We start from the raw sequence: 72,089 nt of genomic DNA, 5'->3' as shown, positions 1-72,089 counted from the left end.
CTTTTTAATGTCTGAGGGGTGTAAGTAGCAGCAACCCTGGATATTGGCCTTTTAGTAGATTACATTACTGAAAAGCAATGTTTTGATAATACTAAATAGCTGTCAGCCTCTCATGTTGTTCAGCAACTTGAACTGTTGATCTTTTACATGGATTTTTTTTTCCTTAAAATATTTAGCTGATACCATTAAATAAATGAAAAAATACGCTTTCCTGCCATCCCTGGAGACATTCAAGGCTGGGAAGGATGTATTCAGGATGTCCCCGCTCACTGCAGGGGGATTGGATGAGATGACCTTTGAAAGTCCCTTCCAACACAAACTATTCTATGACTCTATCATATATTCTCTTCGATTTTTACTGATTTGCAAGCACCTCTGTCTCTACTCATAGTCATTGTGAGAAAATGTTGGTTTCAAGTTTTTTCTGGCTTTTACTTGTTTATGTTTTGTTCTGATATGGTCAGCTTCTCATATTACATGTAGTTTAAACTGAAAATACACGGTGGTAAAACAAAATCTCTACAATTATTTTGTGGTTTACCCTTAAATTCACTTGTAGAGGTTTAGAACCACAAAGCACTTAGTGGGAAAAGGAGAAAGAGCTGAGATTCCTGAAAGGGACATGCGGTCAACCCATTTTCCAGACCTACTCCCATGGTGTTCGAAACTTGTCAGTTCACCTGCGTGACCCGCCAGTGGCCATGACCATACAGAAAATGTCTGTTTCCTTAGACCCTTAGACCCTTAGTCTTGTGAGGACTCAGCACATGCTTCGCTTTCTGAATATAACTAACCTGATGAATTTTGTACAGTTTGAGGACTGCATACATGAACACAGTTAAGTACAGACAGGAATGTGGCCTTCAGCCTCAATTTTTCCAAAGGCACAAATGGAAATGGCATCGAGTTGTGCCAGGTAAGGTTTAGATTAGGAAAGGTTTAGATTTTAGGAAAAAATTCTTCACCAAACTGGTTGTCAAGCATTGGCACAGGCTTCCCAGGGCAGTGGTGGAATCACCATTCCTGGAGGTATTTAAGACATGTAGATGTGACACTTAGGGGAATGGTTTAGTGGTGGGCTTGGGGCAGTGGCAGGTTAAGGGTTGGACATGATGATCTTTAAGGTCTTTTTCAGCCTAAACGATTCTATGAGAAGCAGGTCCATTTTTTTCTTCTTTTGAATCCACAGGAATTATGTCAGCATGTTCCATCACCTCATGGTATGTGGGGATCAACACAATTTCAATTAGGCACATAAAATACATAAAGAACAAATGGAAGGTAGTATGACAGCTTTAGAATAGCCCCTTGGGGCTGGAAAGGTGTCCTGAGTCCTGTCCGTGTCAGTGCAGGAGCCACAGAAAGGTCACGGAAAGGTCACGGAAAGGGTCTTCTCACAAGGCAATCTGCATAGGTACAATACTGGCCTTTCCAAAGTCAGTTCAAGCTTCTGCTTTGGAATCAACACAGCCAAGGTTTAACCTTAAATATTTCTAGTACTTTGGATAGACATTGCTTATTCTTTTACAGAAAAATAAATCAGAAGGTACAGCTCTGCCCTCCTCTAGCTTGTCAGGTTTGTCTCTGCCACCCTTTTTTTTTAGACATCCAGCTGTCTTTTGCTGGTTTTCATTGCAAAGGTTGATTTACAGGTGACAAGAACTGAGGAACATTTCTTTAGGATTTGTTACAGCACCACAGTAACATGTAGTGGCTGCTCTCAAAGGATCTGGTGGCTAAGGCTGCCTGCTTTCAAATATCCCACCAACCAATTCTCTCCAAAGAGTCACCTTCAAGATCCAGAATCCTGGACATCAATGTTGGAGCCTCCTGTCAACACATGTTCCAGGAGGGGAAGGGAGGTATGACTGGAAGGGTATTGATAATGCTGATGGTAGTGCCCAGAAGTGTGAATTTCTGCAAACCACTGAGGACTGGTGCAATTTTGATGCTTTTGGAGGCATTACTTTGAGGTCTTAAAGTCCTGTCTGCTTATGTCAGAAATAGTATCCACATTCAACATATTATCATAGAATTACAGAATGACAGGGGTTGGAAAAGACTCTAAGATCATCTAGTTCCAACCTCCCTGCCACAGGCAGGGATACAGCACACTAGACTATGTCGCCCAAGGCTTTGTCCAGCCTGGCCATTGGTGTATGCTGTTTATTACCTGTTATGTATTAGCTTCAACAAGTGGGATATGGTTTTCTTCATACAGTCTTACATCACCTACAAACCCTTCTGTTTCTAATAGACATTGGGAATATGATGAAAAAGAATATTCCATGCCATTCCAGAGAAGATTAGACATATTTTTATTCGCTAATACATTCCACTTCCAATATATTTACTGCTGTAACAGCTGGACAGAAAAAGATGTTTGGTAACCGATGACGAAACTTAATAGTTATGATGTCTGTAGGGGATTGCTATTGTGTTACTGTGTTAGTCCCTCACAGTGTGACTATGTATCCAGTTAGTTAGAGTTCAAAATAGTTTACATATTTGATGAAAAGATTAAAATGGGATTTTAAGTAGGAAAACAACAGAACAGAAATTCTCTAAATTAGAAATGATTTTTTTTTTTTAATCATGTGTGGCAATGGATTGTTTTGTTTGCATTAGCCAGGGAAATGTTTTAATCACTCAGCTGTTCCTAATCAAATCCTACAGCTAATTGTCTGAAAAGGTGTGATAACCAAAACTGTTTGTAAATGCACCTCAGCAACAACTTTGTCCCCAGGCTAGCCATCACATATCAATAATGCTACCAAATAGCTGGTGATCAACGAGAACTCTTAGAATGTATTAATTTGATTAACAATAGCAAATTCTTTTTTGTACATCATCTGGAATTAACACAATGAACAATTTAGGAATTGCGACTCGTATCTGGAAATGCCTGGCATTTGTGGAAACTTACGTTTCCAGAAACAGCTAATGGTTCCTGTATTATTCATTGTGCTGGTTCCCAGACAACTTGCAGCGCCCCCCCCCCCCCCCCAAAAAAAAAATATAGAAGAGAAAATGCTACTGTCTGCAAGTAATTTGCAAGTAAGCCAAGTGTGAGCAAGCCAGTTACAATATAGAGCAAAGTATCTCCAAGATTCATCTTTGACTTTGGCCTGTCGAAGGCCCTGGTAAAGGTCCCAACACCTTCAACATGAGTTAGGGAAACCTTGTTTGGAAAATGCAGTCCTCATTGTCTGAGTATCTTAGTTACTAAGGTAGTTATTTTCTCCATTTACACTGAGCCGCTTTGGCCTCCTGATCTCTTTTGTCACTGCAGCAGAAGCAACAGCAACAAACATGCAGATACCATTCTCAGAGGTGTGCTCACATTCTAGACAGTGAATTAAGACTCTAGTGATCCTTTTTAGAAAAAAAAGAGGGGAAGGAATACTGATAAATGGAATAAGACAAGCAAAAGATTTTATAATGTGCAAATAATGTTATTTAAATAGCTGCCCCAGAACTAGTGGTCCTAGCTATGATATATAACTTGTAAGCCTTCTCAAAAACTGTAGTATAATGCTCATTGCTCACTTTAACCCTTCTGAAAAGCCTATGCATACATTTTCAGGAATGTGAGAAACCACCACAAAACAAGCTTGAGTTTGCAGCTCATTTATCCATGATCCCAGCTGGATTACTTTGAAAGAAAGGTAGGTGATTTTTAATAGATGTCTAAGTGTGTTTTGATTAGTGCATCCATCTCAGCAACCAGACTTCCTTGCTAGCTCAAATTCTTCAGTGTTACAAGTTAATCAAAAGATTGCACACTTCTGTCTATGGTCGGGGTTTGTTTTTGTTTGTCAGAAATTAATGTTATAAAGCTTGACCTGATGCTTTGTAGGGTGGATCAGTTTAAATGTGGCAGTAGTAGGAGAAGATGAACAAAATGTGGCTCTTTGAAGATAAATACATAAAAACATGTCAGTAATTGCAATGGCAATGCCTCTTACTTGCAGCATGGCTGACAAAGCCTGGATGGCAGCCCAACCCCATAGCCCTTCTGAAAGTGCAGTTTTCTCGGGCAGCAAAGGTCAAGTCCACCTCAAAATCACGCTCTCCACCTCTCTGGGAGGCAAGTGTGAAGGTTAGTAGAAAATGAAAGAACCTGTATGGTTCAATTATCAAAGAAATCTTTGCTGCTATTCCAAGCATTTTCACCTCTGGTAAACTACTCCTTCATCAAATTTGCATTCAAATGACTCCAGTGCAATAAGAGGTTAACAGAACACCTTACAGATGCCATCACCCTATGTGCAGATGTATAAAAAAATTTGTGATTTTGAAGTCCAGTACCATACCACTCCAGGAGCATAACCTGCAAAATACATGGTAAAATGACAGAATAAGCAGTGACTTAACAGGTTTGAAACCAAGGGTGAAATCCCACCTCCTACCAAATGTGTGGCACAGCGCCAGGGGCCAACTTTTACCCGGAGGTTATTGCTAGGATATCACACTGCGCAACAGGGGAGACAGAAAGGGGAATATTCACTGCCTTTTGTTTGTTTGTTTCACAGCAATATTTGTGGCTCTGAATGTGTCTGTCTTAAGCTATTTGGTAAATGGGGTGAAAGAGGCCACACACTCCCACTATTCCTTTCTTGTTCAGTCGTTGTTGCTGCCACCTACAGATTTAACACTGGAAACTTAATTGCATAGGGTCTTCCTTTGGAGAAGACTGGGAGAGGATGGAGAGGCAACCCTGTAGTTGTAGACAGGCTTCCTTTGCTCTGAAGGCTGCTGGCACTGAATAAGCAGTGCATGTTGCGGCCATTTAACCCACAGGGAGTTGTCCTGCCTGTGGGTTACTCATGTATACAGGATGGGTTGTCCTGCCCTGCCTTCCAGACTTGAATGTGCCCTCGTAATTTTCATTTCAAACAGTTAACACAGCTTTGCTTTGCTTTGCTTTGCTTTGCTTTGCTTTGCTTTGCTTTGCTTTGCTTTGCTTTGCTTTGATTGAACCCCCTTAGGGATCTGAATATTAAAGTGTTCTAAATGCCCCCAAAACTGCTTACTGTGAAATGGAACCGTTTATTCTGTTACAAGAAGGAAGATGCTGTTCTTTGTGCTTCCATGGGTTTGGGTACTGAGACCCTTCAGCAAGTTGATGCTCGTACATCCCTGTCTAACCCTGGAGGAAAACCTTCCAAGTCTGCCAAGTCACTGCAGTACTGTTGTCTCAGGCTTTCCAGGGCATCAGCAAGACAGTCTGTAGGGAAAATCAGGTTGATTAGGTCGCACAGGCTCTGGGAGCATAAAATCCAGTGGGATTAATGTATCAAAATGGACTGATTTGTGAGAACAAACATGGTGTTCAGAGGCCCTGAATGCCAGTAGCAAGGTTGGGGCTTTTTCATCCAAGGCAGCCAAGCTGGAGGAGCTGTAATATGTCCTAAGCCTAAATTAGCCTGCAAACTTTATTCAGTCCAGCTTCTTTCCATTAAAGCTGATCATATGTCTTTGCTTCTTGACTGTAAATGTGGAAACAGGCAGGTAGTATTCCTGCAGCTCTGCAGAGCACCCCATGCACTTTGGTTCTAAAGGCCTGCAGAGCCACAAGCGAGTCATCTCAAATGCTGGTTCCTAAACGGTGCCATTCTGAATAACAGTTGTAAATTGTAGCAGGAGGTATAAATTCCCAATCGATATTCTGCACCAACCTCAGGCATGGGAGAATAACACAGTGTTAGAACTGCTGAATGAGTGCTCTGTGTGCACCAAGTCATTAAAAACCTGTGGAACAGTCAACCATGACTGCACGAATATAAATACAGAGCTGAAGGTAAATAGTACCCCTTCACCTGCTTCTTCACATAGAATTTCATAAGAATGTTTGTTAGAGGGAATGATTTTTTTTTAGCAGAGAGATTTTGGTATATTTCAATTGAAACCATATGTTTGGACTTCTGCTGCTTAAATACAAAGTCAGCCTAGTTTTAAATTTAATACACTGTTAAAAGCACTTAAATAAAAATCTGAGTGAACATATTAGGATACAAAAAGGATGTTTCCAGCTCCTAAAAACCAGATCTGGGAATATGAGTGAATTTTACTACAGAAACATGTATTGGTTTATTCCTTATTTGCTACACTAGGAAAGGTATGGGTGAGAGGAGATTAAACCAGTTAACTCCTAGGATTATTTTTTTTTTGTCATTTTCCATCTTCTTTCTCACCTTTATATGCACAAAAGATACTTTATAAACACTTCAGGTTTATCTGAAGCAGAGAATAGAAGGGATAAACCATTGTGGAGACATGTTTAATAAAACTGTGTGCAGTTGCTTAGCCTGAACAGGTAGGCTCCCACTCTAAATTCATGAGTAGGTATTTTAAAGCATTGTTGAGACTAGGAAATTTGATGACTAACCACTATAAAAAGTGTCAGGATCTAGCTTTTATTCAGGAATCCATCCCCAATCCTAATACATAAAATTATGTGTGTAAATCAGAAAATGCCACCCTTACGAAGGTGGCAAAACTGGAAATTATACAGTGTAAATCTGCTTCACTTGTTGGGGAACTGACCTAGATAATAGGCCTGGGGAGATTCAGAAAATGTAGATGTTTTTAAGATCCTGTCTCAAATGAGTCCCTAAAATCACAGGGCTGCAAATCCTGAGCAACTGTATCAGTGCATTAATCCTGTTGGAAATGACATCAGCATTTCACCACCAGACTCTCTTAGACTTCTTCCAAGGCTTTTATGCAAATTCTTTTCCAGTCCCAGCTGAGCAGAGCATGTCAAGATGGCAAGCTGCTTCTATTTTGTGTGTGAGAGAGAGAAGGAAATTTGGGGGGGGGGGGGAGGGATTAAATCCTAAAATAAATCCTATTTTAATCCTAACAGGTTACAGGCAAGGAAAATGCATTATCACAACTAATTAGTGAACTTTGTATCTGTAACATCCGCAAAGTATATTTTCATGTACATCCTTTTCATATTCACATAGAGCATTAAAAATAATGTAGAAAGGACTGAAAATCAAATCAACATTTTAACAGCACAATCTGCTGTCTCTGTAACAAACCACATTTATGGTAATGGGAGAACTTCCCCATTTGCTGGCCAATAATGCTTTTTTAAGTGTTTTTATTTCCACCGAGGAAGTGTTATTATTTCCACATCAGGAAGCTTGCTGAAGAAATACTAGTGATATCCCTTTTGGGGTTCAAAGTTTTCAGCAACAGGCAGAAGCTGCGCTAGTAAAATGCCAGTAAATACTCATCTTGCTTCATCTGTCCTTTAGCCTCTTCCCTTCTTAGGAGGCATCCAGATGCATCACTTCTCTTTTCAAAAATAACCTGAGCACATCCTCAATTTTCTGCTTGAAGAATATATTTACATAAAGTAAACCAGCACCTACTACAGAGACAGGCTGTGGTAAAACTTTTGTTTTTTTTCTGCCAACTTTGAGCTCATTTTGGTGTTGGCTAAAGTTGGAGTAGATTCAATACTAATTGCTTATTCTTCTGAGACAACCAGCCTGACATACCCTTTCTATTAGTTGTATTCACGTTCAACCTCATACCCATTACTTCCTAAAACTACTTGTGGGTTTTGAATTCAGTTTTCTGTATTGCTTATCTAAGAATGGCCAGTGCTAAAGGGCTCAGAGGATTCTACCCCCGGAACCAGCTATGGTTTCGGGCTCAAATCTCTGAAGAAGAAAAGGGTTATCAGATTCTGTCAGCCTTAAACTTCAGGTAACAATGAAGGTGGTTTCTCTACAAATGTGTATTTGAGAAAATCTCTTGTTCAGCTGTTTGAATTCTGAATTAAACACATTTTCTGAAAAACTAAAAATTTCAGTGCAACAACAGATAAGCATGCTGGTCCTGAAACATTCGGTACAGTTCATGCTTCAGCATATTCATTCCTAAGTTCTGTTGTATTTGAAAATTATACTTAATGAATATGAAATGTATTATACAAGTTTCGTTCTACACATCCTTCTTTATTCTGCAGAATTTCTGGTAGATTCTTATGTCAATTTTCCTACCAGAAAACCCTAAACCCTGGCATTATTCTTTCATGGACTATTTTATGCCCACCTCACTTGCTGCCATTTGAGCTTTTAGTGCGACACCCTACAATTAGAAATTACACACACGTTTGTTAGTCTCATGTTTAAACAAGGTATCTTTATGTAAAGCCAGAGAACAGTTCACAGCTGGAAAACAGAAGCCAGTAGTCAGAAAACAACATTTATACCCTAAAGCCTGTGGGGCCTTTAGGACCATATAGCGATATATGTGTTCTCCAAATTAATGGCTTTATATATCTGAAACATTCTGATGCTGCAGAGTTTACTGTGATCTGCCACAGAAATAGCAAGCACATGTGAGCCAAGAATGAAAGATGAAGCGTCACCTGAAATCCAGTGCTGAGCTGCATATTTGCCATCTGTTTATAGGCAGTTTCTGGGCTGAAGGCTGACTTCGGTGCTGTTGCATAAGTGGTTATACAGAGTAAATTCTGCAGTCCTTTATAGTACTATAAACCTAATGCTGTTCAGTGGAAAAACAATGGCTTCACCACAGAACAGTGTATCATGCCAAGTAGTTGTAAAATGACGGTATCAGAATGCTGCTTTATTTTCATTTCCAGGACTTTTTCCATGTTTTATGCTTGGGCAGGCACGGAGGGTAAAAGACTGACATCCTGAAACCAGGAGGCATTTTGACAATAGCAGGATTTCAATGACGACCTTCATGGGAGCATGTCACAAGAAGTAGCTATTTCTTGGATGCATCCCAAAATCTCCCCATATATCTGATCTCATACGACTATACCCCTATGTGTTCCCAGCAGAATGTTCAACAGAAAACAGCTTGCTCTCCTCCCTGGTTGTCTCCACCCCACGTTTCTGGTGTTCCTGAGAAATTCCCTTCTGTCCTCTTTTCAGTATGATTCCCTTTGTGCCTTCCACATAATGCCAGAAATAACCCTTGAGAACTCTAGGCTGAAACTGATATTTATATTGTTATTTCAGCCATTGCTGTGATGTTCCTCCTCCCATGAACTGTGATGAAAACTTCTGACCCTTGAAGCCATGCGGTTTTATAGGCAGTTTAAGTGTATCCACGTGAGATTATCTCACTACAGTCTTAAGACTTTTGTCTTTTTTAGATGTGATTTTGGAAAGAATAATGACTACTCATGCATGGTATTGTTCTGTCAATGTGAGCTAACATCTTTTCCATTGTTTGATGCTTTTCAATTAAAACTTAGGAATTGGTTGCATCGTTATCCTGAACCATTAATAGGTATTGACTTGGATCAGGCTGTTGTGTATCTTTCAGTAAGTTCCAGCTTTTACCAAAGCTTTGCCCATTGAGACACTAAGGCTGCAGACCCCTTATTGCAGCCTTCCTTCAGAAGCAGACATTCCAAATGGGTTACTTGGGGAGAGACTATTTTGATGCAAAAGTTAAATAAAACTTGAATAATGCACATTGGATTAAAAACAGCAGTGGAGGGCAGCCTGCAGCTGCAGCAGGGAGCAACAGACACCTCTTAGTCTCTTAATGTATGAAGAGACAATGTACTTACTGAGGCTGAGTTTTTTACCCACTGTGGCTCTGGTGAAAGCATAACTATTCTGACAAAGCTATAGTTGAGTGATTTACAGTGTGGTACTTCCATGAAGAGACCTCAGAAGTGGAGTCCACCACAACCCAAGTATTAGCCAAACCATCAACTGGCAGTAATGCCAGCCTGGGTGAAAACTTCTGTAGATAAAGTACCATGGCTGGCAAAGAATTGGGAACCAACTAAAATATTAGGTGAAATAAGAGCATCCTGGGAATAAAACTGATTGAAAGAGCCCCTGTTGTCAAACACAGAGGACAAATGCCAAGCAGGCTCAGTTGAATAAGCTTTAAACCTTCTATAGAAAGCTGAAGCACAAAAGTTTAGCCTAATCCAACCTATTTATAAGAGTGTTTGCTGAACTTAATTACGAATTTAAAATGTTTCCAAATGTGTGGAGTGTTTCTGTTTGGATAGCTAGCCTGGCCTGGCTTCTCAGCAGTGTGCAAGAAGTTGTCTGAACTTGGCAAACATTGCTCATCCTGAGGTGTGCATATGCGTGATCTTAACTGATTCTGGGGAGACTACTTTAAAGTGATTCATTAAGTGAAGGGTTCAGTTACTACCCTTGCTGTCTCTAGGTTAGGTTTTTGTTTGGGTGGCTGACTAGTTGGTCTAATTTTTGCTCTTTTTTCTTGGTGTTTGTTAGTTTTCTGACCTGCAGTTCTTACGTAAATCTTTTCAGTAGGCTCTAAAGTCAATACTCAGGAACGCTGATATCACAGTTTGTTGTGAAGTGTTAAAGGCCACACTGAGGGTGAGAGCTTGCATTCAGTGCTGCTGTGTCATACCTTAAAGTGCCTGGCCATGCAGTTAGCCCATCACTGCGCACCCAGGAACCTCCTGACCTACCCACTGATAGTGGGACATCTGGCAACAGGGTCAGAAGCCAGCCGCCAGAGCTGGTTACATTGAGAGAGGGGCCTCACTCGAGCCTCTCGAGGAACTGCAAGCAAGGAAAGGAGGAGCTTGTGGAGCTCAGCACGGTTGAGAAGCTAGTCTCTACAGCTTCACACATGCACCCAGAGACAGGATGGGCTTGTGATTATAAAGAACAAAGATGCTGTGAGGGAACGGGCTTGAGACTGTTTGAAATGTAGATGTTCAGGGTCATGGCAGTGTAAGAAATGGTAGAGCCAAAAAGTCCCCTAGGCCCCATAAAACTCTTATCCGCAGTGCCCAGCAGGAAAAAAAGCAGATGTACAACAGAAGCGTCTGGCCTGTTTCCCAAGAAAGGTAACCATAAGCATCCAAATTATTTACAACATGCAGAAAGTATCAGGATAATAGTTACTTACATTAAGGAGGGAATATAAATATGCATGCCTGCAAAGTCCTCACCAACAGCAGTGGGAGTTTTAATTTTGGATGATTGCAGGATTTGGTATAATCTCTGCTAGCTGGTGATATTTTCCATGAAAGAGGAAAGATGACAATGTGAAAGGAGCTGGTAACTTTACAGACCTTCTTTTTGCTATCTCACCTTGATTTTACAGCTCAAAATATAGCAAAGACAGATTTATATGAGCTACATGCAAGGTTCAACCCTGACATAATCCAGCTACTAGACTGATGCAGAATGATGTTTCATGAAACGCTTAAAATTTTACATGGTCATCCCTGTCAGACAAACTCTGTTTAGACTTTCCTCAATCATATCTGACATTAGAAGATCAGATTTTGTATTTCATTTCTGTATCAAGGTGTGTTGCATTGCACTTTATGCTTGAACCTGGTCTAGTGGGAGGTGTCCCTGCCCATGGCAGGGGGATTGGAACTGAATGATCTTAAGGCTCTTTCCTACCCAAACCATTCTGTGATTCTGTGAACCCACATCTTTTTCCTTTTCACCTTTTTGATCAGTGAGGGACTAAGCGAGTTTGCACGTTTGCGGAGTCCCCCTGTGTTTGCTGGGAAGCTGAAGTGAAAATGAGGCTAGAAGCACACTAGTCGTTTCTAACAAGAAAGTGACGAAAGCTGAGCCGTTCCAGGTTTGGGGGTTTTGTTTATTAAGGGCATAAAGGTGTACGTGTCTTCCGGCAGCCCCTGGCGCTGGACAGGCCCTAGGGGGCGATGCCGGGGGCGGTGCTCACCGGAGCCGGCAGCCGGTGCCCGGGGCGGGCTGGGGGGGGGAAGTGGCCCTGCCCTGCCCGGCGCTGGGGCCGCTTCCTTTCCGCGCCTGCTGCCCGGCTTTTAAAGGCAGTGCGCCCGCTCCCGGCCCTAGAGCGCCGCCGGGCTCCAGAGCTGCCGCCCGCCCGCCAGACACTCCGACCCAACCCAGTTCGGCTGCCGCGGAGCCCCCGTACTCGCGGGGCGGCAGCGGCTGGGCCTTGGGACCCCCCGCATGGGTATCTGTCGGGGACAGCGCTGCGGGCCACTGCCCTAGGCTGCCCGGCGCCGGCCACAGCATGCCGGCCGCGCTGCGCCTGCTGTGCCTGTGGTGCCTGTGCAGTTTCTGCCGCGGGTACTTTGAGGGTCCGCTGTACCCCGAGATGTCCAATGGGACCCTGCACCACTACTTCGTCCCCGATGGGGACTACGAGGAGAACGACGACCCCGAGAGGTGCCAGTTGCTGTTCAGGGTGAGCGAGCAGCGCCGGTGCGGCGCAGCGGCGGCGGCGGGCGGCGGGCTCAGCCTGCGGGAGGAGCTGACGGTGCTGGGCCGGCAGGTGGAGGACGCGGGCCGGGTGCTGGAGGGCATCGGCAAGAGCATCTCCTACGACCTGGACGGTGAGGAGAGCTACAGCACCTACCTGCGCCGAGAATCCGCTCAGATCAGCGACGCCTACTCCAGCTCGGACCGGTCGCTGAGCGAGCTGGAGGGCAAGTTCCGTCAGGGCCAGGAGCAGGGGGCTCGGGAGGAGGCTCGCCTGGGCGACAGCTTCCTGGGGCTGCTGCTGCACGCCCGCGCTCTGCTCCGGGAGACCCGACACATCTCCAGCGGGCTGCGGGACAAGCACGACCTCCTCGCCCTCACCGTCCGCAGCCACGGCGCACGCCTCAGCCGCCTGAAGAACGACTATCTCCGCGCCTGAGCCGGAACCCGAGCCGGCCTTCAGCCTCTCGGACCGGGCTCTGCCTGGCAGGAGCACCGCCGCTCCCGGAAAAAAAAAAAACTTATTTATTCTGTTTGACTCCCTAAACAAATCGCGCGTTTCTATAAGCCAGGAGGGTAGAGGTACGCTAATATCCCGTATGTTAAAACATCTCCTTGTGTTATGTCGTTCATCTTTGGTTATAAAGTAAAGTGAGCTTTTTCATCTCCAATTCCCCACCGTTGGTTTATGTATCGCCTGTTCTACTGCAGCTCACCTGCTGCAAATGTGGATAAGGCGAGGTGCTCGCCTGCAGCTCCCAGACTGATGCTTAAATTGTCTTTGTACTCTCCTTCGGGGTGAAACCTCTGGCTGTCTATTAATTTTCTTAATCTGTTGTAATGGTATGTACCCTACGCACGTTAAACTTTGTTCTCTTACATAACTTAAAGCTGTGATTTCCGTTTGTGTTCTGAAAGATGGAAACTATTCTCACAGGATTTGTACTCTTCCAGGCTTGCTTATCTGTGACTTTTAAGCTATCACAACCCCAAGAGCCAGCCAAAAAGGCTGATGTCAGATCCCAAGAATGCTGATGCATGTCCTTGTAGTAAGAAGGAGCCCTAGCAGTGATTGTAGTTTCAGATCCTAAATATGAGAGCCAGGTTTCTTAGAGCATGTTTCTAAAGCAGACAAAAAGGTTTTGTCTGTACCAGCACAGTGACATTTCTTATTGGTGCCTTTGTACTTTTGCTAGCTAAGCTATTAATAAAATTATTTCTGTTCCTAGACAATAGCAAAAGTGCCTAGTGGGTAGGAGGGGGAAGGCTGTTTGTGTTTTTAGACTCATTGCTATTTAATTGTCAATTTGGCATAATATGGTTACTATGTTACAGATACTGCAGGCAGAATCACTGGGTGAAAAAAACTTCGTATGTTGTTTTAATAAATATTTGAAAACCGTGTTAAAGGCCACATATTTTTCTTTTATTTTTCTGCTTGGGATGCTCTTGATTTAAACCATGCTGTTGTAATATGTCTTTTCAGCAAAAAATTGTGAGTGTGTAGATCCTGCCAAATGAAATAACTTGCTTTTTAGTAAGAACAAATAAAAATGTGTAGACTCAAGAGGTAAGCAAGTTTCATTAAAAGCAGTGTTACAAAAGAACATGTAGGGCAGATTTATTTGAGTTTGTAAGCCTTTTTCAGAAACTTGGCAACCTCACGGCACTGGAAGAAAAGCTGCATGATGCATGATTTAGGTCTGATCTTGTTAACCCTCTTCATGTTCAGTGATACTTTGGTCTGCAGACCATCCAGTCAGTAAGTTACTCTGCAGTGTACTGGGTCAACATAAGTCATCTGGGACCAGAGTACTGAAGGCACTGGGAAGTGTCTGGTGAAGGCATGTGCTTACAGAACTGCTGGACCATCCAGGCAGCTTGCTTCCACCAGGAGCTGGGAGGTGTAGCTTCTATCTAGCAGGATACTTTAGGCGTCAATTTGCACCTTAAGACCCCAAGTGTCTGTAAAGATCTACCTGGAAAAAAAGAAAATGAAACATCTTATTGACTGTCTTTGGTGTAACTACTCAATGTTATGTTCAAGTCTCTTGCCAAGTTAGAAGATATAACAGGTTCTAGCTCTTAAAAAATAACATTACTTTGTGATTCTTTCTTTGTCACTAGCATTAGCTTTAACAACATGAGCAAAAGGGGCTAGCTGAGTCACCAAGTCATGTCTGCTTGCTATCACATCAGACCATACAGGATTTCTGGGATGGACCAAGCTCTAGAAGTGCCTGCGGGTTTCACTGGCATCCAGTCTCAACTTTCTCGCTGTCTTGCCTGCTTAGAAATAGGTGCCAAAGATGTCATGCCATTTGCGCCCAGATGCCTCTTAAAAGGAGTATTAGACTCTGCTCACTTTCAGAGACATTGGTTATAACATGAATTGTAAACATCAGTAAAGAAACTAAAACATCAGGAAGGAGGTGCTAGGGTTTTTAGCCATGAGAGCAATATTCAAATCCTAATGGAAAAATAGCAGGAATAGTGCGAAACACGGCTTTAAGCATCTTGGCTAGTCTATTTGCAGTAGCAAATTTTAGTCAAGCTCAAACTATCCCAACATACACGGCATACCAAAAGAGTAAATGTTTGCAGAGGGCTTACTTTCCAAAGCAGATTACATGACCCATGGAGATATATAGTGTAATTCATTCTGCTCAGTACCCCTGTATTTAAGTTGGTCATCTAATGAAACAAAACCATGGTTCTTTAAAATATACACTAATGTTTCATGCATAATTTTTCAAAATATTTGTATTTTGATAAATATCTCTGATTTAGGTTTCAGCAAAACATAAACATGTTTATCTTTGGAATTGAAACAATCATAATTCTGCTCTGTAATGGCTATAAGAGGCTTTAAATGTTCTCTCTTAAAAGAATATGCATACATCTAAATATGGTCTATGTGTAAGTTCACCTGGTCAGTAAGAAAGGACCATCTTGTGTGAATTTGGAAGCCAATACAAAACTCTTTTAGGACATTTAAATCTCCCAGAATTGGATTTGCACCATTTTGGCTGGCCAAAGCAAATGAATGCATTAAATGTATTGATGTTGAGACAGAGCTGATAAGTTAAATGGCCTTTATAAATCTGCGAGAACTGGCTGTCTGGTGATATCCAGCAGTTTAAAGTTTGAAATTCAAAATAGTTCTTTAGAAACTACATTACAATCCTCTCTGCAATCTTGTAATTTTCTGCTTTTGCTTTTTTAGCTAATAAAACTTAATTAGAAAGGAACCTCTAGTTTTATACAGCCTACTTCAAACAGTAAAGGCTTTCTTATTGTCGAAAACTCAATGAGGTTTTTTTAACCAGAGAGCTTTAAAAGGGTGAATGTAGCAGCTATTCTGACCCAATAGCTCCTCATGTTGTATTTAAATATTTCATCAAAGTTAAAACTAAGATTCAGCTGACATGGTCTTTTTTTCTTTTTTTGTGGTGGTCTGGAGATTTTCAAAACACATGTCCGAATTTATTAAAGAGTTGATGACACTGAAGAGGAGATGACAGTGTTTTCTGGAAAAAAAAAAAAAAAAAAAAGAAAAGAATAACTAATGCAGCTGGAAGAGTCAGAGAAAGCTTACTTAATACTTAAGTTTTCTTTGTGACTCAGCCTGCAATTTAATTCATCAAGGGTCAAAGCAAGGCATTAAGAGACACATCTCCACTCCTCTCCAGGTAGCTCACTTTTGAAGGCAGGGGTCTACTATGGATGTTCTCACATCTACAGATACACTCATGGAAAGAAAGAGGCTTCACGTATGAATGCAGAGCAAATAAAAGCTTGGGAAAGGAAAGGCAGTGCTGGCCTTGTGAAAAGTCAATGGCTAGGAATTCATGATGGTGGTGGTAAATTGCGACATTCTAAATTGCAGCTTCCAAAGTATCTCAGGTTGACCTAATCAGAACCACACCAAGAAATAGAGAAAATGTGAATTTTGTGGGGAAATTTTATGGAGTGCGTCTGTTGCTGCTGCAGCTGTTTATTTAGATGGGCTTCATGTTACTTTACCAGCTTCTTGCTCATGTATCGCTTTTGTAATTGGTAAAGAATTTTTCAGCTAACACTGAAGTGTTGTTGAGTCAAATGTATTTGATGGCCATTATTCCTGAGGTAAACCTGTACATTCAATAGCTGGCTTTTTTCTGTCTTTTAAAATGTATTTTTACTTACAGCCCACTGGGGAATTTATTTTCTGTTACTTCAAATTTTTTGGCAAGCCATTAGCAAAAATTAAACAACTTATGGGTACGTATTTCATTCCTGAAGTATGTGAAACTGTCAAAAATACCCTAAAAATACCCCAATAAAAAGCTTTTTTTATAAAGCTTTTATTAGAATATATACATATAAAAAGACTATAGCTGTGCTTATTTTCTTCATAAAGTTGTCATCCTGCCTACAGGATCAGTTTACAACTGGAAAAGGCAGAATTTAATGACTAATTCTGTAACAAGAAAAACATATGGTCTCCATAATCATTACCTTCTTAATGATGTGGCTTGGACAGAGTCACTCATGGCTTGTAGTTGTTCGTCCTTGAAACCTGCCTTACCTTGGGGAGGTATTTCTGATGGTCTCCAATATGCCATTAACATTCTTTCATAAGAAAACACAATGCCAGGTGTATCATATTTTCTCAGGTGACAACCTTCCTCAGGCTGTACGTGTAACTGTCTGAAGTACTTAGAAACTGCCTATGTAGTAGTAAGTGTTTGTGTCTGAACTTTCTTCACAAGGGGCAAAGAAAGCCCTTGGAGAAGGCTGGCTTAGGGAGAGATTCATTATCCAGTGCTAGGTATTGGAAAGTGCAGGATGACCAAAAAAGCAATGCACTTGCTCTGTATTTTCCATACTTTCTCCACACTGCAAACATTTCAACTGCAACAAGAGTTACCAACATAAATTAGGTTTAGTGCAAATAAAAGACTTTACTATAGACAGGCTGTCGAAACTGTAAGATGTTTTCTATTCTATTTATTACCTCTTCTCAAAAATAATGTGACCGAGATTTTCAGCTTAGTGCTAGGTCCAAGACAATTCAGTAGGCTTTAGGTTCTCTGCTCTTTCACTTAAATTTATGTAAGATCTTCTTATGCCATTACCTGAGTAATGTTAAAGAATTATTTCCCATACACTTTCTGTGTTGACAGCTCTTTGGTTAACCAAGAGCAGTCAACTTTTCTTAATAGCAGGCTTTGTTCTTTTTTGTGGATATTATTTTGTGTCTAATTCCATGTGATTTAACTGAGATTTGTATGAAAATTCAGAGTATGAGTGCCTATGTCAAATGTCTTGCAAATGATTTCTAAGTTTTGATGCTTTCTTACAAAGTAATATACTTATTAACTCTGGATTCTAACAGAAACACAATAAAACACAAGCTAGTTCATCAATGGGTCAGCACGAGTCAGGATGCTGTTAGGTTTCTCATTTTCACTAGTATCTTGCATATTCTCTAATTTCAGAAGAGTAACCCTAGAAAAAAACAGTGAATGAACAAGAGGTAAAGCACGCTCAGGTATTTTTCCTAATACTAGTGCAGAGGAATAAATCTGACCATGTACATCAAGAATGAACTGAAGTTCACCCTGTGCCCCTTTACCTTAGACACTAATTTGGAACATTTCTATTTCTGTAGCAATTAGGGTTTTCAGAAAGTCAGCCATCCCCTTGTGCTACATGTATACTGATTTATAACACCTATCCTAATCCTTTTCCATTGTTTCTGGTTCCACAACCATATGCAACCTGCATGGTGTTTATTTACTTACATAGTCTTACTGAATTTAATATTAATTCTTCTACATTTCTGAGCTACATTTCAGTCTGTCCTGCCACAGAGGCATCTTGAGCCTGCTCCAAGTAGCTGCTTATGCCTCCTCAGCAGGCATGCAGAGCTGACACTCAAAGGGCCAGGAAAACATCATTGTTGTTGGTATGTCTGACTGCACTGAGAATATTCTCTGCTTCATAGCCTTTTATTGTAATGTCAGGGTAACAAATCTATTGGACGAACATTAGAGTGTGCTTCCTAAGGATGTTCTGCTTCCTAAGGATGTTCTGCTTCTTACGCTCTTTGCATTTTAGCCTGCGACTTTAAATTTTACAATGCCTTTTACCTACTAATTGCTGCCAACGTTGACTTTTATTACTGTGTAGACCAGTATTCACATGGAAACCTACTGCATAACCCCCACAGCTTCATACTTCCCCGTATGAATGATAGCGTCAGAGTAAAGCCCAAAGGATATCAACAAATTAATCTTGCGCTACAGGACCCAGCAAAATGATGTTGTGGCAGCAAAAAGGCATGTAAATATACTGTAAAATCAATAAGGTCCAGATTTTCATTATATAGCACTCCTGGCATACCTCTCTTAAAATTCTTTCTGCAATTGTTGTGCTGCAAATACAAGCACAACACTAATGGTTCATGTTTAGCTGAGTTACGTCATCTTGAAGGCAGCTTGTTTTTATGTCCACTTGGAGAGGATACTTTTCCACTTGTGTGTTATGTAATACTCCTTATAAAAATAGAGACTCGGTCTTGCAAACACCTCTGAGTGCTGCTGTTACCAAATGAGATTTGTGACCATTTCAGTTTTCACACCTTCCTTATTCTTGTTATAATACTTCAAAATGTTCCCCTTTTGGCTTGGAAAAAATCTCCATTGTTGGTATATAGAGTCATGGAATGGTTTGGTTTGGAAAGGACCTTAAAGATCATTTCAATCCACTGCCACAGGCAGGGACACCTTCCACTAGACCAGGTTGTTCCATGCCCCATCCAACCTGGCCTTGAACACTGCCAGGGATGAGGCAGCCACAGCTTCTCTGGGCAACGTGTGCCAGTGCCTCATCATTCTCACAGGGAAGAACTTCTTCCTAATGCCTCATCTAAATCTACCCTCTTCTAGTTTAAGGTCATTATACCCCTTTTCCTATATATGTACAGCTTCCTTTCCCAAGGTTTAAACAAAACTGGTTTTTTTAGTTTGATAGGGAATTGTAAGCATGCTTATATACTTAATTCATGTTAATAACAAATTTCACTCATCAATAACCCCTAAATATATTATTTAGACATAATGTGATTTGTTTCTCTGCACTTGAAACAAATTGATTCTCTTGATTCTCCCTTTAATTAGTGAAAATAAGTGAATTATAAATGTATGTAATATAAATACTTTCTTTCAGCCAATATGCAATTAATAGCATAATTATGTGCACATATTAATGTTCACTGGTTCTAAAAGAAAGAAGCAAAAATACTTGAGAAACCTAGCTTTTATGTAATAGGTTGCAAAACCAACAGCATAAGAGTCAGGAAACTAAAACCCGCAGCTTCTCAAGCAACAATCTACATTCAGCACAGCCGTTTCCTATGAGCTACTACTTGCAGATTAGTGATTGACACAAGGACTAAGGTTTGTACTCCTTAAAAGTTCCTTCTTTCTTTTTCTTTAACAGAGAGTAACTAAAACTCTGGAATAAGTAAATAGAGCAATTTGTAAACAGTATATATTTCATAAACAATATATATGAAATTAATTTGTCTACCAGACATCCAATCTATCAAACCTTGAATATAATTTAGAATTTTCAAGTCCCTCATTTTGAACAATGTATTTATATGAAGGGGGTGATATATATTAGTTATTTAAAGAAACCAAACAAATTATTTCTTTAGGCCTTACTGGCCTTCTATGATGGTGCTACGGAACTTATGGATAGGGGCAGAGCAGTTGACATCATCTACCTGGACTTATACAAAGCGTTCAACACTGTCCCACACGACATCCTTGTCTCTAAATTGGAGAGACATCAATTTGATAGGTGGACCACTCAGTGGATAAAGAACTGGCTGGATGGCCGCATGCAAAGAGTTGTGGTCAATGGCTCAATGTCCGGCTGGAGACCAGTAATGAGTGGTGTCCCTCAGGGATTGGTGTTGGGACTGGTCTTGTTTAACATCTTTGTCGCTGACATAGACAGTGGGATTGAGTGCGCACTCAGCAAGTTTGCCGATGACACCAAGCTGTGTGGTTCTGTTGATACGCTGGAGGGAAGGGATGCCATCCAGAGGGACCTTGACATGCTTGTGAGGTGGGCTGATGACAACCTTATGAAGTTCAACCATGACAAGTGCAAGGTCCTACACCTGGGTCAGAGCAATCCCAGGCACAGCTACAGCTTGGGCAGAGAAGAGATTCAGAGCGGCCCTGCAGAGAAGGACTTGGGGGTGCTGGTCGATGAGAAAATGAACATGAGCCGGCTTCAGTGTGCGCTTGCAGCCCAGAAAGACAACCGTATCCTGGGCTGCATCAAAAGGAGCGTGACCAGCAGGTAGAAGGAGGTGATCCTGCCCCTCTACTCTGCTCTTGTGAGACCTCACCTGGAGTATTGTGTGCAGTTCTGGTGTCCTCAACATGAAAAGAGTATGGAACTGTTGGAACAAGTCCAGAGGAGGGCCATGAGGATGATCAGGGGACTGGAGCACCTCCTGTATGAAGATAGGCTGCAAAAGTTGGGGCTGTTCAGCCTGGAGAAGAGAAGGCTGCGTGGAGACCTCATAGCAGCCTTCCAGTATCTGAAGCAGGCTTATAAGGATGCTGGGGAGGGACTCTTCATTAGGGACTGTAGTGACAGGACAAGGGGTAATGGATTAAAATTTAGGGGAAGTTCAGATTGGATATAAGGAAGAAGTTCTTTACTGTGAGGGTGGTGAGGCACTGGAATGGGTTGCCCAGGGAGTCTGTGAATGCTCCACCCCTGGTGGTGTTCAAGGCTAGGTTGGACAGAGCCTTGGGTGGCATGGTCTAGTGGGAGGTGTCCCTGCCCATGGCAGGGGGATTGGAACTTGATGGTCTTAAGGTCCTTTCTAACCCTAACTATTCTATGATTCTATTAAATTAACAGGAAGACAGCAAAATAAATAAAATAAACAGAAAGACAGCCATGACAATTAAGAATGTGTCTGTTCTGTAAAGCGTATGGGAAAAAAACAAGGCAAGAATGTGAAAGGTAGAAAATTAATTTGGGATCTTATTTGAAACCAACTAATTCCTACCACTGTTTCCTTAAATGAAAGTAGAGCATCCAGCTCCATGCATTACAGCAGTGCTTTGGCACTTGGAGATTGCTTTTTATTGAAGATGCTGAATGATAACTACCAACAAAAATATTTCATTTCCTATAAGTCACAGACTCAGTCTTAGACCTTTTTCACTGCCAAAATGCTTAGACAGTCTCTGAACTGTCATTGAATGTTTTCACTTTTGCATGTATTTCTGCATGTATTTGTTTCCATTCGACTAGCCAACTTTTTATCTTTCTGAAGGCTTTAGTGCCTGTGAAAAGTGCTGCTTAGGCAACATTTATGCTGAAGGTTTCCCCTTTATTGGTTATACTGAGGCACCAGGATTCCTCTGGATGCTCTTGCAGACAGCAGAATGGTCACAAAGTGTCCAGTGGAGCAGACGCCTCTTGCATAGCTGGGAAAAAGCTTGCGGTCAGAAGAAAGACAAAGGTTTCCCTAGTTCTTTTTAATTCAGATCTTCTTTTTCATGTCATGCCACCAACTTATGTGTACTGAAGAAGATGGGGAGTCCAGTCCAGTAAAAGCTGAAAACTTGAACACCAACATGGCCTGCTCTGGCCAAAAACTGGAAAGTGCTACATTCCACCATTGCCTTCAACCACACAAACCACGTGTCTGTTAGAACCTCCTTCCCTTCAACCGTGAGAAATATGCAGCATTAACATATTTGCCAGCCAGCAGGTAATGGGTACTAAATAATAGGGGTATGTTAATGCTGGTTTTCAATTTATTCCCGGGAAGCTTCTCTGCCTGAAGCTGGTTGCTCATAAGATTTCTCTGACAGTAAATTCATCTCATTGAATCACAGAGATTAGGTTAGAGAAGACCTTTTACAGTCATCGAATCTAATTCTTAGCCTAACACTGCCAGGTCCACCACTAAACCACATCCCTAAGTGTCTCATCTACATGTGTCACGGATGGTGACTCCACCACTTCCCTGCACAGCCTATCCTAATGCTTTGGTGAAGCAAGTGTTCATAATATCCAACGTAAATTTCCCTTGGTGCAGCTTGAGATTATTTCCTCTTTTCCTATCCCTTGTTATTCAGAAGAAGAGACCAACCCCCACCTCACTCCATCCTCCTTTTTGGTAGCTGTAGAGAGTTATAAGGTCCCCCCTGAGCCTTCTCTTCTCCGGACTAAACCCCCTCAGTTCCCTCAGCTGTTCCTTACCAGACTTGCGCTCCAGGCCCTTCACCAGCTCCATTGCCCATCTCTGGACCCGCTCCAGCACCTCAATGTCCTGCAGTGAGGGGCCCAGAATTGAACACAGGGTTCAAGATGTGGCCTCTCCGTTATTGAGAACTGCCCTGTCCTCCTGGCCAAAGTAGTGTTGATCCAGATCTGCACCATTAACTCAGACGGCTGCTCCATCTGAAACAGGGATGTTCTGGGCCACAACATAGACTCCATTTGGCCATATTCCCACTAAATCTTGCCTGTAAAGGCTGTCTTTAGTATTCAGTGATGTTTAATGTAAGCTATATCTGGCATATAAAGACCCTGATTTGGCTTGGGTTTTTTTCTTATTTATGTTTTTTTCCCTTCTGTTGTGAGTGCATGGGGCTCATCACACCCAGAGACAGCAGCCAGGACACTCTGGGGGATATTTCTTCCTATGTCCTTGCTTTGGCTCTGTGGTCCGAAAAAGGTTTTTCTTAGCCTGATCCCTCTCCTCACCAGAAACGGGGAGGCTGGAGTGGCTGGAAAGTGTTTCACACGGGGGAGAAGTAGCCATGGGGAATGACAGCTGGGAAAAGCCATTCATCTCCAAATCAAATCCAAACGCCGTTTAAATCCATCTTTCCGATAAGCGCAAGGTCCGTGAGGTGGTAACAAGGAAGTAACCGAGCCCTGTTCTCCCCGATGTGTTTCCAAGGGAAAGACACCCCCCCCACCCACCCACCCCCCCCCCTTATCCCGAAGGAGATCCCGAACCGCCTTCCCTGGGAAAAAACACTGCGGCGCCGCTGCCCGGGAGGGCGCTGCGGCGGTGCCGAGCCGGGGCCGGGCCGGGCCGGGCCGGGCCAGGGCGAGGTAAGGGGGAACAGGGCTGGGGAGTGGGACCAGGGCGGACGCCGGCAGCGTCCCGGGCCGTAAAGTCGCTCCCGGCGCCAGGCGTGGCCGCAGGTATCGAGTCCCTCCCGCTGTCCCGGGGGAAGCGCGTCGCAGGGCGCTTGGACCGCATAACACCGCCTGCATGGACGAGCGTCCTCATTGCGCGCTCCCATCAGGCTCATTTCGCAGAGGGAGAGCGGGAGAGGGGCCGCAGCCCTGCTCCTAGCCAGGAATTCCCTGGCAGTGTTTCCTGGGCTGTCTCGAAGCGCTGTAAACGTGCTGGATTTTCGCTTTCTGGTGCATACTGGCTGCTGTGTTTCTGTTGTAATCCGAGATAACACCCGGCAATGTTTTCCTGCCGGGGCGCTTTGCTACGCCTCTACACAAGGGGGTACCGTTCAGCCTCGCAATCCAAGGCACTACGTGTGCTCTATTTAGACTATTCTTCTAAAGTTTGCATTGATTTTTTTGACTCAGGCAATACTTACAAAAATACAAAAGACACGAAATCTCAGTTCAAACAGAGGCTAGTACGGGTTCTTCCTGCAGTTATCCAGGTTTTTATACCTCCATGGTGCCAGGGCAGCATGTAATTCTGTTACTTGGAGCTGGTTACACTGACAAGCAAGTTACTTCTAAGGCTAAAACTTGGTTATGACACAAAATTACACCCTTCACTTCTCTGCAGCTTCTTAACCGTGTGTGCGGAGAACATGTGTTATCCAGAGCAGCTCAGCTGTCTGAAAGTACCGTTAACCACAACTAAATTTGAAGTAGCTGTGCTGGGAAAGCCAGTAAACATAGTTCTGGTGTCTGCAAACAAGGGAGTCTGGATGATGTCTGGTGGCGTGAGGTTTGAGAAAACTGGAGGAGACAGATTTTTGAGAAAGAGAATGGAGAACTTGTAACCAGTTACCTTGGAACTGGAGGGCTTGGGAGGAGTGAAAGCAGCAGCCTTCAGGTAGTAGGGATTGTCTTAAATCCGAACTGCTAGTCAGCATCTGGGCTTGCCCTCGCCGTGCTGCTGATTCTGAGTGAATAATGACAATGTGGACAGAAAATCCATGATCCTGAGCCTGGGATGGTATTCACAAGGGCCAGTGGGACTCACAGGAGCTATTGGTAGTATTTGTTTTAAACTATGCAAATCCAAGGTCCGATAACTGAGAGCAGACTTATGGATGGTGTCTTCCAGGTTCATGCAGATTACTAGTTTAGAGACAAGAATGAAGAGAATTTGCTTTGCAGTATTAGTTGCTTGCCAATTTGACCATGATTATGAACGTGCTAGCTTCCAGCAAACCAGTGAGTCTGCTTGTAGTTTAGTACAGACTGAAATTCAAGGGTAAAATAGCAGCACAGAGGGGAAAAGGGCTGAAACCTCCTGAAGGGCTGAAAACTTCATGGTGGTAATTTAGCATCCACTGATTTGAGATGTGCATCCTACTGTTATGTAAAAATCAAACAGAAATAACAAGGCATACCTCTAAACAACTTCATTCTTTACCAGCAGCTCAGCTGTCTTGGATGGCAGGGGGGTTGAGACATAAAACTGCATTTCTCTAGCATTTAGTATCGTGTCTTAATCTAAAGGTTTTGGGAAAACAGCAGTATAACCCAGTAGTTACAGTTGTGCACATGATCAGGAACAGAAATGATCATTTTGCCCAGTTCCACCCTTTATAGCTACACTTTCTAGTACAGGGGGAGCAATGTTTTCTTTGATGTTGTGTCGGAAGGTAGTAGTTAGCTATTAAGTGTGCAATTGTAGGATTTACTGGATCACTTTGAATTCTTCACTGACATTTGTAGGCTCACCTTTATGTCCTATGCATATTCAACATAGAGAAAGATTAGTTAATTAGAAATCATCAATAACACACTATTTCAAGACAAACCCATCCGGTTCATGGACATGTTTCCTTTCCCTACAGCATGCTGGCAATGGGCAGAGCCATCAGACAGGGTTTTCTTGTTTGTGTGGCAGCTACAGGATTGCTAGTGATGCTTGAGAAATATTTCATCCCAGCTCTATGTATTGTCATTCATTGCTCCAGGAAGAAGGAATGCCACCACTGGGCTGCCTTTGTTGTTCCAGCAGGAACTGTTGATTACTCTTTTCCTCGGTGTTGGTTTGGAGAGCTGGAGGCTGGTGGTCCCTGGGGAGGTCTCAGAATACTCTACCACCCCACTGATGCAGACTGAGAAAAATCCTACTGAAGAGAGAAGTTTCTGCTGTGATGCTGTATGTAAGGGACAAAAAACAGGCTTGCAGATCTATCTGATTTGTGTATCTAAGAATAAAACAATCTAGAGGGCATGCTGTAGCAGCTATTTTTATAGTGGATAATCATTTTCATCTGGGTTTTCATTTTAATAATGACACTATGATATGACTAAAGGAAAAAATAAACAGCCATTTTTTTTTTTGTCACAAGATTTCTCTTGGTGGGTGGTTAACCCGAACCATTGCTTTACAGAGAGGACAGAAACAGAAGTTTAATGCAAACACTGCATTGTATTTACATAGTAAATGCTTAAGAGGGAAATATTTTTGCTATAATAATTTTGATGCTTCCTCTTGCATAACCAGCAAACTGAATAATACTGGAGCTGATTCTTTCCCAATTAACAGCAGTGCTATGTAGGTACAAGTTCATTGACTTCAATCACTAGACAGAACTGAAAGAGCTGACTATGTCTTGGGGCAGAGTAACAGTAGACCAAGTAGACTTGCATATTAAAAAAGCCACGTGTAGTGATTTTTATCAATATTTTAGTGTTCAGAGGAATCTTTTCCTATCCTAAATTTATTGAAAGCTTCTGCTGCAGCCTGTGAAGGAGATCCTCCCCTCTCTGCAGGCGGCAGTGGCTCTTTGAGATTCTGGGTAATAAGACTAGAAGTGTTTCAAAAGAGTACTTTGTGATTAACAATAAGTTTGACTGATTACACCAAATCCTGCTGTCTTGTGAAACAGGTGTACCACTGACAGCAGTGTAGACTTTCTTCTTGTTCCATCCACAGTTCTTGCAGCAGTACAGTGTTTAGTGGTTGTCTGTAAACAAAAACATTACCTAATCATAAAATTAATGCCATGAGAAGCTTTCTTACTGAATATGGAAACCAATGGCATAACATCCATGTTGGAGCTAGTCACTGAGGCTCATTCTGGGGTCAGTGGACAGAAGAAACAGTTCATTTTGTCTCATCCTAAAACAGTTTCTGAGGTCAGCTAAATTGTGATCCACAGGTGCCTATTAGTTAGGGATGTTGGGGATTGTGCGTATGATGTCCAGGTGTAGGTCACTGGTATATGTCTGAAGTTGAGCCCTGCTGCACAAGCTTCTCTCATATCCAAGCAAGGGTGAAAATTCCCATTCAGCTTACAGCTTTCTCCATTGTAACAAAAATTACATGTATCTCACCTCAGTAGCTTCCAGAAGTTTTGGTTTTCTTTTATTTTATCTAGAAATCACATCTAGCAATATTGATTGCATCTGTGGGTTTTTTTGACCTTTTGTTCCAAAGCATTTACAAAACTTACTGCCATGGATTTAGAAGTGATTCTGCTTGACATGCATTTCTGCATGACTGAGTTACCCATTACCAGGTGAACAAATATTAAACAACATCTGTGAGAGGAAGATAGTAAACTCACCTCAGTTTCTTGCCATAAAAAGAAATGTGGTTTTCTATTACCACTAGTGCTATGAGGAAGCTCTTAGAAGCAAATTCAGATTTCTTAATTGAATGGTAAAATAGGAGAAACTTAGAAGCCCTTTGAATCTGGCAACCTTCACATAAGACTTTAAACTTAGTGACAGACTTTCCCTGAGGACATTCAGAAAGTAAATGCTTAAATATTATTTCCTGTCCCTTTTTCTTTTGCCATTTTGTATAAAAATATTTATAGTAAGCTCAAATACAACATCCAGGTAGTTATAAACTCCGTGCTGAAGCTAAAGAAGAGCCTTTGCTTAGGTTAAGCACTAAGCATGCGAATAATATTGAAATTATTCGACAAGCCACTTAAGATGAGAAAATTGTGTACAAAACCCGTACCTGAGCTATTAGGTACAGATGAATGTTATGAATGTATGAAATACATTATGGACAAATTTGGTAATGAACGACTTAGCTGGGTGTATATTATGTATATCCAGTTCTCAGAATTTCCCCTGTCCCCTCTAATAAGCAGAGGAGCACCCATCAGTGAACTGAGTAAGGAGTATACGCAAGGATACTCAGTTCTCTCTGCATAATCTTGGATATGGGTAGTATTACCATTTATGGGATTCAGATAACCTTGTATGCAGAAGGACAACAGTCAACAGCCTCTGAGTTGCCTAAGCAATTAGGCAATGTTTTTTGCGTTTTAACTGTTCTAATTTCATCTAAACTATATTTTAGTTGCTTAAGTGTATTTGTGGATCTGACGCATTACTCATCAGGTAACCCACTGCCTTGAACAGAGAACTATCCTGAAACCAGAACAGATGTAGCAGAAGTTTAGGGTATGTAAAAATTGTCATCCTCTTCTTTTTTCTTTAAACCAGATATTCTAAAGTTTCAGTTTATTGGAAAACCTCATTGTGTTTTAGCTGTTGTCTTTCGTTTTAGAGAGATTAAAGTATCCTATTATCTCATTTTAAAAACCCTAAAACATACTACATCTTTACAGTCATACATAATAAACCTTTATCCAAGAAATATCAGGAGTATGCTGCAGCTGGTCTTGCAGTGTAAATATTTTTACAGATAGGAGCAATATTGCAGTACTTGAAAAATGCTTTAGAATTAAGGTGGAGCTATGCATACATATATGCATATTTGTGTCTATGTATTTATATATATATATAAAAGGAAGGACAGTCTGGATATGAACTCACTTTTGGATAGAAGGTGTTTAAGTCTGTAACACAAAGCTGTAGCTGTGTCTTGGGCTGCATTGCAAGGGAAAGGTGATAATTACTGGGTTCCAATAGCACTACCATACACAAACAAAAGAAAGCTTTGCTATACTCAATGAAATTGAATAAAAATAAAAGCAGACCCCAGGGTCCTGTGTAACATTGTTCTAACTTGTAGTAAAGTTAAAAAATAGATACTGATAACTCCAGTAGGTCTTACTGAGTCAAAATACTGAAGCCACTGATGTTTTCCCTGTGCAAAGACAAGTGGGGAGACCTTGGTCCTAGGAAGGGATCAATATTTTGCCCTGTGAGCCTAAGAACAACAGAAAAAGATACACGTAATGACTTAACTAATTCAGGGGGAGGCCAAGTATTTTTCTGAATAAGAAAAAAATTAGAAGTTCTTTTTTAATTTAAGATTTGGATGCATCGTCTATCTGCAATACAGTATGCAGCTAGCTTTAAATAAAAGACTGTATCTATAGAAAGCTGTGCAAGGAGAAAGGAGCTCTTGCAGAACTCTCTTGCTCTAGCTAAAGTCATGATTACAAAGCTTTTTCTTGCAAGGAGGTTGGTTCTGTGTTCTCCTTTCTGTAGTACCCACAGCAGGAATTAAGGTATGTGTACATTAAGGCTTTAGCTTTTGATCATGGCTGGTAATAGCTCCTACTTTTGGTTTGTAGAAATCAACTGGAGGTGTCTTTCTGAAAGACACTATTTGTGTAACACATGATGAACTGCCTTCAGAAACAAAAGATGGCCAAGATGATGAATCAAATTGAAGCCCTGATAAACTAAGGGATTTTTGGATAGATGGGCCTGAGTACACCCCCTGTGCCTCAGAAAGTGTAAGCAACAGATAATGAATGTTCCTAAAGGTCTAGGTAGCAGAAAGGGAGAGGAAAATCATCCTAAAATGCTCTTTTTGGCTATACTGTCTCCTTCACTAACAAACGGCTCCTCATGGTGCTTTAGGAACTCCTCCAAGGCATTCTTCCTCTGACAGTTTCATTCAAGAACCCAGAATGTGGAGGGCGGTGGCTAATGTCCTGCTGAGGACCAAAGTCCCCAGGGGCAGGACTTGCTGCCTGCCACCGGCGCACAAGAGCAGGACCCTGCTCACTGGGACCACTTGGCATCGTGCTGCTCAGGGGCCCCACACTGCCGGGCTGCTCAGCATGAATCCAGGGATACGGAAGGTGGAAGCTTTGGATGCGGGTCACTTGGTCCGTGTGGAGTGGGAGGATGGGAGCGAGAGCCGCTACCCCTGTGTGTGGCTGAGGGACAACTGCCAGTGTCCCCACTGCTTCCTGCACTCAGCCAGGGCACGCAAGCTGCTCTTCGAGGACCTGGACGTGAACGTCGTGGTGAAGGAAGTCACTCTGGCAGATAGGAAAAAGGTATTTGGACAAACCCCACTCACCCTCCCATGAGACTTGTCCAGCAGTACTTGTTAAATAGCAGCCAATCCCAGGTTATACTGTGATCACAGTCTACTTAACTGCAAACCCTACTGTGTATTCACAAAGCTTTTAGGAATAATTGCAATTTGGGGAACTCAGGTCTTTCCACCTTTATATGAAACTTCTCTTTATAGATACTGTGCACAGGCTGCAGAAACACCAGCTCTAGGTTTCAGACTGTGCTTTTTAAAGGTCTGCTCTATGTTTCTTCATCACCAGATGTTGAAAAGAAAATGTAGACGTTCCACACACATTTTATTACACTTACACCTTTCCCCCCACTTTATTCTGTAAGTAAATGGCTTAAAAATCAGAAAAACACATGGCAAAGTGATGATCTTAACCCATAACAAAAATATCAGTCTATTAGCTAATTTCCAATGTGCAAAAGATTTTATCATAGAGCAATCACTCAAACCAAAGTTGGACCCAATATTCACAGTTGGCCTAGTGTCTGTATCTGTATCTACCTACCTACATTAACATTTGTTTGTGAAAAAAAGGAGGCTATTGGGCAGAACAGGACAGGAACTGCTCTCCCTATGAATTTTAATCTTTCCTGCCTTATAAAAAACTAACGTATCATTTAGATTTTATATGCTTTATTAAAAGCAGTATATGGATCCTTTGGCATGCAAACTCATTTCCTTCATTTTACACTTAAAGATGTTTTAAACATGTTAAAGATGCATCAGTCAACCCTGTAGCAGCTGGAGCAGCATTGCTGCAGGATGAGCGTGGAGGGGCTCAGGCACTGGGTTAGGGTCTGTACTGAGGAATTCTGATCTCCCAGGTTGTTTGTTTGTTGCCAAAATTAATGCTGTGTGAATTCATTATTTGAATATACAAATGTATTATTATTGTAAAGGGATAGTCTGCTTCTACTTATACTCAGGAACTGATGAAACACAGCTTTAATCCTAAACTGATACTGTTTTTTCACCATCATGTGTACAAAGGGAATTATGTGAAATGGGAATTGATACCTACTCAACAGCCTTGAGAATTCAGCCGCACAGTTTGTGCCGCACAGAGCTCTTTCAGTCCATGGCAGGCAAAGGCACGTGGTTGCTTTCCCTTATTTTTTTTTTTTTTCCAGAATTAAAAATCCAACACCTTTTAAACATTTGTTTGAAAGAGGGAAGACTACAAACGTATGGGATTTCTCTCCTGGCATTTCTTTCCTGCCTGTTCATCTTGTCCTTTTTCTATTTAACAAGCAGTCAGTGTTTTGGAAGATATTTTTGCTCTCTCCTGTTGAAGCGCTGTCCCCAGTGACATGTGCCAGCTTCTGTGATTCTCCTCTTTCTACTAAATGCAGCCCCCACAGTGAAAGCAGCCCACACAAAACAGCAAATTAGGTCAAGGGTTCATGTGAAAATGAGCATTTCTAAAAGGTGTCAGAATTTGGATGATGTTCAGGTTAGGTTTTCAGTATTTGTTTGTCATTCTGCTCCAGGGAAAGCTTAACTCTGATATTATTGATCTAAATATGACAACTTTTGCAGTTTCTAAAGGTTTGTTAGGTTTGGGGGAGGGGTTTGAGTTTTTGGTGGTGGTGTTCTGAAATTTCCAAGTGTCTTTTGTTCTAAAATAATCTTTTATTTTATGATGGAAGATGTCTATTACGTGGCCTGATGAACATGCAAGTGAATATGAAGCTGAGTGGTTGAAAAAACGATGCTTCTCTGAAGAAGCCAGGGCAGAAATGCGAGAAACTTTATTTTTACCAGGTAGGAATTAAACCTAAATGTGTCATGCTTGTTTCAAATGCTAGGGGTCTGGGGGTCTGACACTGGCAGTCCCTGTGTGAGGACCAGGTCTACACAGTTGGAGTGGTTGCAACCACTCTTGGTGTTCAGCATCAGGCTGCACATGCACTGCAGGAACCTGTGGTTACCCTTTCCTTCTGCTAACCTCTGAACCTCAGAGGGGTTCAACTGGTTAGGTTGTGTTTACTTTCCTAAAAGCCTTTTCTTTCCAGAAAGGTTTAGCAGGTCTCAAAGATAAGCCTTGCAGACCAGCAGTGGCCTATGTGACAATGGAAGCGTGTGTGTGCCGACTTAATTATCTAGATTTTTAGTTTTCAGAAAGATCATTTAGGATTGCAAGGGTCTTACAACTGAAATAATGTCAAAACAATCCCTTGCCATGGCCTTCTGTTAAAAAGTAACTATAGTATAGCAGTGCCTAGTGCTGAAGTTCAGGTTGTGTTTGCTCTATGTCCCATACTTGTTGCTGTGGTTGACTGTCTTTTGGTCATGAAGCGCGTAGTGGAACAGGCAGCGTAACATTTACCCAGTACAAATCCCTCACTCTTTTGAGCGAATAATCATTTCTTTGGCAGCCTTTCAGATTGTGAGCATGAAACGTGTGAAAACTTGAAAGATTTCTACTGTTGCTCTTGACAGTGTTCCTGTGAGATCTGCTGCTGCAGAAAGTTATGGATCTGTATTCAGAGTTAAGATGATATCCCTTGAAACAAGATTACTTTAGAAAAAAATAAACTAGAGGCAGACTGATGGGGTGAAACTCAGATCCAGGAATCAGTTTCCTCAAAGCTAAAAGACAAATTCACAATGGGTTTATACTCCATTTTTGGGTGTGTTTTACTCTAACAAAGAAAGGAAGGTTTGGTTGGTTGGCTGGTTTGGGTTTTTTTCCTGAAAGATAAGAAATGGGAAAACACGTGGCCCTGGGTGTCTCCTGCATCTGAGCTTTGCTTGGCACTTGAGGGACAGCTGAAGGGGTCAATTATCTTTCCCAATTTCTGCAGGTCAAATATTCCTTAACTCCTAGCACCTGTTCTAAGCAAAAGACAGTTCTTAAGATTCAGCCTTTTACTTAAACTTAAGCTAAAACTAATGATGAGTAATATTTCCATTCATTTTAGTGGATCCTGTAACAGACTCCTCATAGTTCAGAATGGAACTTTTTTCCCCAATGATATGAAAGTTCATGTCTACTTTAGCTTTGGCAAAAATAAACTACACTATTTTAGAGGGTTGGGCATGTTCCCAGAATGAACAGGGGGAAGATGCAGGACTCATTTGGGGAAAATAGACTAAATTTCTTGGGTAGTAAGATTTTTTTTGTTTGGAAAAATGGAGATGCTGTGGAAGATAGTGAGATTTTTGTAGCCTTTGAGGGGATCCATGTAAATCAAAGGTTGCTTTAATAAATGCTCAGGCAAATTAGTCTACCTCTGTGGTTATGTTTATTATTAGCAAAGGTACCAGTAACTGAGGTTTCAGTATTTTAGATATAATACTACTTTTATTCCCCATTATGAGGTCTAAATGGCTGTGATTTGCCTTTGTATGTACATATTTACACAGTGCTTATTCTCAGCATCTAAATGCAGTGTTTGGTTTGGAAGCCGATTCTTCCTTCTGCCACTGCTCTTCTCCAGTGGAACCGTCCAGGTAAAACATACACCAAAGATCCATGTTATTCTTTGGGGAATGCTTTTGCAAATTCTGTTTTCCATGCTAGATCTGAAGAAATAGCTTTATAGAAGTTGCACTAAATAAAGACCTGTGTTAACTTTGGCTTTGTTTTAGTAGTGTCATTCTGCTCTTCCTCAGAGAAGACCTGGCTCCTTGTGATGGTCAGCTTCTCCCAACTTTTCTCAGGATTCATTTGCAGAAAAGGCTGTGGTTAGAAATCATGTGGGTTTGTTTGCTGGCTCTTTAAGATATGTTTCTTATCATATATGGGTACATTTAGAATTTGCTTCCTTCTGTCCAGTGGAGTTAGTTACACGCTGCAAATTACATGCCTTTAAGTAGCTAATCATATCCCAGCAGTATAGTATTACAGACAATATGGAATGCCAGCTCTGCATGCTGGTTCAACAAATATAACAACAAGCTCATCAGACTGCTGGAGTTAGAAGTTAACCTTCACTGCTGACACTATCACAGCCGTAGGGGTTTATTTCTTTCTTTTCTTTTTTTTTTCTTCACAATTTTTTGCTTTTCATGTTGTTTTTATGATGTTTCTTTCATCATAATTTCTGATTCAAAAAAACAGATGTCAGGTGTGTGTCAAACCCAAAGAGTAGGTCAGATTTCTACTGCATGATGGAGGTGACTATAAATAGCTCCATGGCAATATGTTAAGATTCCTCTTTCAAAAATACTGCCAGATCCTATCCATGTGGTATACAAAGTCTGCTATTTGTGTATAGCAAGGTTCATTTCAGCCCAGCTTGCAAGATACTTCCCAAAAAGCAGCAAAAGAGCTATCTTCTACTTCTTCAGCTATGGTGTCTCAAACATACTCTTTTTTTTCCCTCCTGTTTACTTGTGCCCTCCCCAGTGAATGTCACAGCAGTGATTTACCACCTCGTGCAGCCTCTTTGTAACTCAGATTTTGTGTGTGGTAGACACATGCACTCAGTGAGAAACACCAAGTACATGAGGTGCTTTCCAGTATTCAGCCTCTCACTGCATTGAGTTGCATTTTCCAAGACACTGGCATCCCAACAATAGGATGTAGAGGGGAAGAGATAATATCACAATGATATTTTCCTATTGGGTGGAGGAGAAGAAGCCAGTCCCTAGTGCTACTTAATCATAGAATCTTAGAATGGTTTGGGTTGGAAGGGACCTTAAAGCTCACCCAGTTCCAATCCCCTGCCATGGGCAGGGACACCTTCCACTAGACCAGGTTGCTCCAAGCCCCATCTAACCTGGCCTTGAACACTGCCAGGGATGGGGCAGTCACAGCTTCTCTGGGCAACCTGTGCCAGGGGCTCACCGCCCTCACAGGGAAGAACTTCTCCCAGTATCTAATCTGAACTTCCCCTGTTTTAAGTTTGAACCCATTCCCACTTATCCTGTCACTACAGTCCTTGATGAAAAGCCCTTCTCTGGCATCTTTTTAGGCCCCCTTCAGATTCTCAAATGCTGCTATGTTAAGTTTTACCCTAAAATTAAAGGTTTCAGGTGATGCTTGTACTTTTAAGTGCAGTAATATGATGTTGGATGTATATTTGTTTGAATCAGGATGTTAACAGCATCAGTGGTGCTTTCAGTCTCTACTAGATGATAATTTTAAGAGGAAAAGTTAAAAGTTTGCTTTTTACTAAAGGAGTTTGGTCATTTGAATTTATCCTGTAGCAATAATTAATAAGAGCTGCCCCCATGAGTTAGGCTGCCACATGCAGAATTCACAATACAGCAAAAATACACTTGGCCTTCAACAAACATTAAAACACACATTGTAGACAAAATAATTTTAGGTGGAGTTGGTGAATCTATGATGCCTAGACTTTCTCTCCCACCTGACTTCAATATAGAAGGTTTTAACCAGCACTGTCCCAGCCTACACAGTAAATGCTGAATAATTCCAAGGGTTTGTTAATGCATCTGCAGGAACTGGGCTAAGGCTGACTTCTCATTTTGTGCAGGTGGCTTTTTATGACTAGTTTGGTATGACCAAGAAATGGGATTCTTCTTCACTCCCACCCCCTAAATTATTATTCTGAAATTGAAAGAGGTCATGACTTAATTCTTTCAAAAGTATTTAATTCTTCCCATTTCGAAAAGCACATAGTTCTGGGGGTTTAGTGCTCATAATGCAAATGATCAATAAAATCACAGAAGAGTTCTGCAAGACTTTTGGTTTTATCCCTTAGCAATTGTTCACTCACCTTTGTAGACATAAAGATTTATAATTTGGTAACTGCAACTGTGCCATGCAAGTGAGACCTAAGGCTGTTGCAGGGACTAATGGCTCATTGTTATCTTTCAGCTTTCAGCTTTCAAAGAGTATGTTCTTAGATTTCTGTTATAGTACAATGGAAACTATGTTAACTGTGGTTACACAGTGGGAAAACCCGTGCTATGCTGCCATGATAAAATAATAAATAACATGAGTGGGATCAGTTACCACCAGGAAATAGTGGCAAAGAGTACAGTCCCTGTTCAGTGCAGCTGCTTGATAGATTTTCAGGCTGAAGGGGTTTTGTGGATAAAAGTGGGAATAAAGTTCCTGTTGTTCAGTATTTGGGAGGGTGACATGCCCTGTGGGCACAGTTTTCCAAGACTTTCATACAGACTTTTAAAAAAATATTGTGAAGTGGAAGATCTTAAATATCTTCACATGATTGATAGAATGTTTTAGGGGGTTTATGATGTATGCTTTCATGTCCCTTTTCCAAAGAGTTATGGACCTGATAATTGGAATTGTTAGACAGCATATAACATTTTTGTCTGGGACTGAGGAGAAGGAAGTCCTTCTTTATAACTACTGCTTATTTTAGTATAGACCTAATACTTGTCTCTCTCCTACTACAGTTGTACTTACTTACTTCGCTGAGAGGTCTTTGTGACCAGTTAGGAGAAGTCCTCCTCTGGTTTTCATACAAATACAAGGTGTTTAAAAGTAGTTCAGGTATATGTCAGACCTAAGTGTTAGAAATTAGACCTCAGACCTATTGGAGCTAGTATAAGTATTAAAACTGGCACCAGTATATTTGAATTAAGCTGTAAGATCTCCCTGGTTCTAATCTTTTTTTCCTCTTTTTTCTGTACATGGAGGTTGTGCCTTTCTAATATTCTAAAAGGTTTATGCAGTGCAGGAAAGACAGTGGTTTGGCTTGTGCTCTAAGTATGCAAGTTTGTTCTTTGATTGGTTTTCATCACTTTCCTTGGCATGTTTAGTATTAAACAAAGTGTTCACATTCATATCCTTGGCATAAAGCATTTGACCCTGTTGCACATGAAACTCCCATGAATGTGCTAAGGAAATGTGTCATGCTTAAAAAAAGAAGCCAAGAGTAACTGTAATGGTTTGCCATCAACACAGAATGATATTGCAAGATAGGCTTTGCAAAGGTCTGTGATTTATGCAGTACTCTTTCTTAGTTTTATCTATGAGTATGATGGAAAGAAATAGCCACATTAAATTCGCAGATGACGCCAACCTGGAAATGTGCCAAAGGACCAGGTTACAATTCTAAATGACTTTGCAAAATAGGCAAAATGGTAAAAATATACAAAACGCTTTAACGGGTCAGGTGACCAGTTCATCTAGCCTAACACTCAGCAGCACTGTAGTAGAAGCATGTGAGCCAAGCCACTCTCTGCAATCCGTTTCCTTCATATTTCTTCAGGATCCACAGTCTTTGCATCAGGGTTTCCTGCAGGATACTGCAGCTCGGCAGCAGTTCAAGTGCAAGGCAGAGAAATAACCACCCGTGTTGGGTGGGGTTGGTACTGATCACAGGCTGAATGTGGTAGACTGGTTTGGGATCAAGGCAAACATTGCTTTCAACTAAGTCCAAAGAGAAGTCTATTCTGCAGAAGAGATGAAGTAGTCCTCCTGCCCATCTGATTGAGTAAGGATTCTGTAGCTAGTATGAATTTTGGGCACCATATATCAAGAAACTGCAAAGTGCTCATTGGAAAGCACTGTACATGATTAGTGGTCTAGAAACATTGAACAAATCAAGGGGGGTGAGGGGGAGAGAGGGAGGAGAGAGAAGGAGACATTTATTTTCCATGTGCATGGTAGATGCATCACTATACAAATACATGTGTGCATATGTAAACAGATTTTCTTAATGCTGTTCAGAATAAGTAAAAATTTTAGCTCAAACTATAAAGAGTTTCCAATTAAAAGGAAGATTGTAAGACATGAAGTGAGGGCATGTTTTTAATAGCAATAGCTTTACAAGCTTCACTGGATTATTTCTTTTTCCCCTCCTAGATACCAGCAGTTGCTGTGTTCCATGCATTTCCCAAGATTAGTAATGCTTAGAACTGTACATGAGGTGTTTTCAGCTTTTGGCATATTTACCACAGTGTCATTGTAGAGTACGTTGGCAAATGTCAAGGAAGAAAGGTTATTCCTGCAGTAGCTCAGAGACTAAGCTCTTGGCTGCATCAAGATGACACTGAAAGGCTGTGAACTTGGAGCCTTTCTTCTCTGAAACATGAGGTAGGATTTGTAAGCATTTGTGTACCAGCCTGTGCTTTTAGAAAGAACCCAGTCCACTAAGGACGCTGGCTGCACTTGTCACTAGAGATGAATTCCTGTGAGAGAGCTGGAATTTTGAGGACAGTTTCTAGCCTTGCCAGGCATGATTTAGCTGCATTTATTAGCACTTTCAGACTTTGTTTTCAGAGTTATTTTGTTGTGTTTGGGTTGTTTCTTTGTGGGTTTTTTTTGTTAATACCAAGTAGCTAAATGTTGAACAGAGTCTAAGAAGCTGCTTCGTTTGAACCCTTTCTCAGTTTCAGCAGCTGCTTGGAAAGTATCAGTGAACAGTTCAGTTTCCTTGAATTTTTCATTTCCAACCCAAACCATTCTGTGATCCTGTAGTTCTACAGAAAGGGCATCCTATGTTATGTGGAACTTCAAGCAAGCACAGTAGGAATTGGGAATTGGAACAAGACTTTACAGTCCTTCTAATCAGGAAAGTCTGGGGCTCCAGGAGCTGCACTTAAGTCCCAGGTGTGTATGTTTATTTCCCAATGTGGGGAAAAATCTGTTGGTATATTCATTGAAATACTAATATTGCTCCACTCCTTATTTTATATAAGGAAAGCTAGGAAAATATTTAATAGCAAGACAGCAACAAAGACTAGGAAGGAGAAGCTGAAATTTAAAAAGTTCCACTAGTTTTCACATGGTTGTTTACCTGCACCAACACTGAAGCTTTAATTTGTCTTTCAAAGGATATTCTTGGCAGCTCACACAGCATACCTGAAGCTATTTTAATTTCATAAATTTTAATAGAGGAAAAGGAAATATTCATATTTTATTTTTTCCCCATCTTTCAAGTGTGTGAAAGGATGGATATTGAGTTAAACACACTGGAGCAGTGAGTGGTCATGGGGTGGCTTCAAAAAGGAATTTAATGAGGTGAGATTACATCTCTCCTCATAGATTGTGCTTATTTCATTTTGTGAACATGTTATGAAATTCAACAGCTTGTCAATCGCACTACAGCTTCTTTGAAACACCGGGTAGAGTATAAAAGATTGTCTATGTGAATAGCTTCTATTTGGGTACATGCACTGTGTTTCTTGGACAGTCTCTCACCAGCCTTAGCCAAGGGGGGAGGAATACTGGCGGTTGGAAATTGCAGACTGTGCAACTGTTGAAAAATGTTGTAACTATGTAGTGCCTGGGTTCCCTATTTTTGTAAGGATGGTGCATTTTGTGCTTGCTACCTATATGTGGGGGAAGAGGCACAAAAACCTGGCCCTGTACATCTCTTCAAGTACAGCATGTTCTTCAGTCATCAGGTGAAATCCCCCTCAGCTCCCATTTTGGAAACTGCTTGGTTTCTGTAATAGTCTTTATTGGTGCTGTCCATTGAAGGGATATTGGCATGAAAAGAGCAATAGGTGTTTTATACATGATGCCATCTCCTTTTTTCAAATGCTTATGGTCTCATTTCCAGTATGAAATCTACGTGATTGATGATTGGGCAGGCTGAATGACTGTTAGCTCCACTACCAAGTAAGCTATATGTGCTTTAAACGAAACAGTTATTCTATGGAATAGATAAAACATTTTCACACTTTGTGCACTCTCTTAAGATTAAGCATCTTCAGACTAAAACAGATACAAGCAAGGGTAACTGGCTGTGTTTTTACTGTAAGAGTAACAGCTCTGATACAATATGTAAGAGAATGCTTGACTTACTTAAACCCTAATGTTTCTTGGATTGCAAAACACTAGAATCAATGCAAAGAAAAATAAAATTAAGAAATGGCATCTTCATTCTGTTTATCCATTACTGTGCAACATCTTTGATTTGAACATGTGTGTGCTTATTTGTGCAGACAAACTGATAAACTGGCAAGCTGAAGAGATATTACAGGTGGAAATTAGTGAGAAGAGAGCAAGGAGGCAGGTAGTGTTTTATTTGGGGAGTATAAATCTGAAATAGGTCTTTCATACAGGAGAGAAAGTAATTGCCCCACATCTACTTCTGTGCATTACTGAAACTTTGAAGGGCAGCTGTATCTGTCCACATGGTCTTTTGTATCTGCCACCAGCACTGCTTTTCAGGTCAAATAAGCATGTAACACCTCTTTTCCTCATTCTGCATGTTAACATGTGCCATCATTAATACCCCACAAAAAGTCTGAAATAAGTAAGACATAAGGTTGCTACCAAAGAGCAATCACTGGGGTTATTTTGCTTCTGAGTTCAGCTGAGCCAGGACAGTTGACAGTTGGAGATCAGTGGTCACACACTGCCGCTTTGTGGTATCGCAGCCAGCCCAGCTGATATCAGTGGAGGAGACAGGGTGCTGTGTTGGTGAGGGTTAGAAAGGCTTCCATCCTCTCTGTTTAATGATAAAATGATTTTTTTCCTGTGAATTTCATCAACCTCCAGCTCCCCTTACTTGGCTCCAGTGTCTTCTGCAGCCACTGGAAGTTTTTACTCAGTCTCCAGACCCAGCTTCTTTCTGCCAGCTGTTTTCCCAGAGTTTTTTCCCAGGTAACATACCTTTCTCCTCCCCGACAGCTTCTCCCATGCTTCAGTTCACATCTTTTCTCCTCTGGGTCCTGGGATAGAGGCTCTAACAGAGAGCATGGACCAGCTCAGCTCGTCTTTCCTTCTCATCTCCCTCCCTGGATTGCTGCATCCGTGGGCAGGCTCCTGCAGCGGGTAGTCCCCTGCCTGGGCAGTCCCCTGCCTGGGCAGCACAGTGGTGCGGATGCTGTCAGCTGTGTAGCTGTAGGAAGGTCTGTTACCAAGTGTCTCATGAACTTGTACCTTGACAAGCTTAGCAGAAGGATGGATTCACCAAAACATTTCTGACATTGTCTCAGAAACCCAAAGTACAGGAATTGGAGCCTGTGCTGGAATTTTTTCAAACATGAGCAAAAAGTGTATCCCCATGCTCGATTTTGTTCTAAGACACAGCCAATCCTTTTGACTGGCTGTTCTCCTCATAAATTCATTATAAAGAAACTTTCAGCATGAAAAAGCCTTAAATATTGTTGTTACTATTAACAACTCCTTGAATAGCAACTGGTATGTGCAGTGTGTGTATGTGCTACAGGTGAGAAAACAAATTACCAATGATGCTTTCTAGCCATGTAGCTTAATAAAAGTTATATCTTGATCTAAGATCCATTTACACCAGTAAAGTTGTACTTGTTTCAATGTGTACTAACAGTGCTTACAAATGCAATTCATAGTAATAAAATCACTATCAAGTCTCTGCAACAGCTTTCTTTCAGTTGCACTGGCAACCACTGCACTTGGCTTTAAACCCTGTCCTAGTTCAAACTCCCTGTACTATTTTAAAATCCCCATACATATAACAAAATGAACAAAAGGCCAGGATGGGTTCAGCGGTCCAGGGACACCATGTGGTATTTCAGGCTGCTCTTTTCTGAAATATTTTGAGCTGTGGAAGAAAATTACTATTAGTTGTAAAGTACCCAATGTGAGCCACCACTGTTGGCTTCCAGTTGTCCCCTGCCACTAGCAGAGACAAATTAAATTGAAGTGCATTAACAACTGGCAGGCTCCAGAAAGTGTCCTGTGGGAAGCTGTGCTTCAGGCTCCATGATTCATTTCCTGCCTTTCTGCTGTCTGTCTGCATTACTGACTCCTTAGAGCTGTTAAAACTTGGGTGATATCTGCTTCAGTGTTGTCCAGCAAAATTGGTGCTGGCAGGATTAGTCGGGGGGGTGGGGGGGGTGGAAAGAGGGAAGGAAAAACACTTGATTATTTTAAACATTTTAAATTATTTTGGCCTGTAAATATTGAGGCTAACACAAAGAACCACGGGGTTTATTTGTTAATATGTGGTTTCGCCTGCTGCACTTATGAGTGGCTGAAGCACTGCCTCTGATTTAAGAAAATTCATCGGATTTTGCAGGTGTGTCTGAAAGTTCTTAAAAATATATTTGGAGTATTTAAGCAGATGGTTAACAAAGAAAGAGCTTCTTTCTGTGGTATCCCCATTTATCCTGCTTCTCCACATGGATAAATGACTCTAGCAGTAGGTTTTTTCTAAATCTCTTATGTGCTACTGGTATGATGGGAACATGATATAGTTTGTGCACAGTTATGTGTCTAGTAATGGAAAGTCTGAGTTTTGACCTGATGCTCAGCTATACATCAGAAAGCACTAAAACTAAGCCAGTGTAGAATTTGTGACTTAGCTGCACTACTCATTTGCCACTGGTGAAGGCTTTTGATCCCCTTTTGTTGCTGTTGAAGCTCGCACAAAATTATTTCTGGCAGATATGAGATATTATCTCCAGCAGCTATGAGGCCATGGAAAATCTCAGCCCAAATGGTTAAGGTTTACCAAAGTTATGAGCAGGTGAACCACTCATGGCTGCAGAGGGTTCCTCCAGCTCCTCTCTGGGAGGACATCATGGACATGGATCCCACAAGGGAAACTGAAAGCACTGAAATCTGCTTCACAGAAGCTCTGCCCATAATAAAAAAATAGTACACTATTTTCGTCTAATGATGTTTCCTGTTTGTTTGATGCACGTTTTTGAGCCGTGTAAGAGGCAGGATGTGGCTATGGAAAGGTGGCAGGGGAAAAATCCAAGATTATCCACTGAGGAAGTCCTGCCTATCTGCAATCACAGTCTTGGAGAGAACCATTTGAACCTCAGTCATGCAGAGAGCTGTGACCTTCATTCTTCTCTGTACACATCAGTCTTTGGCCATTAAAATACACTGGCCTTGGGTTTCAGATGGGACAACCTTTTGGTAAGAGATAAAAATCAGTTTCAGCAGAAAAAAGGGTTCACATAATTTAAAGCCCTCATAGAAAATTATTTTAAATCTGACTCTTTTTTCTTCATATCAGTACACCAAGATTCTTTTATAGTTCTTGGCACTGGTACACTTGGCCAACAAAATGAGTGGCTTTCCTCAGGGGGGCTGCTCATGCTCAGCAATGGAGCTCTGAGAGCTGAGGGGGAAAAAAATCTGAGTAAGTCAACCAATTTGTCACAAACCCTACATGTTACAGCTGTGCGGTTGAGGAAAGCTCCATGCCGAGGGGAAACCCTTATATACTTGTGTTTAAAAGAATGAAAGTAGTAAATCATACAGCATTTCAATATAAAAAAAAAAAAAACAAAAAAACAAAACATTCTTAGGGGTAAGACATCAGAAAACTGGTGATTGAGAAGGGGTGGCACTGGGCTGGGGCGGTGGAACATCTTCAAACCACACACCTCATTGCTTTGGAGATGGAGATGCCTGAGCTGGCTCAATATACTTGGCATCAGCAGGGCTGTACAGTGATGACCCCTAACACGATCCTGGTAGAGAAGTGTAAACTCAGGTAACCCCAGTGGGGTCCTCAGAGTGAGTCTGACCTCAGCTAAACCCTATGACCTTAAGTAACCCCACTGGGGTCTGCAGAGATTGAGTTTGACCTCAAGTAAGCCCTATAACCCCAAGTAACCACCCCAACTATGTCCTGAGCTGTGATGCTACAACAGCTAAGCACTTGCTTCTTTATTTCTTCCCTTTCAGAACATCAGTACTGGGGCTCCGACCTGCAACTTCCCAAAATGTCTTTTGAAGAAATCATATACAATGATGAAAGTGCCTACAGGTGGCTGTGCACCTTAAAGAAAGTAGGAATCGTGATACTAACAGGAGCTGCTACTAGGCAGGGAGAGTTGATTAAACTTGGCCACAGGATTGGGTTTCTGCGTCTCACTTTTTATGGGTGAGTTTGTTTTTAATATCCCTGCTTTGTTGGCTATGTAACCAGCTTTAATGTCCTTCACTTCAGCTTGCTGGACCTGTTTTGTGGATTTAATTAAGAAAAGCTGATTTATTTTTTTTTCTCTGCATATTAGAAAATGTGTTGTCAAGAGTTTGTGTGAGAAGATTGTTTTGCTGTGATAGGCAGGGTATGTAAAGAACAGCAACTGTAACTGCTGAGAGAAGGAAAAATGCCTAAAAAGAGATGATGGCAAATAAAAGATAACCACAAGATAGCAGTACTTATCTACACCATAGAACAAAATAAAAAATCCTTTAATCCAGTGCCCTTTTGAAAAAAGGAAGTTATCTGTACTGAAACTTCTTCTTAGCCTGATTTCAAGTCATGGAAATAGGTAAGACACATGTTATTGAGCCTCCCGTCATTGAGGAGGTGGACAGGGTATCCATTCCCTGCTTCCAACTGAGTCTACTCTGGAAAGCCCCAGCCAGTCCCAGCAGGCATTTTTTAAGACTGCTTTTTATCCAGAAGTAATTGCTCAGACTGCAGGAGAGCAAGCAGGAACTTGTAAAACATCCTTCTGATGCTAAGAGGTGATAAACTGAACCTCAACTCCTCAAGCATTTTTTACCTGAGTAAAAAAATGACCATGGTAGCTCAGGTCTTGCTGAACTGGGTCGGTGACCTCCATGTAGCTAAGTGAAGGAGCAGTCTTAGTAGCTGACATGTTGCCCTGTCTCTTACCCCCAGCTGTTGGGATGATTTTTTACAATGTATATAAAAAACCTTATTACTTGGATGCATGCTTTGTCTCCCTTTGTCCGCCCCCCCCCAAAAAAAAAAAAAAAGAAAAAGAAAAAAGAAAAAAAGAAAAAAAAAAAAGAAAAAAAAAAAGAAGAAAAAAAGAGTCATAAAAATAGCCAGTAACACTTCGACAAACTAGCTGGAGCATTTAAACATAATTGCGATTTCTTGATGCCTGAATAGCTACCAAACCCAGAACATTCAGGGTTTCAGATATGAAAAGGTCCCTTTTCCCCTATAATGGAATAAAAGATGACAAGCTGGATTTACCTCTTGTTCATAGAATAAGGAAACAAACTATGTTTCCTTATTCACGTAACCAGTGTCTCCTCCTTTGTCTGAAACCCAAAAGCCAACAGTTAAACAAACAGAAGTGGGTGAAAAACCTCAAGTTAGGTGGAAATATTTTCTCCCCTTAAGACTCCTGTCTGAAGGCATATATAGGCCCTGCTGCAATATGTGACGCAGGTGAGGGTGGTAAGAGTGCACTGTGATACCAGGAAAATTACATTAACTCAGAATGTTAATGGTGAGGTGAAGGGGAGGAAGGTGATCAAAAATGTCCCTTCTTCAAGCTAGGATGCTTGAGTAATCTATAAATGTACCGGGCTAGTTAAGATAATGTATTTTTATTAAGGTGTGGCTTCCTCTTTCTGCTTACTGTGCCAGAAGGAAAAGTCAACTGGGATTCAGTCAGGTTAATCCTACTGAAGTACATGGGAGCAGAGTCCCTTGCTCAACTCAGAAACCTCATCCAGTGCTACGCATTTTCTACCACTAAAAGCATTCCTAATGTCAAGCACTTCTGCCTTTAGCAGTCTACTATGGTCTCAATTTAAAACTTGCATCATTATGAAAACACTGCTGCTTTCGATTTCTGTTTTGACATGATCCTAATTACAGATACAAGATAATTCTTAGGGGTATCCAATCCTGACCATATCTGAGGATGTTTCACAGCTTTCCTCAGTACCTGAAGGGTGAAACCTTTGTCCTGTCTGTACCCAAACAGCTGCACAAGCATTTTGAATTAGGAACAAATAAAGCAAACCCCAGATAAGACGAAAAAATGTTGGTTCTTTGTTGAAGCATTCCCCTAAAAGAAAATACTATGTATCTCCAAAATAGCTCAGGGGAGAGGGGAAAATCCCCCCAAACCTAAATAACAACCAAAACCCCCCATACAGCCTCTTCAACATATACCACAGGTTTGTGCCTGGGTTACAACAAAACCCTTAGTTTTTTGCCTGGGTTTCAGGGATGAGGAACTCAATCTAGAAGAAGTTCCTCAATCCTAAAACTGAAAAATATCTTTATATCTTCTAGACTAACTTTCTCAATGTGGCAGCCCACTGTGTTACACCTATTGCTCATCTGCTGAGCACTGTAACATGCTTTTCAATAAGGTATTCAAAAGGTTTTGCTATTCAACTCAGCAGCATTGTAATATTAACACAAAATCTACACTCCGCCTGGTACTCTGCCTCATCCTCCTCTCTGTTTAAAATGACTGCCAAGTGTCTGTTAGAAGCTGTCTGCAACATCCAGCTTGTGATAACTCTGCTATGTTTAACAGAGACTGAAAAGTCTTTTACTGTATAAATGTGCATAAACTGTTAGAATACACTTTCCTAATCTAAGTTCAGGTCCCAAGGCTGTTCTAGGGAGACTTCAAAATGAGTTTTTTTCCAATTGAAAAAAAAGTTACTCTTGCCCCTCACTGACTCTTCCCTAGCGCAATTATAAACAGGAATGACTAATAAATACTTCACCTTGTTTGAAGTCAGCTTGAATGAATGTTTAATCTATTAATAGACGTTTTCAATAGAAGTAGTTTGTCAGGATGAGTTCTGAGTCATTGATATCTATGTATACACATATACATTTAAAAGTCTTTATATCCTACAAAGAGCCTCCTGCCCATTAAAGTTTCACACAAGGTCAAGGTTGAAATGTGACCTTGGTCTAAACCATTTGAGCAAGTAATGGTTAGAGCTCTTCTCACTGTTTAAATCAGTTTTACTCTTGGTGTTGATTAAACCTTAATTTTACATTTCCTTAACTATTAGGGTTCACAATAAAGGAATGATGAAAGGCTGCAAGTCTCCTTGCTTTTCCAAAACCTATTTGCTAGTTCATGTATTTATTAGGCTGCAGAAAGAGGACTTCAATGTTGTGGAAGTTTTCCAATTGCTTATGAATTCTGCTTTTAAAAGAAAATATACTTAGTAGGAATATTTAGGTTAGTTGAGTTCAAGGTTTTTTTCCTTTTTTGCTTTTTTAACACAGCTGTAGTTTTGGAAAGTCTTGAAGTCTGGTTTACATCATCCCAATTAAGTCACCATGGTTAGATTTACTCTAGGTCATTTGACAGTTGCTAATTATGTTTCTGTGTATGATTAGGTTGATTTTGCAATATTAAATTAAAATCTGAAGAGCATAAAATCAAAGAGAGCCTGACATCTAAAGGCCAGTTTTGCAGACTAGTCTGGATTTCAAGTAACAAAAGCCAGCTCTGCCACAGGGTGAAGTCAACAAGCTATGTACAGGCCAAGGTCCAGGTCTGAAAACAAGAGTGTCTCTGCCGGTGCTAAAGGAAGGGCAGTTATAAAAGGGATAGGATGTGTATGATACAATGCACATATTAGCAGAGCCAAGACTTTTGGAGAAGGAACCAGAACTGTTGAAGACACTTTCTTTTTCAGACTACCTTGCTAACTTGAAAGGAGAGAAATTAACTGTACATACAAAGGCAGCCTGCTTTGGAGTTTGGAGCCAGACCTATGAGCTTATTTAGGGCAAGTGTGACATTCCTTACATCTTGGCCTTTGCATCTCCAGTTCAGACATCATTTAGCTGTCTCCAAGATGCACTGCAAGGATGCCTTTGTTAAGACTATACAAAAGCACACCTATTCAAGCTGCACAGCACAATTATCCTGTCCAGGAGATGTACAAGATGAATTTCTTACCTCAATAGATGAGCCTTGATAGAAAGCTTTCTTGAGTCCTTAGAAGGACACTGCCTACCGGTGCCATCGAGTTCTCCTGGCCTCGGATGAAGTCTATGGGAAACATCTTGCAAAAGCTTGCATGACTCTTTAGGCCCTGGGAAGAGGGAGGAAATCCTAAAATACTGGAAAATACAAGCAGGATGGTGCATAAACTTTGTATTGTTATGTGTAGCGGTTCAAGAAACCATCCACAAAGTATTTTTTAAAAAATATGTCACAAAACTAGTTTCAAATGTTTTAGCACAAACGTGTATGAAGTGGTAACATGCTAAACGTATCAGAAATCAGTTACAGAACTGTATTCCAACAGCTTAACAACCCAGTGCTGTTAAATGTGTAATTCATTACATGAAGTCTTGAAAAAGCCTTTAATGGTTTTGCTTTATTTTTGGATATTTGGAGAGGGTAAATCTTTTATAAGGAACAAATTGCTTATTTTTTTCACCATGTATAGCTGGAACCCAGCCTAAAAATTTTAGAAAGAAAAGACTTCTTTCTTTACAGTATCATTTTTCCTGATTTAAATTGTTTTGTTTTCAGCTTTAGTTATTATAGTGCCTGGTCTTAGTTTTACATATTTCTCACAGTAGCAAAACACTGAGGTTTCAGTCTTAACAACAGACTTAGAGCAGCATTTTACAGTCCATCTCTTCACCTTTAAAACAGAAATACATTTCTTACATCCAACTCTGAGGTGGTTTTTATAACTGTAATAAATAATAACTTTAGGTAATTCCCTTGCTGTTCTGCTAGCAGACAAATACAAGGCCTACCAAAAAGGATTAAAAAAAAAAAGGATAAACAAAAGAATACATTTGGAATTGGCAAGATTGCCAAATAAAACATCACCTCAACAGGACCATGAATTTTAAGCTGAAATATAACAGCAATGACTATAACCCTGACGCATGGGAAAACAAAAGACACTTTTCTTGTCTAAATGCCTGTTTGGTACATGCTACCTAAAATGTCATTACTGTAAAAAGTGGAAATATTCTCTGTTTCAGCCATATAACACCACAATGGGTTCCATGCTTTCAAATTAACCTTTTTCTTTATGTTACAGAGGCACAACTCCGTTAACAAGATCTCCAGCCATATCACAATTAATTTCTCCGACTTCTCATGCCCTAGACCTTGTGCTCCTCCGCTGTTCTGAAGCTCTCTCCAGGGCTTGGGGTGGCACGAAGGGCTTCGTTTGGGGGGCAGCACCCCCACTGAAATAGCTGAAACATCTGCACCTCTCAGAGTGCTTCAGCTCTTATGAATGAGACTCAGATTTTTCATAACATGCAAGACCAGATGATTCACATGTGACTCAAGTTTCTAGAGCAGTGGTGCTGCAAAGCTAAGGATGTACCAAGCAGACCAGTGTTCTGCTCAGGGAGACTGATCCCACATTGCCACTTAATGCAAAAAAATTACTACACCTACCTGGTGCCAAATTTTCTCCTCTGTCAATCAGCCTGAGCAACTGCTGTTGGAGTCTGACCCTAATTACTAAACCATAAACTGTTCCACCCTACTTTGCTCTTTCAAAGGGCCAAGAGTCCTCTGATGTTACCCACATTTTCTTCCTTCTTTACTTCCATTACTTCTTTTGTGCTCTGCCCATGACTGAGGGAGAGCTGAGTCTGACAAAGTAAGGTTGATTTTTGTCACATTCAGTGCTGAGCTCCCTATTAGCATCTCTGACTTCAAGTCAGTAACTTGAGCTTTGTCCAAAACTTCCTTGTGTGTAAGGAAAGCTACTGGGGACCAGCTCCTCTTGCAAAGAGGATGAAAGCACCGATTGCTTTTGCAAAACCTGACAGTGATATTATAAAGTACTACTATTCTAGCAATTGCATAAATTGCATATAAATGAGACAATTAAAATGTGTTAATTTGTTTTAGAACCATCAAGTTACACGGGAGCCTTTTAAATTAAAGATACAGTGAACTTAGCTGCCTTCAACACTAATGACAAGGATGATATAGTAGGCTGGGCTTTGGCTGTAAAATAGGGGACTATGGAAGTATGGTTGAAATTATCATGCCTGAGTACTGATGTCATGTACTGATGAGTATGTGCTGTACCAAATAATACAAATTCTTTTTCCCAGTCAGTAAAACATATCTGCAAATATTCTATAGGGTTTTCCCCCGGCAATTTAAAAAATTTTGTTTTAGCATATTGCATTATTTCTATACTAAATAGAACTCCAAGAACAAAAGTGTTTCTGTATTGTATAAAACCATTTTGGTCTGAATGCTCTTTAGCCTATTTTCTTCCTAAACTATTGTTTAGAAGTCATGCTAGACACACACCATCCAAAACATAATATATTTGGTCTATAGTCCTATATTTTCTTTTAAATCATTATGCTCCTGTGATGACATAGGCTGCATATGGTGACTTTTCCAGACAAATGTCTACACCTATAATATGCATCTGCTGAAGACTGTCTTCAATCATGTGAACTCTGTACAAGCAAAACATGTGTTTCTTGGTCTTAAATTCTCCTGCAGGGTTGTCATTCAAAACAGATTTTGATTGTGCTGCAATGTGATGTATTCATGTCTTTGTCATAAAACTAAGACTTCATTTGTTTGTTTCCCCTGTAGTTGTCAGTAAACTGTTTTAATCGATTTGGTCAAATTTCAAGACAGAAACTACATAACAAAATAAAGGGGGGTAGTTCTTTGAAAGAGCGTCAGAGAAAGAGAAGAAACTACAAAGTCTTTCATTAGCACTTTTTCATCAATACTTCTGACAAGGGCCTTTAGTGACAGGATAAGGGGGAATGACTTTAAACTGACAGAGTGGAAGTCTGGATTATGTATTGGGAAGAAGTTCTTCCCTGTGAGGGTGGTGAGGCCCCAGCACAGGTTGCCCAGAGAAGCTGTGGCTGCCCCATCCCTGGCAGTGTTCAAGGCCAGGCTGGACAGGGATTGGAGCAACCTGCTCTAGTGGAAGGTGTCCCTGCCCATTGCAGGGGGTTGGAACTGGATGAGCCTCAAGGTCCTTTCCAACCCAAACCAGTCTGGGATTCTACAATTTCTATTAAGTTCTTTTTCCTTTAGTGGCAAGTCTTGAAGTTACAGGAAAGGTCCCCCTGCAAAGGACAGTCTGTCTCTCTCTATATGTGTATACATAAATATATATATAAAGCTTTTAAGATATTTTTATTTTTTAATTTACACAGCCTTTTACAATTTCATATTTCATTGATAAAGTGCTCCACATGGCAGGGAAAAATGGGACACTGATTAAAGGAAATGGGCCAACTTCCATGCCCTTACTTCTGAAGCATCAGTAATAAGATGATGATTTAACCTAGCAGACAGACACCTCTTGGTTAGAGTCTTTGGCTGATTCCTGCATTCAGCAAAGTACTGCCAGTGGAAAGCCATTATTCTTCTAGATACTATACCTAGATACTATACTGGGGCCAGATGTCCCTTGGTGTAATGACTCTTATACTGTGATTTTACAGTTTCAATGTGTACTGTCTGGCATGTTGGCTGGCTGTTTTAACCTGTTATCTCTTTTCCCTTTCATTATAAAGACCAACTTGGCAAGTGCAAGACAAAGCAGATGCTAACAATGTAGCTTATACAACCGGGAAACTATGTTTTCACACTGATTACCCTGTTCTGCAGCATCCACCTGGGGTAAGGTGAATCTACTGACTTCTTCACAACACAAAAGAGAAAGGGAAATGTTCTTATAGCATGAAATATGGTTAGCGTTCAGTGATTCTGAATTTTGTCTTAAAAGAGCAATGTAAACATAACAATATATTAATCATATAACAATTTATATACACATGGGTATGCACTATATCATAGAATGATAGAATGATTCGGGTTGGAAGGGACCTTAAAGCCTATCCAATTCCAGCCTCCTGCCACAGGCAGGGACAACCTCCACTAGACCAGGGTGCTCAAAGACCTATACGATATACATTATGATGCAAGTTCTGCATAACAAAACCACTATGTATCCCACAATTTTTAAATGAAATTAATAGAATATTGAGATAACCGCCATATGAGAAAACACGAGTGTCCTATATGTGCCTTTGATACTGCTTTCACTATATTTAAAAATTTATTTGTCTAAATGCTATAGTCAAGTTGTGACATTTCAAGACTCATCTGTTCACCTCAGGAGGGGAATACATATGATTAAGATTTTATATTCTCTTTTCTGTGAATTGATTGACATTAGACATTTATTTGCCATTTCATAACAGACAAAAAAAGGGGCATTCTGTAAAGCTGGACAACAACCACAGACAATATGTTTTCACCTAGTCCCTGTCACATTAAAGTCTAATGCACATTCATCGTAAATCTGGAAAGGAGTAGGAACAAGTACAAAGGAACAAAGATAACCCTGGAAAAGTCTGCATCTATAAAACTTCCCCTTCTAGTCTTGTGGAATACTTTATATCTATCTGTTGTTTCTATAATTAAACAAAAAGCCAATGTGATTTATCCACAAGTACGAAATACTTCACACTAACATCACCTTTTAAAATCATTCAGATACTGGTCCATTAATGTGGAGTAAGAATGGAACAGGACTTCATTAATAGAGAGCAGATGTGAATTACCTCATTGTCTTATCTGTGCCGAAGCCCACTCTCTGCTATGAAATATTAGAAGAACATAACCTTTCTCATTCTAATGTGCTTGTAAGAAATAAAAGTATTAAAGTACATTGAATTATTTTGAACATTATTCTGAACTCTTAAGATGTATCTCTTACAAATATTTGAAGAAATGGTTTTAAATGGATGACAATTAGCTTCAGAACTGTCCCATAAAAATGGTTTTAGGATTTCCTAGGTTTTGATCTGGCAACTATTTTTCCATGAGAGATCCTGATTAAAACCCAATCAAAGCAACAAACAACTGATGATTAGATCTAGCACAAATATTAGCTCTCTAGAATGTAAACTGAATTATCCCTTTGAACTTTTCCAGAGTTATTTTCCATGAAGTACATTACTGCAGCCCTCCTTAGCACTGCCGATCTGTGCCCCCCCGATGCAAGGCCAGATGAGGCCACAAAAGAAAAGAGCTTGTTGCCATGTGCTCTCTTCAGTGGGAGCCCTGAGACCCCATGCCCCAAGCTTATTGGCTAAAAGGAGCATGGCACAAGGGCAGAAAGCTGCTTCATCACATGATTTAACTAGATATGTCCTTTCCAACAAGTCCTCCTTCTCTACTGTCAGCTATTTCAATTTCCCCCTTCATCACCATCATCAAAGTCTGCAGGTCTAGCTGGTGAGGTGATTCTGGGATGAAGCCTGTTCTCTGCTCCTTTTTCTCCTCCCATTTTGTTTGTTTTGGGTTGGTTTTGTATTGTGTTTCTTGGGGGGGGGGGGGGGGGGTAGTGTTTTATTGCTTTTCTGGTGGTTTTTTTGTTTGTTTGTTTAGTTGGGTTTTTTCCTCCTAATGGTCTCAGAAATAGTTCACCATCATGGAAAGGAAAGGTGAAGCTGCTACCATTGGTAGAACAGATGTGTTTTGTGTGTTTGGCCAAGATGAGTGGTTGCACTTTGTGTGAGCTGGACTCTCTAACACCACGGGGAGTTTTGCCGCTTGAGTCTGTAGCTCAGATTTACACTGGTGCCACCCAGAGCCCAATTTAGGCTTTCTGTTCCCTCTTACACCTTGGCAATTTCACTGCGAAATGAAACGAAACTGTCTTGATCCTATTTTATCATAGAGGTACTGGGCCTGTTGCCTTCTATGACAGCCACCTTTCCCCTGCTGTAAGCAGATAATTCACAGCAGGTTTTGTTTCTGCAAGAGAAAGCTAATCCTCCTTGTCGAGATAAGACTGCATTTAAAATTACATGACTGCCAGAAAGAGGGACTCAAAGGACAGAAGTGAGAACAGAGCTTCGCAGTTGACTCGCAGGTTGCAAGCATTAGAAGACAGGCCACATGGGATGGATTTATGAACATGCTGCTTTAATTTTCTGCCTTTGTGATAGTGGTGGCAGAGTGCAGTGAAGCTGCAGCTATGGGAACTCAGTCTTTCACTGAAAACCAAACTCTACCAAAAAGCCAGAACCACAGATATAAGGGAACTGATACTAATGAACTGTTAAATATGCAAGCTAATTCTTGTTTATAATGAGGTGTTAATTTTTTCCAGGTTCAATTTCTCCACTGTATAAAGCAAACAGCCACAGGAGGTGAAACTGAAGTTGTAGATGGATTTCATGCATGCAATAAGCTGAAGCAACAAAATCCTCAGGCGTATCAGATCCTGTCCTCTATTGCTGTAGATTATACAGATGTTGGGAGGGACTACTGTGATTTTGCTGTGCAATGTAAACAAAGGATTATAGAGTGAGCAGTTTCAACATGGAAAAATAAAACCCCTTTTGCACGGCGAGTTTTGTCTGCTCCTGCCACCTTGTGGGGAAACACTGGTTTAACTTGGTCTGTAGTTATATGTGGGGGGGCTGGAGATTTACGTGGTTTTGGTTTTGAAGCAATTAGATGAAGAGCTATATGCTAGAAAAAGATCAAATGCAAATGTTTATAATCTCTTCTGAATTTAAAAAGCTTATGATTCTACAATTAAAGATTATAGAAAATATAATTTTGAGTTAATTAAATCTCTACATTTTCTCCTGATTATCCTTAATTAGGCTTAATTATAAAATCCAATGCAATAATAATCTGAATTTCACTATAGAAACATACTGAAATCCCAGCAGGAGAGTGCAGATGTTGTTTAACCATCTTAAAGTGTTTCAGTAACATAATACATGCCTTTTCCTTTCCTTCTCTGTTTCCTAGTGTGGATTCCAGAGGCCAAGCAGTTCGCATCAATTATAATAATGCAACAAGAGACACAGTGTTTGACATACCAGCTGAAAGAGTGAGGCCGTTTTATGCAGCTCTAAAGGAATTCAATGATTTATTAAACAGTGCAGAGCTCAAATTTACTCACAAGCTGAAACCAGGTCAGTAAGTTGCTTCTCCTTGCAATGATTTTGCAAATATTTTTCCTAGCACTCAAAACCCTTGAGCACTGTTAGCACTGGTACTGAGAGGAGACTTCAGTCCTTCCAGTACCTATGGTATTTCATACCGTGTCTTTACATTCATCTCACAGATTTCTTTTGATATTGCTACACTATAAAAGAAAAGATAAAAAAAAAAAAAAGGCAGGGAGGGACAGCACACAACACAACAGTCTGCCTATTGATGAGTCCAATGTATCTTTATACTACATCAAAACCCCATATGCATAGGAAATTGCAACTTGTCATATCAGTAATACCACATATGAGAAATACCAGGTGTAAGGCTGCTGTGCCACCCCAGTTCAGTGCCTGTTCATTAAATGATACACAATCACATACTTTTTCCTCTGCTCCACTTGACGCAGAGTATGGACATTAAGCCAAATGATATGGAGGTGGTTGTGGTGGTTATGACACTTTGCTAGTGGGGCACCTTCTCAATAGGGGCATGTTCGTGGGGCACCTTCCCAATGGGGGCACCTTCCCAATGGCTGCAGGAACTGCAGAACATCTGGACGATGATACAGATGCACAATGTGCATAATGCTGAAGGAAGCTGAGCAGTGCCAGTATTTGTCTTTGCTTAGCCACCCTGCTGTGCTGCTTCTTCTGGGTGGCCCATGCAAGACATCTGGAGGCAGATTTGCAGATGTGCTTAGTGCTCTAAACTTCAGCTCGACTTGTACAGGGCTGTGCTTTGAACATAAAACATGCTGTGAAAATGCCCCTTACTCATTAAAGTCTGAGCATCTATTTAACTACTTTGGCCTTAATCTCTGTTCTTTCATTCCCCAGCTATAAAATAAAGATATGAATAGTCCCTCATCTCTCAAAAGATGCTACAAAAGTAAATTCATTAGTGTATCTGACTGCTTCATGTACTATGATGACAGTGTCTTTAAAATGTCGATGAGGAAATAAATCTTCTTCTATTGCGAACATGAAATAAAACAATTTATAAGTTCACACTATAAATAATAAACCAAAGTACATCATATTAGTATTAGTATGATCTACCCCATCAGTTAATGCACCAAAATGGTGGTAGAGGTGAGGGGGAGAAGGGGAGACATACTATAAGGATATTTAAATGGAGATTCATCATAACAGTGGAACACAAAGGAGAAAAATTAAAATGGCATGCTAGCCTTCATGATGCGAATTCCTAACTTTCAGCTTGACTTTGTTCTCGCAGAGATTTCCTGAGGAGGATAGCAATGAAGGACGTGTATAGTATGAATAATACCAGACTGATCAATAATACCAGACTGGCTTTCACCCTTTTTTTCCTTCCTGTAGTTGCCTTTCCCTTCAAGGCCTGCTTTTCTCAGCATGGACTCCCCTACCACTCCTGGTTATACTAGACAAGGAGCAGAGATTGAAAGGGACATTTCCTCTCTAGTTGAGAATGACCAGCTAGATTAAAATTACTGTGTCATTGCTGTGTATCTCCAGCCGAGCTGCTTTAAATTATTGCTCCCTAACTGACTATAGAAGTCTATCTCGATGTTATCTGTCTGAAGGAATCAACTATAACACACCAAATATTAAACATCTCTTTACAGGAGACATACTGACATTTGATAACTGGCGTGTGCTTCATGGTCGCCAAAGCTACCCATCGGGTTCAGAAGTGACTCGTCACCTAGAAGGTGCCTATGCAGACTGGGATGTGGTCATGTCAAGACTCCGGCTCCTAAGGAAGAGGGTACTGAAGAGGGACTGAGCTTTCTTCTAACTAGAATGAGCAAAATGTAGATTGTCTAACCTCAATAATGACAAAAACCAAAAAACCAATAAAAACTGTGTTTTCTTTTCAGAAGCTAACATCACGAGTGTATTTTTAAATTCTGTAAGAAGCCTGTCATTCATAACAATTTAGGATTTATCTGTGTCTCTGAATCCATAAAATGCATTGCTACCTCTGCCAGTTTATTTGCTTTTTAAAATCAGTGTACAAAATGGTTTGAAAGATTATCACTTTACTGGACTGACTGGGTACCCCAATGCCTTCTGTGGCCTCTACAAATATACCTGCCCTCCCTAGGAAGCTTGGAAGGCAGCATCAAAAAAGACCTTAAAGTGTTATCTACTAAAGGTTTGTTATCAACAGCACCTTCCTTTATTTCAGAGAGGCATTCTTTATTGCATAAATCATAACTAAAATTCATTATCAAAATTAACAACCTTTGCTGTGGAATGAATTCCATATACACACTTTTCTAGGTAGAACTCCACTTTAATACAAGATCTCATTCAACAAATGTTATATTCTGTATATCCTGCTGTGTATGTGATGACTATCACAGCCACAAATCATTGCTCCTACATTTCAAAGTTCACAAGCTCAGAAATGATTGATCTAACAGAGAATGTGTCTATTAATTTTCCTCTGCATTAAGAATACAAATAAATCTCAGTGTGGAGGTCACAGATAGGGTCAGAAATCCCATCAGGCACTGTGCACAGACGTGATTAAGATCTGCAGGGCAGACAGACTTCGGAGTAAATTCAAGAGGAGGAATGCTGATACTGCTTGGAAGCTATAAACCACAGAGCACAAGAGGTGGTTATTGACTCAGTACCTGACAGAGAAGTGGTGACTGAACTCAGACCCATTTTTCTTACACCAAAAACATGAGCATGCTTCTGACAGACTTGGTCTGCAGGATGTTTTCCTCTTGGTTGTATTTTGAAGAGAGATGACACTGTGTAAGAGTTACTGCAGCAGAAGTAGTAGGTTTGTTTTTGGTTGGGTTTTTTTTTCCAGTATTCAGATGCCAAATTGAAAGTATTGAACCTCACTTGTTTTTATACACAACAATATGTCCCTGAGTTTATTTGTCACTGTCCCTATAGCTGAGGAGTTAACAGGACAGCCTCTCACTGTGATGAGAGCCTGACAAGATAACCACACCTCCACCCTCAAACCTGCTCTGTTCAACCATTTTCAAACTCTTCCTTGAAAGTCAAATAAATACTAGTTTATTCTTAGTAGGCTAAAACAATAGGATTGTAAAACCTCACATAAGTGATACCCTAACATCAGCCTGCAAACACATCCATAGCTTCTACTCATCATTTACAGGCAACAGATATCCCAGCCGAATAAACAACTAAATAATGCTTTGATCATGACCTAGCATGGGGCATTCAAATCCATTCCTCTTTATAGTGAATAGTCAAATGCTTTTATCAAAGTTATGACATTAAGACATAGCATAACAATACTGGCTTTTAGTGGCAATTTGTTTAATAGCTAATTTTGGAAACATGAAAAAAGTATTTTTTGCCTTTGCTATAAAAGGGGGAAAGAGAAGGAAAAGTTAATACCTATATTCTGTAAGACACCAGCACTACTGTGTTTCACTGTGATATTTTCCATACAACAATTGAAGGAAGACTGCAGTTTGTAATTTCAAAACAAGACATCTTGGGATTTATACTGATGGTTAATAGGGAAGAGATATTTTCTGCTTTTATTCTGTACTTTTCTAAAAACTGTTTTATTCACATTTATTCACATTTCTGCTTATTAAAAACTATTATGGAACTGATGACTGTTTTGGGCTCATATCTAATCTCACACATAACATCTTGTACAAAGGTATGAAGACATTATCGTTATTTACAAGTGTTTGTAAATACGACTACCTGACTGCTTCCTACCATCCATTTGCCTCATATTTTCTCACCACTTAGAATAGCTGGATTAGGGACTACATTAAGGCCAGTTTGGACAGGACTTGGAGCAACCTGGTCTAGTGGAAGGTGCCCCTGCCCATGGCAGGGGGTTGGAACTGGATGAGCTTTAAGGTCCCTTCCAACCCAAGCCAGCCTGTGACTGTATGATTAGACCTGTATCCATTCAGGTTTGTTCTGTATACTTAACATACAGTTAAAATACAACTAAACCCACAGCTTTGAACAGCTGCTAGGAAAACAAAACAAAAAGTCAAAACCAGGCCCAACTGACCAACCAACCACAGCCCTCCTGATTCAGAGAAAACTCCAGGAACAAACTTGCCAACAAAGTTTTCAAGCTGACAAGCAGGTATTCTTTATTGTGGTGCCGGGAGACACGGGGAATAGCTCCTCCTAATGTGTGTCTCCCTATTGCTACGCAAGCCATCCTTATATAGTCCCTGGGCATACATACATATTCGTGAGGTTATGTATGGATTACATCATTTTCCAGAAAGTTCCCCACATGTGTACAGAATTATGGTGGTGGACTCTGAGGGCCGTTTACTTCTTCCAACAATCTTCATCGCTTCTGGCAGCCTTTGAAACACACACAGTAGACGCTCATACCAGCTTAATTGGTTCGTTAGCACCAGAGACATAATAATCCTCCTGTCCTCCTACTTATCAGTTGGTTTAACTGTAGCCCATCCTGGACACCTGCTGTTCCCAGATACTCCTTATATCTATGTCCTGTTCTTCTAGATTTTTTTTCTTAAAACTATGTCAGCTATAACTATTTATCTTGTACAAGAATTCTCAGTATGTTCCCTAGCTGCACTCTACTTTTTTTTATGTATCATGCACCTCAGTAATTTTCCATTGCTACTGTTACAAAGACATCAAACTTAACATTACTTAAAACTGATTCTAAAGGTTTATATACTCCATTTTGTAATTTTGTGCCCCTCCTTGCCACACTCCAGAGAAGGACTTGGGGGTGTTGGTTGATGAGAAACTGAACATGAGCTGGCTTCAGTGTGCACTCACAGCCCAGAAACCACCAGTGTGTTGGGCTGCATCAAAAGGAGTGTGACCAGCAAGTCAAAGGAGGGGATCTTGCCCCTCTATTCTGCTCTCATGAAACCCTACTTGGAGTATTGTGTGCAGTTCTGGTGTCCTCAACATAAAAAGGACATGGAACTGCTGGAAAAAGTCCAGAGGAGGGCTACGAGGATGATCAGGGGACTGGAGCACCTCTGGTATGAAGACAGGCTGAGAAAGTTGGGGCTGTTCAGCCTGGAGAAGAGAAGGCTGCGTGGAGACCTCATAGCAGCCTTCCAGTATCTGAAGGGAGCCTATAGGGATGCTGGGGAGGTACTCTTCATTAGGGACTGTAGTGACAGGACAAGGGGTAACGGGTTAAAACTAAAACAGGGGAAGTTCAGATTGTTATAAAGAAGAAGTTCTTTACTGTGAGGGTGGTGAGTCACTGGAATGGGTTGCCCAAGGAGGTTGCGAATGCTCCATCCCTGGCGGTGTTCAATGCCAGGCTGAACAGAGCCCTGGGAGACTTGGTCTAGGGTGAGGCATCCCTGCCCATGGCAGGTGGTTGGAACTTGATGATCTTCAGGTCCCTTCCAAGCTTAACTAGTCTATGATAATAATTAATCAAGGCTTTCAATGGCTCTAATTTTGCACTGCTGGGATTTGCCAGTGAAGTATGCCCTATTGAAAGCTCACTCAGGAAAACCCTGAAGTTCTTAACTTTATGCCTGACGTATGCCTGAGAGGTGTACTTTATACACCCTGACCTTCTTGAACTGTTTACATTTTCCAAAAATACCAATATTATATAAATAAGATAATAATTATTTAAAAGGCAGCTTTGCACATAGCAGGCATACACCACATACACAGGGAAGATGGGCAGGTGTAGGAGTGCTGTGGCTCCAGGTTCCCGACAGCAGAATCACCCTGCCTGCATGCAATGTGCAGCATATAAATCCTTCACGATTATACATAAACATAATTCAAGCTAATGTATATTCAACAAAGTACTGAATATAGAATGAAGTACAAATAACGGTCAAAACAGTTCGAGTGGAAATGTGAAGTCCTGCGCAAACCAAATCTAACCCCTGCTGCACCACTGTGGGGCACTATATGCAGTATAACTGGCAAGGGTCAGACTACCCATGTTAACCTGATGCACAACCAAAACGCAGGTTTCTGCCTGCAGACCTGCTGCTCAACTTCTAGGATCCAGCTACTGTCTACATCACAACTTTAAATCCTAAACATCTTTGCATATTACCATAGTCGTACTACGAAAGAGAATATTTCTGTAACTGTCTGCAAAGTAGATCTCCTACTGAGCTTACTGATTCCTAGTCAGGCTAAGTAATGGAGGAAGCCCCACATGGGTCTATTTCCCCTTCCTCTCCAAATCCACACTGAAGAATGTGATTGCAAAGCTTTCAGACAGGTCTAGCTTCTGCCCTGCCTGAAATACTGACATGTGCAGGTCACCCAGCATAGTTACCCCAGCCATGGCTACCAGGCCCAATGGTCTCTACCATTTTACAGCAGCAAGAAAAATTAGTTGGTTTTAGGTGTTTGTAAGACAATTCTGAAGAAGCTTGGGGCTATATCCAGAAGGTTCTAATGGACATGATTTCACTTAGCCAATAGTCCAGGAACCAGAATGCCTTGTTACCCTTGTGCCTTTCATGATACACCAACTATCCAGCCTGTGGTCAGACACTGCATCTAGTGGGCTCACAGAACAGGTGGAGAAACAAAAAAAACACGTATCCATTTTGCTATTTGCAAATGCATGTTCTCTTTTGTCTTACCTTTCTTCTCCTGCCATTGCATTTTGTAGCAATGGAAGCTGGATCCAACCCCATGGCACTGTTTTCATGTACAATTTTTTAAATGTATTTTTATATATCAGATTTCCAGGTAATTTTTAATGCTTGTGGAAAGCAAGTAGTGTTTGGGGTATATCAGTACACTCACACCTCCATGGCTTACTTCAGCACAGCTCTGCTTTAGCCACTGCTGAGCTACCTGCAGCATGTGCTAACTTGTTTTCGCTGGGTGGACAGTAAACCTGAGTGAAGAGAGATTTCCAAGCACTTGCTGTGGGAAGAAAACTGGACTAGCTGCTCAGCTTTGCAAGTTGAAATACATTGCTACATATAAGTCCAGAGTTATTTAAAATGTTATTTGCATATATATGTACCCCATGTATGTACAGCAGGCACCAGCTGTTCCTTAATGCTCTTCAGGCATGTAAAAAGACATTTGGCACTTAAGCTCCCACTCCTTTGGTACTTTCAGGTTCATTTGTTTTATTCATTTTTACTGTAGGGTGGAGAAGTAGTTATAGTCATTAAAATAATGATCACTTTGTGACTGATTCTTCCTGACTCCAAAATACCATCAGCTTCTAAGTTACTTTTACAAGAGCACATGCTGCTGCTTAAAATTCACACTTCTGTAATTTCACAACAAATTAAATGCAGCCTTTCATCACAAATGCAAATATATTACTTCTGTGTGCTGGTTTTGGCTGGAAAATATGTATTTATTCTGCACTGTGTTTTTTCTCTGAAACGAATCAGAGAAAGTGCTTTGCAATCTTGTCTCAAATTCTCCCTAAGGCAAATGAAGTCTTATTCTACCTACACATTCATAAAGCTAACTGTCACCTCAGGGCAAGTCTATATTTGAAAGATCCATGCTGGATACCTGAAATCACTTTCAGTAAAAGCTAACATAATAAATATATTTATACACACATTTTAAACTGTCAGCAAAAATCCCCCCACCTTGTTGTGCCAGTCCAGTAGCACATGAGACAGAAACACAGAAAGAGAACAAAAATCCCCTTTAAAAAACAAACAAAAAGTCCACCCCACATATAAACAAAAAGGAAAATAAATCACAACTGCTCATACAAAACCTATTTGTCTATGCAACATCTGATTGAAGTCTAGGAAAGGAAATTATCAAAGCCAGGGAACTAACTACATCAGCTATAGAAAATAGCCATAGTATCAGACTTTAACTATAGCACAAACATAGTAGCTATGTGGGATGTTTCTGACTGAAAGCATTCTCGTTATTGGACACAGGATGAGATCTAAGAGAAGGGGGTGAGGGCATTTTACAGGCACCCTTTCTGCCCTGGTGCTCGTACTGTGAGGAGCAAGGTGTGGGCAGGATGGTGGTACCACTCCTCCTGGAGAAACAGGGAGAAGAGAGGGTATCTCCCAGTCTCCTTCAGCATCTCCTGCAGGACGGTGCTGGGGAACAGAAAACACACCTGGAGCAAAAACAAATTACTGTTTTCTCTGGCTACCTATAAGGATATTCAGCAGAGCCATGGCAATCCAGTGGCCACAAGGCTGCTCCGTATTTTGTCAAGAGCATCTGGTCAGTCAGAGGGTTAGGAGCTGCTTTTGGGATCTTTGGTAGGATATGAGCTGATTTAGTTAGCAGAATATATTTAAAGTCAATTGTTTTGTGTATTTTTAATGGCATTTTTTAATATGTGTCTGTGGCCAGTAACTTTAAAGCAGGCAGAGGATTTTCTTTGTTGCCATGCCATGATACATGTCTTTTTGCCATTTGCTCAAGCAAAATAAGGCAGGAGGTCTAACATGTGGATAGCAGAGCGTGGTTTCTCTATCATCCTTTCTTTCCAAGCAGTCATTTAGATCAATAACTATTCGTGTTGGCAATAATCAAGCTATGCATCTTTCAAGTTATTTCTGGAAGCATTAAAAGCAGCAAAGAACACAGAGCAACAGACATGGAGAAGACACAGCAATTCTCAGAGTATGTCATACTCAGATTCTGAAATCTTGGCCTGCTGTTTTTTCTTTAATCAAACTGGAATGTCATTAGGAAAATGTGCCATATAATGCCCTTGAAAGGAAGCAGGTGAGGAGCAGGCTGCTGCAGCAAGCTCTGCAGTAGCATACCTCTGAAACGCAGCTTGTGATGGAGGAGCTGGTTTAACTCTCAGTTTTCATCCATTGCCGTTATTTCCATCATTATTCATTTAAAAAGCATAATTTAATTGGTTTCTCATAATGAGTGGCTATCAAAGCTAAAGGAACCATCAGTGTCAGAGGGCAAAACATTGTCTCTTCTAATGTGCTTCACTCACCTCCAGAGCTTCATTTACTTCTGACTTTTTTTCCCAGTCAGGTTAACTCTTCTTGAGTAAGAAGCTGCAGCAAAGGCATAACCTCTGGGGTACTTCGGAGTCTGCTTCTGGCTACATGTGCTGTGGGAAAATCTTTCCCACTCTGTGGGATTTAACCAGCCTAGCAGATTTCCACTTGGTTATTTGACTTTCTTTCCCTGGACACAGTGTTCGCAGCCTCATAGCAGCAGCAATACAAACACAAGCTGCAGCACAAAGCCATCTTCTTTGTATGGGAACTAAGTGAAGGCCAAAAGCTAATGTTGAGGATTATGCCTGTGGTTAAACTAGGACCTTGGGCATGGGTGTTCAGTCACTTTTCTGGGAATTTTCTGGGAATTCAGATGAAATTTGTGGAAACATAATGAGATCAACGTCTTGCGGGAGATAGGCCATTAAGGGCCCATGAGAATAAGCATGGCTGGTGAAGTTACAGCCTTATCCTAGCCAGAGGAAGGCAGTTAAGTCCGGTTCCATTTCTGGATGCAACCTAATACAAGCCAAGCTGAGTTAAATTCTCCTAAGTGAAGTTTAACCACCAAACCCTGCCATAGCTGGAAGCCTTGCATCAGCCCTGCCTTCCCTCAGCCTGCTCACCATCCCTGCCCTGGTGTACAGGATGGAGGGCACACAGCTGGGAAGCACAGCAGCCAAGGGGATGCCAAGGTTCCAGGGAATTTAGTCTCCACCACACGAGTAAGGTAAATCAACATGATAAGAAAAACAGAGCACGTTGATGCAGCCCAGACAGATGTTTGGTGTCAGATGCATCACACTCTGTACAGCCCAGCCACATGTGCTGGAAAAGCACTTTGCAGATGATTTATCACATTGCTGTGCCAATAGAGCTGAAAAGCCCCCTGAAAGTTTTCCGTTTAATACTAATATGATTCTCCCTGACATTTTCTACATTACTGTTCAAAGCAGTTCTTTGAGCAGGGGGGAACTTTCACCATCCCCTGGCTTGCCCACAGTGCTACCCACCAAGGAGAAGAAACCTATGTTAGGCACTAACAGTCTCTCGCTAAAAGGTGGGGAGCTCTGCATCCACCTCTGCACTGCTCTGCTCTTTGTGAATTTCAACCATGCTCCGGTCGCCAATGCAGAGCATAATGTGACAGTGGAGGGAGCCCAGAAATGGCAGACGTCCAAGTTAGGAAGAGACAGGGTCATAGCACTGTGATATTTAAGCAAATTAGTACCAACAGCTCTTCACATGATCGCTTGCTGAACAGGGAAGCCTGAGGAGAGGCAGCAACTCTCAACAGCTTCTTGGGCAGCAGGAGCACTTCCTCAATCCACAGGGAAACCAGGGCTGCCTACCAAGGACAAACCTCTAGTACCTACTGCAGAAATTAATAACAAGTGCTATTGGTGACCCCATCACAAAACACTTAAAAATAGCTAAAGAGTGAAAAGTGTGTAGCCACGAAGAAATATACTACATAGGTAATGCTATAACTACATGAGTACTACTACTACATAGAATCCCAGACTGGTTTGGGTTGGAAGGGATCTTAAAGCTCATCCAGTTCCACCCCCTGCCACAGGTAAGGGTACCTTCCACTAGACCAGGTTGCTCCAAACACTGTCCAACCTGGTCTTGAACACTCCAGCGATGGGGCAGCCACAGCTTCTCTGGGCAACCTCACCACCAGTGTCAGTGTACCTCACCACCCTCACAGGGAAGAATTTCTTCCTAATATCTAATCTAAACTTCCCCTCTTAAAGCCATTGCTCCTTGTCCTACCCTTACATGCCCTTGTAAAAAGCCCTTTCCATATTTCTTGTAGGCCCCCTTTAAGTATTGGAAGGCTGCTATAAGGTCTCCTCTATGAATATTCCTTTTGAAACCCAATGCTAGGTACCCCAAGGATAATCTTCTACATTATGGATGTACATTCCCCTCATCAGACTGTCCACTTTTAACATTATTCATGCCGGCAAAGTGAGGTATAAATTCAAACAGCCTGGGACTAACCCAGCAGTCCAGGTTCAGTGGTTGGAAACATGACTTTATGCAGCGCAGTTAGAAATGCCAGAGGGCTGCAGCCCAGCACCCAGAGTGGCACAGCCCCATGTACATGAAGTTGCAGGAAACACGCACCAGGGGACACGCTGTGAGGTGTCATCCAGAGCTGGGCACACTAGAGACCTTCAGCATCTCACTCCAGAGCTTTGGTTAACAGTCACCTCACTCTGTCTATCCAGCAGCTGAGACTACCGAGACTCAGCACACAGCCATCCCACTCTGACTTCAGAGGCCCCAAGGCCCAGTTCAGCTCCCAGCATGCTTGCACCCCTGGCAGCACATCCCACCTGACTCACCTGAGCTGAGCAGAGCAGTACCAGCACGACCTCAGGGACCAAAACCAGAAGACACGTCCCCAGCAGTTCAAGTGCTGCACCAGACACCCATGCAGATGTTCCAAGCACCATCCACACCTGCTGCTGCCTGCCCACCAAGCAGAAGAAACTCATGTTAGGCACTAACAGTCTCTCTTTAAAAGAGGGGGGAGCTCTGCATCCACCTCTGCATTGCTCTGCTCTTGATGACTTTCAATCATGCAAAGCTCGGATCCCCACTGCAGGGCACATAAAACCCCAGAGCTGCTGAAGACAGTGGTGACATGATGTGTACATTGTCTTACATAGTCATGTAAGACATCCAAGTCATGGATCCAGCTTGAAAAAATCACCATAGTGCAGGCTAAGGATTAGTAAGCATTGCCACAGTCTTCTCTGACATTTGTTACCTTCTACAGGAGGCTTTGCCAGGGTTACTGACTGATGGGTCTGATCTGCAGCCCAGATCTCCTGGAAGTTAAACATCACGTAGGGCAAGCTTGGCTCTACAACTGCCTCTCCTTGTCCCATCTGAGTAAACACATTTCCACTCTTTTTTTTTTTACTCAGAGGTTTATTTGTCCAGAATAAAGTGAAGAATCAATAATCCTTGAAAGACTCCTTTTTCCTTCCAAGCATTTTTGTTTAGTCCACATGGCCTATAAATCTGAAAGTGTTTTGGACAGAGGCATAGCTCCTGTCAGCTTTATGTGGCCAAGGATCCATACTCTATGCTTTGCAGCTAGTGCTTTTGCCAGTATTTTTAGGCTCTTGTTTAAGAAAGGAAAGAGGGGATGAGCTTGGATTTTCTGCCGCCATGAACAACCATCCTCACTCATCCCTCCCTGCTCCTTGTGGAGGGGGAAAAATGGTCTCTCAAGAAGGGTTGTTGAGCATACAAGCAGCATGAGTTCATGGGTTCCTTTCCTTCACAGGGCAAGATCCAGAAAAAATTAAAAACTAAGAATAAAAATAAAAGGACAAGAAAAAAGTGAAACAGAGAGGCCTCCTCTCGCCACTCGTGGTCCCCTGAGTGCCCCTGCCCACAAGAGCAAGACCCAAGGACACCGACCCAAGGACTTGCGCAAGGGCCACCACTCTGCTCAGCTAAGGGCAAGGGACACATCATAAACCACAAACGTGTGTGAGAGACGGCTACCACAGTGCTAAGCACAGACATCAAACCAGGAATGAAAAACACCATGTTCAAAACCCAGCACTGCTGCAACTGCCCCGTTAATGTGAACATATTGTTGATCTGAACGTGGAGGAGCTTGAGTGAACTCCAGTTCCTTTCTGAGCCAAAATAACCTTTGGCATCATGGTACCAGCACAGAGCGAAGCTGACTAGATATGCAGAGAAGGGCTAATTAAAACTTGCTTAGACTTCACTAATTCCAGTGATCACCACTGCAGGGAGCACAAGTGTATGGCATATTTGAGGACAGGGCAGCCGTAGCAGCTCTGTTGCTGTCTGAGCAATAGGCATATCTGTGAGAGGACACCCCTCCCACCAGGAGGTCAATGCTACAGAGGAGTCCTTAGCTCCAGGAACAGGGCCTCAGGAGGGTTAATGCCAAAGGGTGGTTTGCCCTTGGGCCAGCCAGTGCCCAGAGCTCACAGCCTCCATCTCGGGCTGCAGGGAGCAGAGACAGCAGTACTAAGGAAAAACAAAGCAACCTCCAAGGGTGCCAACATCTGAAAGCTTTGCGCTATGCCTCCACCAAGCCAGGCCTTGCACAGGGCTTTTGGGATCAAACAAGGCAGAGGCTTCTGGTTTTACTATTCCACCCAGCCCAGCAGATCGGGGCTGATAGCACAGCAAGACTTCAAACAAGGCTTCGGATCTGCTGCTCGAACACATTAACTGTGGTGCTTGATTTCAACTGAGTAATGGTGTTGAACGCCACTTGGCTGGTTAAACATGACTCTCCCAGCAGATATGTATGTTTTCCTCCAAGTAACACTGTGTCAACACAAGCTCTCATTTTCCTTGGAGCCCCACACCCTATCAATACACACAAAAGCACACAAGGCAATATTGACTGATGGAGTTTGAGAACATGAGTTTTCAGCAGGAAAGTCAACAGGAATTACTTTTTGGACACTTGTGTTATTTGAGTTGTGCAGAATGAACATGCTGTTATAACTCGTCTTTGAAAACTTGATGTTCATCTGCAACCTATAAGCACAGAATCAGCTCCATCAGTGCATCTTTTGAAGCCTATTTTTGCTTCCAGTGTAATAGCCTTCAACAGCAGAAAATCTCACTTGGATCAAGGTGGAAAACGCCTTTGAAAACCAATCTGAGTGAAGTAGAAAAATATATTTTTCTTTAACTGAGGATCTTTTTTGCTTTTGAATTATTAATAATATTGTCTTCATCTACATTTTTGTGTGTTGTAAGTGTTTATAATGCCAGACTCAAAGAAAAATGGCAAAGTAGCAATAAATGATTTAGAGAAAAAAAACATCAGACAGATATTTTTTGGCTCTGATTGGATCTATACAACTCTTAGTACTTTTATCAACTTTACTAAGTTATCTAAATCAAAAGAAAAGAAGGATAGTCGGTTCTTCTATTGACTACCTCTGGTAATTCTTGTATTTAATCCCCTAGATTACTGCATTTCCTAAAATAAAATACAAAATAGCTTTTTATATTTTCTTGCTGAACTGAGGAAACTATTTGAAGAAGTGTAAAACCAACGATCTGCCCAGATCAGGAAGGAAAGCAGATCTCTTAGCACACTTGAGAACTAACATAAATAACAGGAACACTATTAGTCCCTTTTCTATATCTACTTCAACTGTATCTATCCCTCATGAGCAACAAATTGTTAAATAGCAACCCCCTGGGTAGTTGGTTATATATATATATATATATAGGAGACACTTAAGGAGGTGACAGAAATGCTAAATAACTTGTACCTAAACTTACATAACAAACCAGCCACAGCTTACAAAGGACATACTGATGCTTCCATCAGTTTCTGCCTGGGCCATCACCAAATGATGATGAACCCAGAAAATTCTTTCTGGAAAAGCAATATTTCCAGACACAACATCCAGAGTCATGTAACTTACAAATGACTTCTTTTACCTGTGCCTATATTTACATAGCATGTGCAGCACACCTTGATCTCTTTTCCAAGAGGGCAGCCTCTGTATCACCCAAAAATATACTTTAGAGCTCACTTTAGAGCTCAGGGTACTTTCTGTTTGGAAGGAAGACTTACTTTAAGTGTTGCAAATATCAAGGTAATGTTATCAAAGACAATTTAAAAAGTCTTGGTCAAGACTACTGTCTTCCTACCACAGAGAAATCAAAGACAGGGCCAGTTTGGGCATGGCAGAGGGCAACTGGAGAGAACAGACATATCAGCATCAGCCCTGAGGTGAATATCTCCAGAGTATTTTAAACAGTGTGGTTTACATGGCAAAAAATTGCAGAGAAAAATATTCAAAAAAAAAAAAAAAACAACAACAAAAAAGCACCACTGCTTAATTTTATTTTTAAAGATGCTCATGGTAATGTAATTTCCAGATATTCAAACTCCAGGGCAACTCAGGGTGAAAATATGTTAGGCAGGACTCTGTCCTTGATACCAGCTTTTAATTTCCAGACTACTGGCATATACTAAGAGTAGGCAGGGCACTTGATGCCTAACTACGAAAACAAGCTAAAACATGGAACAAGAAAAAGCCCCCAGCAACAAGCAGAATGGTCAGATGGTGACCCTAGGATGCGGGAACAACAGAGCTAACTGCTTACCGGTCCACTTCTCTAATGAACCCATGGATAACTGTCTTAAGGAAACACTGAATTATTACAGACTTTTTGACACAGATGTGGCTGTTTGGCCCTGCTGCACCTGCCCTGCAGTTCCTCATTTCTGGGACATCAGAAGGTTTCTGCAAGCTGGAGAAGCCACTTCAGCAAACAGGCAAGCTGGGGTCAGCACTGGGGTGGTATTTGAGCCCTTGTTGGGGTTTTGGTTATGAAAGTTATAAAAGCTTCTTAATTATATATAAACCTGTTCTGAATTTGGAAAGCAGCATGTATCAAGCACATTTCCATCCCACCTCACCTCTTTATTATGAGAGGATTATTCCATGACAAACATGGAAATATGCTGTAGCATATTTGGTGCCCTCTAAAGGATGTTTTCACATTATCAATCATCGATAATCACCTTAATCTCTCTGACCCACAAATATGCTTGGCCATATTATTACAGCATTGTTTAAAAACCAAGAACAACGGAGAAAAAAACCCACCACTTGCATGAAACCTCACTGTGCAAGAGGTTCACACACTCAGGCCCCACATTTGCTTTTCTCCTCATCTCTCCCTGGTGGTTACAGCATGCTGGATGTCCCCTCTCTGCTACAGCTTCCAGCAAACACAACCGTATCGACAGACAGCTGATGAAGCTGGACAGTCAGACACAAGTTTGTCAGAGCATCATGAGATCCATTACTTTATATAAAAGATTTTGACAAAGGTTTAGCTCTTTGCTGTGCGCTGTTGCGAACTGCAAGAACAGAGACAAGGATGACCACTTAATACTACACCCCTACACCATAACACCATAACATGTACAAATTGAAATTGAACTACATACACCCATTCTGTAACAACTGTAGAAAACAAACGGAACCAATCATTTTCCTTGTTTTCTGCCACTGGAGGGCATTCACTGCCCTTACAAACTTCCCTACTGCAGTTTGCAAGCAGCAGAGCCGCTGCAGAAAGGGTGGGTCTGTGTTGTTCTGTCTTAGCCTATGTAGTGCACATGTTCTTCAGCATTTCCTCAGTGGGAGCTCCCAAGGAAATTGGGACTATTCTGCATCAGCATGTATGAGCATATGTTTCATCTGCATCTCACTGGAGTCAGGAGGCTTATTCAACAGTTTAAAAACAGACACAGGCTCAAGAGGCACGGAGCCGTGTGATTGGAGAGCAGTGTTCGGCCGCTGTCCTGGGAGGAGATAGGGTCAGTCTCTTGGCACTTGTATTTCCAAAGCTCTAGCCCAGCAGCTGCACAACCTTATCACTCATACATGGCATTATTTCACTTGGATTTAACCCAAGTCAACAGTGCTGTTGAACATCTCACATCATACATTTGATTAAATGGGAGCAAAGAAGAGCATTTTTTCCACTGGGGAAAGCTCAGATAAGCCTCTGCACAGCTGACATCACCAGGGTTGGATGAGTGCCAGTGTTCCCACATTTAAGGGAGCAGCAGAAACCCAGTTTCTCTCCAAGTTACTCAGGCCAGTGTCACCTCTCTGAGGAGTTCTTTATGGTAAGATAATTTCTTCAGGCTCAAAGCAGAGAAGCTGGTCCTTTAACATACCAGGATTACATTTAGTGTAACAGAAGCATTAGGCTTGAGCACTGCTGAAAATTGAGACTTTCCCTACACCAAGGTTCTTGCCAGGAGCAAAGTAAGCTTACCAGTAACACCATGAGTTTCAGGGCAAAGCTTTTGCTTTCTAAGGCTCATGAAAGGCTTCTAGTCTCCAGGGTGAAATCTTGGTAAGGGTAAAACAATTGGGGTGGGGGTGATCCAAATATAAATAAACTTAGTGATTTCCACCCAGTGTGTATGCAGAAGGAAGATACCTGCGTATCAGTTCAAGATATAAAACTGGTGTGTTGGCATCTTGGGCAGGCCTGGAGGTTCTGCAGGTAGGCATGAGAGTGAGGACATGTGAAATGACCAGGAGAGCTTCTCATCACTGCACTGGGTTTCATGCATTTATTAGCAGCCCGTCTCTCTCATTACACTGACCACTGCAGATGCTTAACATATATTGCTCTGCCATGGCTCTGCTCACCCTAGGAGGCCGTAAAACTTAAAGCAAGTCACTTTCAGCATTGCTGCACCCTTCCCACAACTGCCCCAAGTACAGACACATGCATTGATGAGGATTACAGGAAGAGCTAAGTATCCTTTCTATTAATTTCCCAAAGGGTGTGTGACTAGTGTGAGCTTTTGACTGGGCAGGGGATATTTCATGAGCATTTGTTGAGACAGTCTGCTGCTCACTGTTCCCTCATTCTTTGTATTCAATGATCACTGGAAAATCATGTTGGCATCAAGTGACAGTCTTCATCATAGCGGAAGGGATGTTTTTTTATTATTGTGCTTTCTTTAAACGGACTTTTCTGCTTGATAAATTGCATAATGTTTTCTTATAGAACAAATAAACAAGCAAACAAACAAAACCCCAGCTAGCTGGGGCTTTAACAGGTTCACAAATTATAATAATTCTTTTTTTCAACCAAAGAATAAATTCAAAAAACCTTGCCTGGACTCAAGTGCAAACTCTTTTTCCCTTAACTGAAGAGCAACGCACAGAAGTGTAGAAGACAGCCTTTCATCAACAGTCAGACGAAGAAACAACAAACAATCCATGTTATCCCCAGATTCTGGGTGTAGATGAGGAGGCTCATGAATGTGGAGCTCCAAATGTTACATTAGACTAGAAAGTCTCCAAAA

The 72,089-nt window shown here is 41.3% G+C and overlaps 2 protein-coding genes across 3 annotated transcripts; both read left to right on the top strand.

The window, feature by feature from the left end:
* The first annotated feature begins 11,784 nt into the window (after window positions 1-11,784).
* On the top strand, window positions 11,785-13,779 carry FIBIN (fin bud initiation factor homolog). Its single transcript, XM_065683375.1, has one exon. It carries the CDS (start codon window positions 12,025-12,027, stop codon window positions 12,649-12,651), a length of 627 nt encoding a protein of 208 aa, XP_065539447.1. The 5' UTR covers window positions 11,785-12,024; the 3' UTR covers window positions 12,652-13,779.
* A 14,026-nt stretch (window positions 13,780-27,805) lies between these two features.
* On the top strand, window positions 27,806-56,147 carry BBOX1 (gamma-butyrobetaine hydroxylase 1). Of its 2 annotated transcripts, none has more exons than XM_065683373.1 (8): window positions 27,806-27,905; window positions 29,280-29,704; window positions 31,386-31,500; window positions 43,262-43,460; window positions 50,829-50,934; window positions 53,438-53,634; window positions 54,091-54,257; window positions 55,886-56,147. In XM_065683373.1, exons 2-8 carry the CDS (start codon window positions 29,330-29,332, stop codon window positions 56,044-56,046), a joined length of 1,320 nt encoding a protein of 439 aa, XP_065539445.1. In that variant the 5' UTR covers window positions 27,806-27,905; window positions 29,280-29,329; the 3' UTR covers window positions 56,047-56,147. The 2 variants fall into 2 exon arrangements, with proteins under 2 accessions (XP_065539445.1, XP_065539446.1); XM_065683374.1 differs by having other exon boundaries at window positions 27,811-27,905; window positions 53,438-53,541.
* Window positions 56,148-72,089: the final 15,942 nt, after the last annotated feature.

The sequence above is a fragment of the Lathamus discolor genome, chromosome 6 (assembly GCF_037157495.1).
Source record: "Lathamus discolor isolate bLatDis1 chromosome 6, bLatDis1.hap1, whole genome shotgun sequence".
Taxonomy (NCBI): domain Eukaryota; kingdom Metazoa; phylum Chordata; class Aves; order Psittaciformes; family Psittacidae; genus Lathamus; species Lathamus discolor.
This window is presented reverse-complemented; position numbering and strand designations above follow the sequence as displayed.

Coding starts and splice junctions, on each gene's coding strand:
- FIBIN (XM_065683375.1), top strand. CDS start 12,025: ATGCCGGCCGCGCTGCGCCTGCTGTGCCTGTGGTGCCTGTGCAGTTTC.
- BBOX1 (XM_065683373.1), top strand. CDS start 29,330: ATGTGGAGGGCGGTGGCTAATGTCCTGCTGAGGACCAAAGTCCCCAGG. Junction 29,705..31,385: donor CTCTGGCAGATAGGAAAAAG/GTATTTGGACAA, acceptor TTATGATGGAAG/ATGTCTATTACGTGGCCTGA. Junction 53,635..54,090: donor TGTAAACAAAGGATTATAGA/GTGAGCAGTTTC, acceptor TCTGTTTCCTAG/TGTGGATTCCAGAGGCCAAG.